This window comes from Entelurus aequoreus, linkage group LG09 (genome assembly GCF_033978785.1).
Source record: "Entelurus aequoreus isolate RoL-2023_Sb linkage group LG09, RoL_Eaeq_v1.1, whole genome shotgun sequence".
Classification (NCBI taxonomy): domain Eukaryota; kingdom Metazoa; phylum Chordata; class Actinopteri; order Syngnathiformes; family Syngnathidae; genus Entelurus; species Entelurus aequoreus.
The window spans coordinates 29,365,741-29,437,829 of record NC_084739.1 but is presented as its reverse complement, the minus strand read 5'-3'; the positions used below and the strand labels follow the sequence as shown (position 1 = coordinate 29,437,829).

The following is a 72,089-nucleotide window of genomic DNA, read 5'->3' as shown; positions in this document are numbered from 1 at the left end:
GATACCGATAATTTCCGATATTACATTTTAAAGCATTTATCGACCGATAATATCGGCAGCCCGATATTATCGGACATCTCTAGTCATGAGACATGCAAAACTAAATTATATACACAGAGGATATAAGTGAAGGAATAATTGACCTCAAATATACCTACAAATGAGGCATAGTGATGCATTATGTATATTCAGCTAGCCTAAATAGCATGTTACCATTGATTAGCTTGCAGTCATGTCCTGACTAAAATATGACTGATTAGCACTCCAACAAGTCAATAACATCAACAAAGCGCACCTTTGTCAATTCACGCACAGCATGAAACTTTTGGTGGACAAAATGAGACAAAGAAGGAGTGGAAGATTTTACATGTAAACAAACTGTTAAAGGCCTACTGAAATGATTTTTTTTAAATTTAAACGGGAATAGCAGATCCATTCTATGTGTCATACTTGATCATTTCGCGATATTGCCATATTTTTGCTGAAAGGATTTAGTAGAGAAAATCGACGATAAAGTTCGCAACTTTTGCTCGCTGATAAAAAAAAGCCTTGCCTGTACCGGAAGTAGCGTGACATCACAGGAGCTAGGATTCCTCACAATTCCCCGTTGTTTACAATGGAGCGAGAGAGATTCGGACCGAGAAAGTGATGATTACCCCATTAATTTGAGCGAGGATGAAAGATTCGTAGATGAGGAACGTTACAGTGAATGACTTGAGAGGCAGCGATGGACGTATCTTTTTTCGCTCTGACCGTAACTTAGGTACAAGCTGGCTCATTGGATTCCACACTCTCCTTTTTCTATTGTAGATCACAGATTTGTATTTTAAACCACCTCGGATACTATATCCTCTTGAAAATGAGAGTCGAGAACGCGAAATGGACATTCAGTGCCTTTTATCTCCACGACAATACATCGGCATAGAAGATTAACAATGCTGTGCTAACGACGCCATTGAAGCTAACTTAGCAACCGGACTGCACAGAGCTATGCTAAAAACATTAGCTCTCCACCTACGCCAGCCAGCCCTCATTTGCTCATCAACACCCGTGCTCACCTGCGTTCCAGCGATCGGCAGAAGGACGAAGGACTTCACCCGATGCGTTTGGCGGCCCAGAGACGTAGGAAGTCAAGGTGAAGTCGGCGGCTAGCGCGGCTAGCGCGGCTAGCGCGGCTAGCGCTCCAACAAAGTCCTCCTGGTTGTGTTGCTGTAGTCCGCTGCTAATACACTGATCCCACCTACAACTGTCTGGATTCTACGGGGTACCATAACTTCCGTTACTCGGACTTCGTCACGTGCATACGTCATCATACCGCGATGTTTCAGCCGGATATTTCCCGGGAATTTTAAAATGTCAATTTATAAGTTAACCCGGCCGTATTGGCATGTGTTGCAATGTTAAGATTTCATCATTGATATATAAACTATCAGACTGCGTGGTCGGTAGTAGTGGCTTTCAGTAGGCCTTTAAGTCACAGTCCACACTATGGTGAGTTCAAGAACCGCCGAAATTAGTAGGATGAAACGATGTTCACCAAATACTCTCATTGTCACGCATGATGATGCGGGGTCGTTCCTCCAGATGCAAAATGGACAACTCCGGATGAAAACGTGAAGGTAGGAGATGATTTATTAATTATAAATCATACAGTATACCGCAAGAAAGAAAACAAACAAAAGAGAAGCGTGCCGAATCACACGGGAAGCTAAGGCAACAACTTAGAACAGGAATATACCAACGTAACAGTTGCATACCGCAAACAAGGAAGCCAGACCGAGTGTGGCGAGCAACGTGAATAAATAGCTCTCTGATTAGTGCTCAACAGCAGGTGAACGTGCTGAACACTCATCAGAGGCAGGTGAAACCAATTCGTACCCATGGTGACCAAAACAAACCCCCAAAGTGCACAAAACAACTAAGGAAGTCCAAAACTAACAGAATATAACTAAACAAAACATGATCCGGACCACGGATCATGACACTCATCAGTGAAACATACACACAAACATATTAAACAGCGGGCTTTCTAACAATTGGGAAGGTTTGTGTCATGTTTGTCCTCAAACAAAAAACAAACTAAAACAAAAAAATATTTTTCCCCCATCTTTTTCCATTTTCAATCCTTTTTTAAAAATGCTCCAGGGAGCCACTTGGGCGGCACTAAAGAGCCGCATGCGGCTCGAGAGCCGCGGGTTGCTGACCCCCGCCTTAGATACATAAATCACATTAAGAAAAAAATGTATAACCGACAAAAAGGAGAGGATTTAAAGGGCTGCGAACTTAAAGAAAAAGCAAGGCCAGCAACACTTGTGTCCTTTGCACATTGACGAACTGTCTTCGTCAGTGTGCGCTTTTGGTAGCGCCTGCGAAGTTTGCATTCAAATTATTTGAAGGACACAAGTGTTGCTGGCCTTGCTTTTTCTTTAAGTACACTTTTTGCCGTGCACCTCTCAAGTTTGGACCCCCGTGTTCTATGTTTGCTAGCAAAGTTCAAATGTCACTGCAAGGATCTGCCAATTTCTTTACAGTAGTCCAAGTTTTCTATGCAACAGGAGCACTCGACAGTTTTCAGGAATTTGCTGCAAAAATATTTGCCTCACGGGTTTTGAACTTTGAACCGGCCGTCAGTTGAAAAGCCCTGATGTAGACGATGATGCATCAGTTATTTAGAGCTTGACATTGAGAAAGATGGTCAAGTTTACAGAAGAAATGTACATTTTGACATCTTTTACGGGCTTGAACAGCCTTGAGACACATGATGACGCGTAGGCTCACATCCGGCTGTGGCAGCTCGAGTGAAGCCAAACTGATTCGGGGCAGCATCCAGAAGGGGTGGCCGTGCAGATGGGTGGAAAGGCTGCACAGATAAAACGAATCCTAAAAAGCTCCTGGCAGCTGAATAAAAACAGGCCTTAAAGGACGTCTGTCACAGCACGGTGTCCAAGCCCTTCTATCTGTCCCTGGCTTTGTTCACGACCCTGTCTCACCAGCACTTTCATCTCCTTCCCCGTTGCTCCCTTAAGTGTGTGTGCAATTACAACCGATGCAACGAGGAAAACATGAATGAATAAGATATTTTTTTTAAAAACTTCAACCGTAGGTTAGATGTGTGACAGCATCTCTCATACATCTCTGCACTCTTCGCACAAGGCTTGGACTCAAAGAAATATCTGCAGAAATCCTGTCACTTTTGAAAATGTCAGCGAGAGTCACTTGCTATATTCTGCCAATATCTGATATCACTGGAATATAAACATGACACAGAGCACCTGTAATGCAACATTCTGATTAATTCCTATTGAATAGCTTTATTTCACTTCCTTACTGATGTTATAGCTTCCTTTGATTCATTTTAAACTGCCCTAAAGTTGTTACCATTTAGAATTCAACACGCAATACTTTAGGTTGTACTGTCGTAGTGTTGTGACGATACCAATATTTTGGTACCGGTACCGGTACTAAAATTATTTCAATACTTTTCGGTACTTTTCTAAATAAAGGGGACCACAAAAAAATTTAATTATTGACTTTATTTTAACAAAAAATCTTAGGGTACATTAAACATATGTTTCTTATTGCAAGTTTGTCCTTAAATAAAATAATGAACATACAAGACTAGTACGTTTCAGAGACGGTATAGTACAGAAAATGATTCATTAGTATCGCGGTACTATACTACTACCGGTATACCATACAACCCTATACTGCCGTTATGCATACTTCAGCATACAGTGTCTAGTGCAGTGGTTCTTAACGTGGGTTCGATCGAACCCTAGGGGTTCGGTGAGTCGGCCTCAGGGGTTCGACGGAGCCTCCGCCGTGGAGGTCAGGACACACCCGACTCATCGTGTAAATAAAAACTTCTACCTATCGGCGTATTATGGATATCCCCAAACAATGTTCCCTCTAACTCAGTGGCCTAGTGGTTAGAGTGTCCGCCCTGAGATCGGTAGGTTGTGAGTTCAAACCCCGGCCGAGTCATACCAAAGACTATAAAAATGGGACCCATTACCTCCCTGCTTGGCACTCAGCATCAAGGGTTGGAATTGGGGGTTAAATCACCAAAAATGATTCCCGGGCGCGGCACCACTGCCCACTGCTCCCCTCACCTCCCTGGGGGTGAACAAGGGTGATGGGTCAAATGCAGAGGACAAATTTCACCACACCTAATGTGTGACAATCATTGGTACTTTAACTTAGATGTGCACACTGTGGCCACACCAGCAGCGCACCTGTCCCAAACCTGACTAAATACCAAGTTAATGACGCCAAAAGGGACAAGCGGTAGAAAATGGATAGATGGATGGATGTTTTATTATTATAATCAAATAACAGCAGTCATTTCCATGGGATTATTTTCAAAAATAAGTGTTTTGGCCCACTTACAATGACAGTAACACAACATATTGTTTTCATGAGCTGTGTACTAGTATCGTATGTCTGGGTGGGGGTCCTGCTTTGGAAATAATGTGTAACCCTTTCCGATATTGCATTTAGTTCCCACTAAAACATTCACATTTTGCACAATGAGATGTAAACATGGGATCATGTGTACACTCCTGTAACGTTTTGTTTGTAAAATATATCTTTATTAGTATTTATTTAAAATAATAACATCATTTTATGATTAATGTTTATAAATTAAGATTAAATTAAGAAAAAAACATTTTGTTTTTCACTAAAGAAGGGTTCGGTGAAAGCGCATATGAAACTGGTGCGGTTCAGTACCTCCAACAAGGTTAAGAACCACTGGTCTAGTGAGAGGTGTTCAACTAAATAGTTGTGGGGGGTACATTTCCAGAAAGCTAAAGACCGGGGGGGATAATGATAATGAGAGATAATGAGATATAGCCAGACACGCATCGCGCGACGTAGTGGTAGGGACCGCAGATTCCTTCATCACCAACAACAATGCAAATCATGCAGAATTTGTGAGAGCCAACAACGATTACTTTGGAAAACATTTGGAAAAAATCTTATATTTTTTAACCTGAATTTAAGGAGGATGAGCTACAAGTTTGAGAAGCTCTGCTAAACAAATCCAGCTGTTGTGAAACACCAAGCATCATGTAGCAGTATTGTATAAGTGCTAAACAAGAAATACAAACTACAAACATAATAAATTGATAGCTTACTGTACGATGTCTTCTCTCACTGCGATGACGACTGATAGGATGTCCATATCTTCTTTAGACGAAGAATCAATCGTGATGTACACAAAGTTAACAAGTAAAAGTCTCCCTGCAGACACCGTCTTCGGTTGTGTATGTTTGTCTCCATCTCCGGGTATACATTGGATGTCACAGATGAACAACTTCTAGATTGATGGCTAAATCCTCCTAATATCTAGATGAGAGGCATGATTTATAATCTAGAACAGGGGTGTCAAACGTACGGCCCATGGGCCACATCAGGCCCACGAACAGGTTTAATCCGGCCCGCTGCTTACAAGATGAGTTGGCGAAGTATAAAACTGAGCTGCAATTTTTTTATGAAATGAACAGCTGTTCTAAAAGTGTCCACTGGATGTCGCAATAGCAATTCAAGTGTAATTCACGTCACACCTCACACTGTTTAAGATGATGTGTCCGCTGACTTTAAGCACCCTCTGGATTGGCTGCCACTACTCCGATCAGCGCAGGTGCAAGCAATCAGCTGCTCCTCTTGTGGCTGGCGGGAGACTAATGCTGGAGCAACGCACAATACCTTTTTAAATGTAAATTATCCACTCAAAGAAAAAAAATAACAAAACAATAAGATGCAAACACTTAAATCAACATGACTATCATTTTTGTAGTTGGAGTTCCGTGCAACGCTCGCAATTGGTTAACGGCACAATGTGCACACTGAACTCCATTGTAAAAATGTGTGTTTCTATATTTGTTGTTTGTTCTATTTTTATTATATATTTTATATATTTTATGCTTAAATCTAGCATGTTCACATTGGTTAAGTCTGTAGTTATGCTACCTTTAATTTGGCTATTATGGTGTAATTTTTTGGACAATTGTTTTGGTTATATTCTAATTGTAATATTTGAATGATGATAAATGAAAGTGTTGTGGCAGTTGTGGAAACACTCGATTGCTTCTCCGAACACGTCTTTAATGGTGAACTGCCAACATGAGAATGCGAAACAGGAAGTGCTTAAAGTTTAATGGCTTTGTAAATACACTGAGACAAAGTCTAAGTTCATTGCGTTCTTCATGGTCTTTTTTAAACTGCACCATTTTTCTCCTCAAAATTTTCAACTAACTTGAAGTGTTTTGCCAAGGGGATCGCTTGTAATATGTACATTTTAAGAATGTGCTTGTTCTATTTTTGGCCAGTGTAGACATAGCCTCAGAAAAGTAGCGTCAGATTTACCGCCTGTCCGAGCACCCACTGGCAGAAATGTAGATCGGCGCCTATGCGTGCAGGTATAGTAAAGCGTTAGCTGAATACAGACCATTTACCAAAGCTGAGTTTCTATGTTTCTAAGAACCTCCTTTTACTATTGGGAGGTAGGGTCTGGCGGAGGTCTGCGCCTTCCGAGTGCTTTTCTAGTGTGGAAAATGTTTTACAAAAAGTAGCTTTCAAAAGCTCCTCCTGACACGCTGGTCACCTCCCCTGCTGCTCCCCCATGAACTAGTGAACTCCAGATGGAGAAGACTGGCTCACTTATTAAACATTTATCAGCTGAGTCTTGCTGCTGCGCCCTTGACCTTCAGTCCTGCGACTGCATGAGGAGAGCGAGCGTGTGGCAATTTGAGCGGGCAGGAAGTTGAATAACGACTTTGCCGGGTTTGCCACTTACCGGCGCTGGCAGGCTGTCAGCAGAGAGAAGGCAATATCATTTGTAGTAAATTACGGGCCTCATAAGTCAAGTTTGCAATGACGGCTCCCTCAGCTGTCACAAGGAGAACACGTCAAACATTACACTGCACTCCAACAGTCACACTTTGTGCTTTTGGGATGTTGGAACTGCAACAAAAAATAAGTAAATCTTTAGGAATGACAGTCCTCTGATTCTATAAGAGGACGCTTTAAATAGAAGCTGTGATGATTTTGATCTACAAAACCCAAAACCAGTGAAGTTGGCACGTTGTGTAAATCGTAAATAAAAACAAAATACAATGATTTGCAAATCCTTTTCAACCTATATTCAATTGAATAGACTGCAAAGACAAGATACCTAATGTTCAAACTGGAAAACGTTATTTTTTGCAAATATTAGCTCATTTGATGCCTGCAACATGTTTCAAAAAAGCTAGCACAAGTGGCAAAAAAGACTGAGAAAGTTGAGGAATGCTCATCAAACACTTATTTGGAACATCCCACAGGTGAACAGGCTAATTGGGAACAGGTGGGTGCCATGATTGGGTATTAAAAGCAGCTTCCATGAAATGCTCAGTCGTTCACAAACAAGGATGGGGCGAGGGTCACCAATTTGTGAACAAATGCGAGAGCAAATTGTCCAACAGTTTAAGAACAACATTTCTCAACCAGCTATTGCAAGGAATTTAGGGATTTCACCATCTACGGTCCGTAATATCATAAAAAAGTTCAGAGAATCTGGAGAAATCACTGCACTTAAGCGATGAAATTACGCACCTTGGATCCCTCAGGCGGTACTGCATCAAAAAGCGACATCAGTGTGTAAAGGATATCACCACATGGGCTCAGGAACACTTCAGAAAACCACTGTCAGTAACTACAGTTGGTCGCTACATCTGAAAGTGCAAGTTAATACTCTACTATGCAAAGCCAAAGCCATTTATCATCAACACCCAGAAACGCCGCCGGCATCACTGGGCCCAAGCTCATCTAAGATGGACTGATGCATTGGCGTTGTTAGGCCTATTTTAGGGGGGCTCAAGCCCCCTTAAAATGTTCTTAAGCCCCCCTAAATAATTTGGTGTTAAAAAAAAAAAAAAAAAAAAATCAAATTTTTTTTTTTTTTAATTTTTAAAAAAATACATGCCGACATATTCATTATAAAGTGGCCCGAATATGAGTTTAAATAAATAATCATATAACCTGTCATTATACACTCAGTTTCCCCTCACTTCATAGTGTAAGGGAGAGAGCCCCTTTAGTGCGTCGGTATCCAATCCATTCCACTTGTTCATGTAGAAAATGCCCACATCACTGAAAATCCAGTCCGCATTTTCTCTGTGACCTTGCTTGCGGTCCTTGGACTTGTTCATATAGAAAATACCCACATCACTCAAAATCCAGTCCGCATTTTCTCTGCGACCTTGCTTGCGGTCCTGCAGGTGTACGAAGCACATTAGCACACAGCACTGCAGAACAAGAACCTTGTGTCTGCAATTGTAAATAATAGTTTTTAAAGGCCTACTGAAACCCACTACTACCGACCACGCAGTCTGATAGTTTATATATCACTGATGAAATCTTAACATTGCAACACATGCCAATACGGCCGGGTTAACTTATAAAGTGACATTTAAAACTTCCTGGGAAATATCCGGCTGAAACGTCGCGGTATGATGACGTATGCGCGTGACGAAGTCAGAGTAACGGAAGTTATGGTACCCGTAGAATCCTATACAAAAAGCTATGTTTTCATTTCATAATTCCACAGTACTCTGGACATCTTTTGCAATTTGTTTAATGAACAATGAAGGCTGCAAAGAAGACAGTTGTAGGTGGGATCGGTGTATTAGCAGCGGACTACAGCAACACAACCAGGAGGACTTTGTTGGAGTGCTAGCCGCGCTAGCCGCGCTAGCCGCGCTAGCCGCGCTAGCCGCCGACCTCACCTTCATTTCCTACGTCTCCGGGCCGCCAAACGCATCGGGTGAAGTCCTTCTTCACTGCCGATCGCTGGAACGCAGGTGAGCACGGGTGTTGATGAGTAGATGAGGGCTGGCTGGCGTAGGTGGAGAGCTAATGTTTTTAGCATAGCTCTGTGAGGTCCCGTTGCTAAGTTGCTAAGTTAGCTTCAATGGCGTCGTTAGCACAGCATTGTTAACCTTCGCCAGCCTGGAAAGCATTAACCGTGTATCTACATGTCCACGGTTTAATAGTATTGTTGATTTTCTATCTATCCTTCCAGTCAGGGGTTTATTTTTTTGTTTCTATATGCAGTTAAAGCACGATGCTATCACGTTAGCTCGTAGCTAAAGCATTTTGCCGATGTATTGTCGTGGAGATAAAAGGCACTGAATGTCCATTTCGCGTTCTCGACTCTCATTTTCAAGAGGATATAGTATCCGAGGTGGTTTAAAATACAAATCCGTGATCCACAATAAAAAAAGGAGAGTGTGGAATCCAATGAGCCAGCTTGTACCTAAGTTACGGTCAGAGCGAAAAAAGATACGTCCATCACTGTCTCTCAAGTCATTCACTGTAACGTTCCTCATCTACGAATCTTTCATCCTCGCTCAAATTAATGGGGTAATCATCACTTTCTCGGTCCGAATCTCTCTTGCTCCATTGTAAACAATGGGGAATTGTGAGGAATACTAGCTCCTGTGACGTCACGCTACTTCCGGTACAGGCAAGGCTTTTTTTATCAGCGAGCAAAAGTTGCAAACTTTATCGTCGATTTTCTCTACTAAATCCTTTCAGCAAAAATATGGCAATATCGCGAAATGATCAAGTATGACACAGAATGGATCTGCTATTCCCGTTTAAATTTTAAAAAATCATTTCAACAGGCCTTTAAGTTTTGTGTTTCTTGTAGAATTTATATAAAGTAATATACATTAGCCTATTGTTAAAATAATGAAAAAAACATCATTAAATATATTTGTTTTATTGTATTGTTACATTAATAGCTGTTGTATTATCATAGGATGGCTTGTTAAACATTTCATTGGATTTTCAAAGGGTGGAAAAACCAAGACATTTAATATAAAATGTAAAATGAATAAATACATAAAAAGAAAAAAGAAAACTGGTTAAAAGCCATCGTCCCATTTCATTTCGTCCCGTGCATTTTTTTTACCGTCCCCGGGACGACGGGACTACATTAATCTCAAGCCCCGGAAGTTACATTTTATTGTTTGCATTATTTGTTTCAGCATTGCACTTTGAAGATGGTCCCTAAGCTTTTTGACAGCTTTGGCTGTTTTTCAGATCAGCAGACAGACTCTAAGTCTTTCTTATTTACAGTATATATATATAAGTTTCTCATTTCTATTCAGACTTCCATATATATTTAATTTCCTTAATGGCTTGCCATAATATATATATATATATATATATATATATATATATATATATATATATATATATATATATATATATATATATATATATATATATATATATATATATATATATATATATATATATATATATATTATATACAAGCCAAATTATCCCGATCCAGATATTACTTTAATTCAAGTAATTAAGTAATATTTCCAGGGCTTGAATTTACAACCATTTTAGTCACATATGTGCCCAAAATGTAATCTGTATTTGGGAACAAACAATTATTGTATTGTGAGCGAAAGTGGTGGCATTAGCCCCTATGTTGTGAATGAATAACATAGAGGCTAATGCCATGACTTTCATTGTGTTTCAGTGTATCTTGAAGGATCATGCAAGTAATTGTTTCTTGTTGATGCTGTAAACAAAATGTCACTGTGCAAACCCATGTTTGTTGTTGTACTGAACACAGATTGAAAATAAACCCACTGAAATAATATTAATAACAATGATTAATTTCTAAGTCTTTGTTAGCCGTTTGTGAAGTTTTGTGCTCGTGCGCTACGTTCGCTCGCATCCTGTGCATCTCCTGGGGGCTAAGCCCCCCCTGTCCTTAAAAGCTAGTGACGCCCCTGGACTGATGCAAAGTGGAATAGTGTTCTGTGTTCTGAGGAGTCCACATTTCAAATTGTTTTTGAAAACTGTGGACTTTGTGTCCTCCAGAACAAGGAAGAAAATAATAATTCGGATTGTTATAGGCGGAATAGTAAACAAATTCAGTTGTTTGTTTTTTTTTCATAAAGAAATACAATCATGTGTGCTTACGGACTGTATCCCTGCAGACTGTATTGATTTATATTGATATATAATGTATATAATGTATTTTTTATGTTGATTTAATTTAAAAAAAAAAAAAAAAAAAAAAAAAATTTAATTTCTTTTTTCTTTTTTTTTTTTTATTTCTTGTGCGGCCGCGGCCCGGTACCAATCGGACCACGGACCGGTACCGGGCCGCGGCCCGGTGGTTGGGGACCACTGGTCTAGAGAATATGTATTTGGTATGCTTTGGTCTAAATTTAGCTTTTTAACCAGTTTCTTGTGTCTGTCTGCAAAATGTTTGGAGGCGTTCCCAGATTTCACAGAAGGGTTCCCTGAGGTGCAGTCATTGGTGGAGAGCAGGTGTCTGCAACCCGCAGTTCTGGAGGTCACATGCGGCTCTTCTGCATCCTTGTTGTGGCTCCCCAGATTTTTTAAAACCCCTAGTGAGAATAGTTAGCATTTTTAAAAAGACTTCTATCATTTCCGACTGTCTTTGAGGCCGTGAATGCACACAGGCTGAGTTCTGAGGCACAAGGAAGGCTAGAAAAAGAGGCTGGAAGCCAGTGTGTTCAGTTCAGCTTCTTAAGTGTGCAAACCTTTGGGTAAGCTAACCATAAATACTTGGCAAAAAATAAAAGAAAACAAGAAAAAGAGTTTCATTTGGCATGGACGGATTGCTTTTCCTGTAAAATCAAAAATTAAAAACATGAACACTTTTATAAGCTGTGTTACATTTTGCAGCTCTATACTATTTAGCTAATGCTAACGACGCTAGCTTGATTACTTTACGATAGTACATACAAATATGAATGAAAACCCTCCTGCAGACATCCCACATGGGACAGCTTAGTAAATATGAATCATTTTAGTTATAATGTAAAACTCACAAACGTTGCTTGGAGTGATGAATGAAGACTCCATACAAGTAGAAACGCTATGGAAGACAGGACGGCACTTGTACTGCCGGTGAAAGCGCTAAACAGAAGGATATACTGTGAAGACGTTCACCCCGCAGCACCTACAGTGAGCAAACTTGTCCTAAAGATGGCGCCATAACACAAACAATAACACACCTTTTCAGTGTCTTTGTTTGGTTTGTAACTATTTGCATCGTTTTATAAGCTGCAGGGTTCAAAGTGTAGGAAAAAAAGTTGCGTATAGTAGTCGGGAATTTACGTTAACAAGTATATAAAGGCATTGTATCAACTACAGAAAAGAGCTATAATGATTATTCATAAAGCAGACTATCTAGAACACACTAACATATTATTTATTAATTATGGTGTATTGAAACTACAGGAGCTAGTTAAGTTACAGACATTATGTGTTATGTTTAAGGCTAAAAGTAAAACATTACCAGCAAATTTACAAAAAAAAAAAAGGTCATCACTTCTGAGAATGAAGAGCATAGAAGAAAAGGTCATTTCAAACATACAAATAATAACAGAAGAAATTAACAAATTTAAAAAATGGTTTGACAAAAACAGACTATCTTTGAACCTCAGTAAAACTAAAATAATGCTATTTGGTAACAGCAGAAAAGAGCATCATACACGAATACAAATAGACGGAGTAGACATTGAAAGGGTAAAAGAAACCAGATTTTTGGGAGTATTAATAGATGATAAAATGAACTGGAAATGTCATATACAAAATATACAACATAAGGTGGCAAAAAACATTTCAATAATGAATACAGCAAAATACAATGAGGTGGCGACTTGTCCAGGGTGTACCCCGCCTTCCGCCCGATTGTAGCTGAGATAGGCTCCAGCGCCCCCCGCGACCCCAAAAGGGAATAAGCGGTAGAAAATGGATGGACAACATAAGGTGGCAAAAAACATTTCAATAATGAATACAGCAAAATACAATGAGGTGGCGACTTGTCCAGGGTGTACCCCGCCTTCCGCCCGATTGTAGCTGAGATAGGCTCCAGCGACCCCCCGCGACCCCAAAAGGGAATAAGCGGTAGAAAATGGATGGACAACATAAGGTGGCAAAAAACATTTCAATAATGAATACAGCAAAATACAATGAGGTGGCGACTTGTCCAGGGTGTACCCCGCCTTCCGCCCGATTGTAGCTGAGATAGGCTCCAGCGACCCCCCGCGACCCCAAAAGGGACAAGCGGTAGAAAATGGATGGATGGATGGACGTCCTGGGCCAAAAATCGCTTCATATGCTCTACTGCTCGCTAGTGTTACCATAACTGAGTTATTGTGCAGAAATATGGGGAAATAACTACAAATGTGCGCTACATTCGTTAACCCTGTTACAAAAAAGATCAATTAGACTGATACATAATGTTGGATACAGAGAACATACAAACCCTTTATTTATTGAGTCAAAAATATTAAAGTTCGATGATTTGGTAAAATTGCAAACAGCTAAAATGATGTACAAAGCAAACCATAACCTGCTACCAAAGAATGTACAACAATTCTTCTCAACTAAAGAGGAGAAATATAACCTTAGAGGAAAATCTAATTTAAAACATGTGTATGCATGTACAACACTTACAACCTTTAGCATATCAGTATGTGGAATTAAATTATGGAATGGATTAAGTAAAGAAGTTAAACATTGTACTGATATGATCCAGTTTAAGGGGTGGTTCAAATTAATAGTGCTTACAAAGTACAAAGAAGAAGAATTATGAGAAATACATTCAACCTTATTAAAAATAAAATATTCTTCATCTCAGTATGTTAATATTGACTGACTTAATTAATTACATACGACAAAACTGTTGTATTACTCATTCACGGATGTCATTTTACTATAAAAAGGTCAGTAAATGAATGTATATATTTGTAAATGCTCTGAAGTGGGAAAGGGGTAGGATTAAATAAGCTTTGCTTCTTCCTACTCCTTTTCGGACATGATGTAAAGAGAAATGATATGAAATTATCAATCAATCAATCAATCAATGTTTATTTATATAGCCTTAAATCACAAGTGTCTCAAAGGGCTGTACAAGCCACAACGACATCCTCGGTACAGAGCCCACATACGGGCAAGGAAAAACTCACCCCAGTGGGACGTCGGTGAATGACTATGAGAAACCTTGGAGAGGACCGCATATGTGGGTAACCCCCCCCCCCCCTCCCCCCCCCCCCCCCCCCCCTCTAGGGGAGACCGAAAGCAATGGATGTCGAGTGGGTCTGACATAACATTGTGAAATTGTGAAAGTCCAGTCCACAGTGGATCCAACACATCAGCGGGAGTCCAGTCCACAGCGGGGCCAACAGGAAACCATCCCGAGCGGAGACGGGTCAGCAGCGCAGAGATGTCCCCAACCGATGCACAGGCTAGTGGTCCACCCGGGGTCCCGACTCTGGACTGCCAGCACTTCATCCATGGCCACCGGACCTATGCAACTCCCCCTCGCAAGGGACAGGGGAGAAGAGGAGAGAAGAAAAGAAACGGCAGATCAACTGGTCTAAAAAAGGGGGGTCTATTTAAAGGCTAGATTATACAAATGAGTTTTAAGATGGGACTTAAATGCTTCTACTGAGGTAGCATCTCTAACTGTTACCGGGAGGGCATTCCAGAGTACTGGAGCCCGAATAGAAAACGCTCTATAGCCCGCAGACTTTTTTTTGGCTCTGGGAATCACTAATAAGCCGGAGTTCTTTGAACGCAGATTTCTTGTCGGGACATATGGTACAATACAATCGGCGAGATAGGCTGGAGCTAAACCGTGTAGTATTTTATACGTAAGTAGTAAAACCTTAAAGTCGCATCTTAAGTGCACAGGAAGCCAGTGCAGGTGAGCCAGTATAGGCGTAATATGATCAAACTTTCTTGTTTTTGTCAAAAGCCTTGCAGCTGCATTTTGTACCAACTGTAATCTTTTAATGCTAGACATAGGGAGGCCCGAAAATAATACGTTACAGTAATCGAGACGAGACGCAACGAACGCATGAATAATGATCTCAGCGTCGCTAGTGGACAAGATGGAACGAATTTTAGCGATATTACGGAGATGAAAGAAGGCCGTTTTAGTAACACTCTTAATGTGTGACTCAAACGAGAGAGTTGGGTCGAAGATAATACCCAGATTCTTTACCGAGTCGCCTTGTGTAATTGTTTGGTTGTCAAATGTTAAGGTGGTATTATTAAATAGATGTTGGTGTCTAGCAGGACCGATAATCAGCATTTCCGTTTTCTTAGCGTTGAGTTGCAAAAAGTTAGCGGACATCCATTGTTTAATTTCATTAAGACACGCCTCCAGATGACTACAATCCGGCGTGTTGGTCAGCTTTAGGGGCATGTAGAGTTGAGTGTCATCAGCATAACAGTGAAAGCTAACACCGTACTTGCGTATGATGTCACCCAGCGGCAGCATGTAAATACTAAAGAGTGCAGGGCCAAGAACCGAACCCTGGAGAACTCCGCACGTTACCTTGACATAGTCCGAGGTCACATTGTTATGGGAGACGCACTGCATCCTGTCAGTAAGATAAGAGTTAAACCAAGACAAGGCTAAGTCTGACATACCAATACGTGTTTTGATACGCCCTTATAAAATATTATGATCGACGGTATCGAAAGCGGCGCTAAGATCAAGAAGCAGCAACATAGATGAAGCATCAGAATCCATCGTTAGCAATAGATCATTAGTCATTTTTGCGAGGGCTGTCTCCGTAGAGTGATTTGCCCTGAAACCGGATTGAAAAGGTTCACAGAGATTGTTAGTCACTAAGTGTTCATTTAGCTGCTGTGAAACTATTTTTTCGAGAATTTTGGAAATAAACGGAAGGTGGGAGACCGGTCGGTAGTTTACCATGAGGTCAGGATCGAGGTTAGGTCTTTTGAGCAGAGGATGAATAACCACTTTTTTGAATGCTAGGGGAACAGTGCCCGAGGAAAGTGATAAGTTTATAATATTTAACACTGATGGACCTAATAATACAAACAGTTCCTTGATAAGTTTCCCAGGAAGTGGGTCAAGTAAACATGTTGTTTGTTTTATCCCACTTACACGCTGTAATAATTCCTCTAATGTTATTTTATCAAAAATAGAGAGACTATTTTGGAGGGCAGTGTCCGTCGTATATACAGTCGTATTTGTGTTAATAGAACCCAGTTGTAGCTGGGATGCGTTGTCTTTAATCTCCTTTCTAATGAGTTCAATTTTCTTATTAAAGAAATTCATAAAATCATCTGCCGAGTGGGTGGAGCTACTGGGAGGAGTCCCTTGTTGGGTTAGCGATGCTACTGTACTAAACAGAAATTTAGGATCGTTTTTGTTGAGGCGGATGAGATTTGAGTAGTATTTAGCTTTAGCTAAGGTAAGCATGCGTTTATAAGTTATTAAACTATCACTCCATGCTTGATGGAAAACCTCAAGTTTAGTCGCGCGCCATTTGCGCTCCAGCTTTCTACATGATAATTTCTGGGCTTTAGTTTCTTCTGTAAACCATGGGGTGCGCCTTTTAGGGGCCCTTTTTTGCTTTAGCGGTGCTATACTATCAATAATTTCGCGCAAGGCATCGTCAAAGTTGTTAGTGAGGTTATCAACAGAGCCGACATAATTTGGGAATGGTGCCATTACCGAAGGCAGTAGGTCAGCAAGAGTCATCGTTGTGGCAGCATTAATGTTGCGGCCGCTATAGCAGTTATTATTATTATTAGCTTGTTGACAATGAGTCAAAACTTCAAATTTTATAAGGTAATGATCGGACATTACTTTAGTATATGGAAGTATCATAACTTTGGAGGTGGTGACACCCCTGACAAGCACTAGATCTATTGTATTACCGTTGCGATGCGTGGGTTCATGTATTATTTGTGTAAGACCACAGCTATCAATTATGGTTTGGAGCGCCACAATTACAGCATGTATTATGCTGTAATTGTGTTCATGTTCGAAATAAAACTAAAAGAAAGAAAGAAAGAACATCAGTAGCCTATTCAAGGACAACTTTAAAACAAATGTGTATATCAGTGGTGGGGGTTATACTATGGAATTATCTTTACAATGAGATAAAAGATTGTAGAAATATATTCCAATTGAAAAAAATATATAAAGACAGAACAATAAGATCATATGGACAGCCGTAAGTGTTTACATTTTGCTTTATATTTATTATTTTACTTATTTTTTGTCTGGTTTTGTATTTGTTTTGTATCATCCCGTGAGGTGTATATTACTTTTTTGTTCGGTTTGTACTTCATGAAGTTTTGCACTTGTTGGATGTATTTGGATGTATTTGTTTGGTTTGTATGCTTGTGAATCTGGGCTATCCATTAAGTAAGACTACTTATTATGTTGAAGGGGGCAGGAAATATAAGATTTTCTTCATCCTGTTCCTTCTCAAGCATAGGTGTGTAAATATGTGTTTAGTTGCTAAAGTTTAATTGTCTATTTATTAAAAATGCACATCGATGAAGGAGATAAATACAAAATGAATGAATGAATGAATAGTATTGCTAGTTTTAGTAGTGTGAAAGTTATCACGTTAACACGTGCGATTGATCACAGTGCAGTGAAGTGGAAGAGAGTGCAAAATGGCTCTTTTGATTATAAAGTTTGCATAAGCAGACTACAAATGCAACAAGTCTTCATTCAGCCACGTCCTTGATTGGCGAGGTCAGTGGAAGTAACACGTGCTTGTTTGGCAGCTGCCTGTCCAGCGTAAAAAAACCCACAATCTCGGCCCAAGGCGAGGCGCGCCATGCGGTCACGCTACAGTTAGTTCCTTAGTTCACCAGAGGTCGAGTGTTCTAAAACTGTAAAACAGATGCGTGGACGTCCGTGCATCCATGATCGTCACCTGCACGGCGGTGGTTTACCGAGCAACACTATGCACAGCAAATTGCCGTGAATTCATCGCCGCACAAAGGAATGCTTTGCTGTGACCCTCTGTGTGATACTGCGAGTCAATTCCACCTCCCGGTTGTCTGGCCCAGACTGGATAGAGATCACTGCTTCATTATTCTCAGAGGAAGCGACCTCAATACATCCAAAAACCCTGTTCGTATATGTGCACGCCGGCAGCTCTGCAAGACTGGAAGTGTAGCAGTTTTCTCATCTGCTAAAATGAGACTGCATTGTTTTCTGCTGGTGTAAATTTGAGGGGGAAGAATGCCGTGTCATGCAGGCAGTATCTGAATGACATGAAACATATACATATACACTACTGTGGAGGGGGCGTGGCCTGCGGGGCTGCAGTGAAGCGGGGTGTGCCAGGACCGGCCTCGAAGTCAGCGACAGGTGCGTAGATGGCCCACCTGGGCCTTGTTATCTAATCACCTGTCACTCTGTATAAGCAGCAAACCGGGAGGAGAGAGGTTGTTGGAGCTGGAGCAAGAGCGCGAGCGAGAGACCAACAGACTACTGCTGAAATGCAACCTGAGAATATTGTTGGATAAATAAAACTGTATTTTAAACCATGAAACGGGCTCGCCTGGAGATGCTTGGTGGTCAAAAGGACCCACTGGAAGAGAGCTTCCACAACTATATTGCCAAAAGTATTTGGCCACCCATCCAAATGATCAGAATCAGGTGTCCTAATCACTTGGCCCGGCCGCAGGTGTATAAAATCAAGCACTTAGGCATGGAGACTGTTTCTACAAACATTTGTGAAAGAATGGGCCGCTCTCAGGAGCACAGTGATTTCCAGCGTGGAACTGTCATAGGATGCCAACAAATTCAGTTGTGAAATTTCCTCGCTCCTAAATATTCTGGGTTTGGAGGTTGCCAGGAGAACGGTACATTTCGGACTGCATTGTGCCGAATGTCAAATTTGGTGGAGGAGGAGTTATGGTGTGGGGTTGTTTTTCAGGAGTTGGACTTGGCCCCTTAGTTCCAGTGAAAGGAACTTTGAATGCTCCAGGAAACCAAAACATGTTGGACAATTCCATGCTCCCAACCTTGTGGGAACAGTTTGGAGCGGGCCCCTTCCTCTTCCAACATGACTGTGCACCAGTGCACAAAGCAATGTCCATAAAGACATCGATGACAGAGTCTGGTGTGGATTAACTTGACTGGCCTGCACAGAGTCCTGACCTGAACCCGATAGAAGACCTTTGGGATGAATTAGAATGAAGCCTCAGATGATATTGGGGACTTCTTTGTCCTTCGTGGTACATTTTTCCTCCATTTCTGGCCCTAACTTTGGTTATGTTACCTTCAATGGAATGTTTCATTTTCCAACAAGGTTTTTTTTGTATGTTTAATTTCAATATTGTCATTTCAAATACTTTTGTATATCAACGATACATTGGGGAATCATTTCAGCCCAATAGAGTAGCTCAAGGACAAAAATGTTCTAAGTTAAAGTTAAAGTTAACACTGATAGTCACACACACACTAGGTGTGGTGAAATTACCATCTGCATTTGACCCATCCCTTGTTACACCCCCTGGGAGGTGAGGGGAGAAGTGAGCAGCAGCGGTGGCCGCGCTCGGGAATCGTTAAAGTTAAAGGGGTACAAAAAGATTTTGGATTCATTTTTTTCTTTTTTTCCCCCCTTAATTAGCTTTAGTCTTAGATAAAAACAGCAAACATGTCATGTTTTTTTTATTTTCATTTTAGCCCTTTGAATGCCCATTTTATCTAATGAAGGGCCAAGCGGTTGAAAATGGATGGATGGATAAAGTTAAAAGTTAAAGTACCACTGATAGTCACACACACACTAGGTGTGGTGAAATTACCCATCCCCTTGTTCCACCCCCTGGGAGGTGAGGGGAGCAGTGAGCAGCAGCGGTGGCCGCGCTCGGGAATCATTTTGGTGATTTAACCCACAATTCCAACCCTTGATGCTAAATGCCAAGCAGGGAGGCAATGGGTGCCATTTTTATAGTCTTTGGTATGACTCGGCCGGGGTTTGAACTCACGGCCTACCAATCTCAGGGCAGACACTCTAACCACAAGGCCACTGAGCAGGCTAAATTATGTTAGTTTTTGTATTTTGAAAGATTTGCATGAAATTAGTTGTCATCCATGCAATAAATGTTAGAGGGCTGAGGTACTGGTGTAAAAATCAGGCCTAAATTGGGTTGAGTTTTTTCTTGCCCTGATATGGGATCTGAGCCGAGGATGTCAATGTGGCTTGTGCAGCCCTTTAAGACATTTGTGATTAAGGGCTATATAAGTAAACGTTGATTGATTGATACATATACATCAAATTAGTGATGCATTGATTTCATTTTTGTATAGGGTCAGATTACAAAATTCATAGCAGCGTAGTATTACGCTGACAAAAATGTTCCCCTTGACTACCATTACAATTACAATTTTCACTGTACAGTCATTACATAATAAAATCATGAATTTTCTAATTTCAGGGTTTCATTTTGGATTAAAAAAAAGAGTACATTTTGTCATACTTACTCTTTGGAATGAAATGGGACAATTTTGGTCAAGTGATTCCCACAGGGCTTTGACGCTGTGGTTGCTTCTAATATCCATCCATCCATTTTCTACCACTTGTCCCTTTTGGGGTCGCGGGGGGTGCTGGAGCCTATCTCAGAGGCTTCTAATATGACTAAATTAATAAATATAATACAAATAATAGATTTTTAAAAAATCATATATAACATAATACAAAAATATAATGTAATATTACTGGAATGCAGGCTTACACAATTGTGTTTTCAACCTGCATGACGCTTTGGAAATGCAATGAAAAGCAAAACAAATGATTAGGACTGTGAACAAAGTTCCTTCTGCCGTGTTTTTGTAGCAAGCAAACCCTTGTGTGTTCATGCACCTGTGAAGCATATGGAAATTGTGAGTGTGAGTGTGTGTGTGCATGCGTGTGTAATGGAGGAAGGTGGCTCAGTCCTTCCAGCAACCTTTGCAGAAGTTTTGGTGGTTTGTGCAAGCTAATTTGTTGTGTCTAACAAAAACACTTGTTTGCTTGGTCAGAATAAACACATTTTTGCAGCTTGCTGGAACCTGCAGGCTGCATGAATAATTGCAAATTGCAACAATATGTTTCTCTGCATATTAATCGCTGTAAGGGCATTCGTAAGGTTAAAACATGACAAACGCTGTAGATATTTGCTGAATGTTTCAAACCACACATCAATTGTCCATTGCTTTATTTGGACTCATATTGAGCTAGCAAAACTAGAAAAATGCTGTAAAAAGTCAAAAAAAACAAAACAAAGTAGCAATTAGCACTGACGTGCTGACTGAATGAACAGAGATCAATCAGCCCGCCCACAATGGAGGTGCTGCCGGGCACAAAATGGCTGTGCTGCAAGACACACAATGAGTGGATGAAACCCTCGTACGCTGAGACAAGGTTTGTACAGCAAAGCATATTTTTATTCGGTCTGTGGTTCGTCAATCAAGATTGAGCTAATGGAGACGAAGAGATGGAGAAGCTGTGAAAGGAATCAAAAGAAAAAAGGAGTCGTCGTCAGCGGCTTATATACAGCTCAATTTTTGTTTCATCTGACCACAGAACTTTCCTCCAGAAGGTCTTATCTTTGTCCATGTGATCTCAGATGAAACAAAAATTGAGCTGTTTGGTCACAATACCCAGCAATATGTTTGGAGGAGAAAAGGTGAGGGCTTTAATCCTAGGAACACCATGCCTACCGTCAAGCATGGTGGTGGTAGTATTATGCTCTGGGCCTGTTTTGCTGCCAATGGAACTGGTGCTTTACAGAGAGTAAACGGGACAAGGAAAAAGGAGGATTACCTTCAAATTCTTCAGGACAACCAAAAATCTTCAGCCCGGAGGTTGGGTCTTGGGCGCAGTTGTGGACAATGACCGCAAAGACACGTCAAAAGTGGTAAAGGAATGGCTAAATCAGGCTAGAATTAAGGTTTTAGAATGGCCTTCCCCAAGTCCTGACTTAAACGTGTGGACAATGCTGAAGAAACAAGTCCATGTCAGAAAACCAACAAATGTTGCTGAACTGCACCAATTTTGTCAAGAGGAGTGATCAAAAATTCAAGCAGAAGCTTGCCAGAAGCTTGTGGATGGCTACCAAAAGTGCCTTATTGCAGTGAAACTTGCCAAGGGACATGTAACCAAATATTAACATTGCTGTATGTATACTTTTGACCCAGCAGATTTGGTCACATTTTCAGTAGACCCATAATAAATTCATAAAAGAACCAAACTTCATGAATGTTTTTGTGACCAACAAGTATGTGCTCCAATCACTCTATCACAAAAAAATAAGAGTTGTAAAAGCCGTTGGAAACTCAAGACAGCCATGACATTATGTTCCTTACAAGTGTATGTTACAATTTTCCGGGGATAGCTTCCCCTGTAGCTTAGCTACATTAATGGAGAATAACACACACATATATATATATATATATATATATATATATATATATATATATATATATATATATATATATATATATATATATATATATATATATATATATATTTATATATATATATATATATATATATATATATATATATATATATATATATATATATATATATATATATATATATATATATATATATATATATATATATCGTAATGTATTATTGTACAGATATATGAATACATATTACCAAGTAGTCAATAGCAATGTAATTCAGAGGCAACACGAGGAAATATCTTATCCCCGCTGAAAAAATTGCAGTAATGCACAAATGACATGGTCCACAGGAAGTTGTATTATTCAGATGCTCTGCAGGCAGGAAGGCCAAAAGTAAGCGTGCACATTTATTTGTCTGTAAATTTGATATTTATTATATGACTGGGTGGTAAAATCTTAGCACAGTCCTGTTACCTCAATTACTTTCTGGATGTTCTATTTTAAAAGTAAAATATTGTTATATAATGTGCTTAGAGTGTCAGCAGGCTGTTAGCACAAACGCCATGTGTGGCTATATTCCATGTCTTTGCTGATCCGTGCCAAATACTCACTCCTGTTACTCAAGTGAGTCATCTTTGGCTTAAGAACCTTGTACAAAAATACAATAATACATGAGATGGGTTAACATGGCAGTGACTAACAGTTCATGTTATTATTGTTGCATATATGCATAGGTGGATTAATGACCGGGCCTACCGGGCCCAGGCCCAGGGGGCCAGAGGCCCCAAGGGGCCAGGCCAACTTGGCCCCGCGGCCGCGACCCAAGCAAAACTACTTTTGCAAAAATAATAATCTTAAGCCCCAAGGGGCCAGGCCAACTTGGCCCCGCGGCCATGATCCATAGAGGGTAAGAGGCCCCAAGGGGCCAGGTCAACTTGGCCCCGCGGCCGCGACCCACAGAGGGCCAGAGGCCCCAAGGGGCCAGGCCAACATGGCCCCGCGGCCATGATCCATAGACGGTCAGAGGCCCCAAGGGGCCAGGCCAACTTGGCCCCGCGGCCACGATCCATAGAGGGTCAGAGGCCCCAGGGGGCCAGGTCAACTTGGCCCCGCGGCCACGATCCATAGACGGTCAGAGGCCCCAAGGGGCCAGGCCAACTTGGCCCCGCGGCCACGACCCACAGAAGGCCAGAGGCCCCAAAGGGCCAGGCCAACTTGGCCCCGCGGCCGCGGGCCACAGAAGGCCAGAGGCCCCAAGGGGCCAGGTCAACTTGGCCCCGCGGCCACGATCCATAGAGGGTAAGAGGCCCCAAGGGGCCAGGTCAACTTGGCCCCGCGGCCGCGACCCACAGAGGGCCTGAGGTCCTAAGGGGTCAGGCCAACTTGGCCCCGCGGCCATGATCCATAGAGGGCCAGAGGCCCCGAGGGGTCAGGCCAACTTGGCCCCGATCCATAGAGGGTCAGAGGCCCCAAGGGGCCAGGCCAACTTGGCCCCGCGGCCACGACCCACAGAGGCCCCAAGGGGCCAGGCAAAATTGGCCCCGCGGCCATGATCCACAGAGGGCCAGAGGCTCTCAATCATTATTATCAAAGCTAATTCTCAAATTGGATGGATCACACAACCTCACTCACATATTCTTTATCAATTATTAAAGGTTGTTTCTGAATTTTGATCACAGAACTTAATGCAAATATTCTTGATTGATTGACAAAGCTCATTCTCAAATTTTGATTACACAACCTTACTCTGACAAATTATCATTATCAAAAAGCTCTATCTCGAATTTGGATCACAGAATCTCACTCAAGTATTCTTAGCTGTGCCCCTCCCCCATCAAGTCTTTCATAAACCGGTCTGTTCTTTTAGAATCTCCTCATTTGGTATTTTGAACTCGTGAGAGACTGCTCAAAATTTGGTTTCCTTTCCCTCAGTTCAGACTCAGAGATAATTTGAAATCATTCAACAAGAAGTTTAACGCGCGCACACACACACACACACACTTGAGTTGAGCATTACTTGGAAATTCTTATATTTTCCATTTTGCTGTTATTATCAGCATCTTCCCATTTTGTCCTTTTCTTTCGAGAAAGTTTACAGTCTGACATTTGTCACTGCTGTCAGTTAATAACTTTTTGGTCTTTGACCCATTTTGTCATTTTCTCGATTCGATCGTCACTGACCACTCTCTCCTGTCTGGCAGACATCGTTGCTGCCATCATAGCTAGCAAGCTGCCTGCAGCGGGTCATCCCTATGTTCCCCGTCCCTATGTTACCCGGGTCCTATGTTCCCCTCTACCGGGGAACTAAGGACCCTTTTTAAAAAAAAGGGTTCTATGTTCCCCGCTGCGGGGAACGTACAACACTTTTTCCAGAAAAGGGTTCTATGTTCCCCGCTGCTTCCAATGCGCGACTAAGTAAGACGCACGCAGACACGCATGACAGAGACGCGTTTAAGTTGTCGAAGGAAGGAAGTTCGCGTTTGAGTTGCTCTATCTGCTGCCGCACGCCCTGTGACAGGTTAGGTTTAAACTGGTAAACATTACCAGTAGAGGGAGAGTACATCAGATGTACTCTCCCTCTACTGGTAATGTTTACTGCTTTGCATGCAAACTGTTTTCCCCAAAAACGCATTCTTTTGTGACAGGCTATTGTGATTGGAAACACTCAGAAAGATTTGGTGAACATGAGCGAAGTGCTGAGCACATAACCTGCATGCAAGCAGTCTTGAACCGCGCCAAAGGTGCCACAGTTGATGCAGACCTGTTCAAACAGTTTCAGGCAGAGAGCAGCTATTGGAGGCAGGTGTTACAAAGAGTTGTTGCAGTCATTAAATTCCTTGCAGAAAGGGGCCTTGCATTTAGGGGTAAAAATGAATCGTTAGGGTCTCCTCTCAATGGGAACTACCTTGGTATTCTGGAGGTCCTGGCTGAATTTGATCCCTTTCTAAAGGATCACATCAGAAAGTTTGGGCAGATGGGTCGAGGTAATACCTCATATCTGTCCTCCACCATTTGTGAGGAATTCATTGAATTGATGGGTGCAAAAACCAAACAGGCTATAGCAGATGAACTGCAAGCAAGCAAATACTACTCTATCATTGTGGATTCAACCCCAGATTTATCTCATGTGGACCAATTGACATTCATATTCCGTTTTGTTAGCAAAGAGGGCAGTGTTGTTGAACGCTTTGTGGGTTTTGAGCCCATTACTAGCCATACAGGTGAAAGTTTGGCTAACTGTGTCATGTCTGTGTTGGAAAATCTAGGGTTAGAGCTGACAAATTGCAGGGGGCAGGCTTATGATAATGCCAGCAACATGTCAGGGAGGTATAATGGGTTGCAGGCTCACTTAAAGAAAAGCAACCCATTAATACACTATATTCCATGTGCAGCTCACTCTTTGAATTTGGTGGGAGTCAACAGCATTGACAGATGTGGAAATGAAGTCTCTAAGTATTTTGACTTGATTCAGTCTATTTACAACTTCACAACTGCATCCACACACCGATGGGACAGGGTATTTGGCAATTCCAACATAGATCTCACACTTAAAGCTTTATCCAACACGCGTTGGAGTTGCCGTGCAGAATCTACCAAAGCACTGTGGCAGAACTACAGTAAAATAAAAGCAGCACTACAGGTTATTTCCACTGATGACACAGAGAAACGAGACACACGAACTGAAGCTGACAGTCTAGTGCGGAAGCTGGATTCACTTGAGATGGCCTTCATGGCAGGCTTTTGGGACACTGTTCTGTCCAGATTTCAGGCCACAAGTCTGCAACTTCAAAAAGCAGACATGGACCTTGGTACAGCAGTTAGATTGCTGGAATCTCTGCGCACCTTTGTTCTCTCCCAAAGAGATCTATTTGATCATTTTGAGCAGAAAGCCTTAAACATGTTGGGTGGCACCCCATCTTACAGGGCTGAACGGACGAGGAAACGTAAAAAGTTTGCTGATGAATCAGCATCCCCAGATGTTGTGCTTGAGGGAAGGCAACTGTTTCAAATAGAGACATTTATTGCCTCTATTGATCAACTGAGTTCAAGCCTTAATCACCGTCTGGAGGCCTACAAACATCTGAACAATTTGTTCAGTGTCCTTTTCTCTTTGGATACAGAGTCCAATGCTTCAGTCCTTCACAAGGCCAAGATTCTCACTGAATCATACCCATCTGACCTCAATGAAAGTCTTGGACAGGAGCTTATACAGTTCAAATCTTTTATACAGCTCAACAACACTGATGAGGAGAGGACCCCTTCAGGACTGCTCAAAACAATAATACATTTTGGACTACAGCCTACGTTTCCTAATACATACATTGCGCTACAGATTTTTCTCACTCTACCGGTCAGTAACTGTGAGGGAGAACGCTCATTCTCTCTTTTGTCAAGAGTAAAAAATGAGCTGCGCACAAGAATGACTCAGAAAAGATTAAATGCGTTATCTCTAATGGCAATTGAGAGTGAGCTGACAAGAGAGTTGGACTTCAATGATGTGGTGGATGATTTTGCAAAATTGAAAGCACGAAAGAAACCCCTTGCTTAAAGGTGCACTGTGTAAGATTTTTAGGTTATTTCCAGAATTCACCCATTCACTAATGTTAGGCTACCTGTTTTCATGAATACTTACCACCACCATAAAATTCTAAGTATCCATTATGACTTGGAGAATTGCACTTTTGCCATTTCTGGGAAGTGTCACCTGGATTGTGAAGATAGGATTGACTTTAGGCAGAAGCTTGGTGCTTTCTCTGGCAAACTGAACCTCAAGCTTCATTCTCTGCAGCTTTGCATTCTTGTGCAGACTTTCATCCACAAGGAACTTTTCAACTTCCCCACTATCGTGAAGGGGCCATCAAAAGATTTCAGTGTGTCCAGCATGTCTAGTCTCTTACTCTCCTTTCTTTGAGCCATCTCTTGTTTCTCATCTGCCCTACTCTCGAATTTTGCCTTCATGAATTTACTCCAGTTGAGTTCAACCTCCCTTTTTGCTTGTGCTGCTGCCTTGAAACCTCTGAAGCTCCTGGCTCTTCTGTAAAATTATTGACCTATTGACTGCGTTCAGTGTGCCCAACTTCTTCAGTTTGTAGTCCACCTTGCCACATTGTCTCTCCATCCCAATGTTGTGCACAGGGGTGCCATCAATGTTACTAGCCTGTTCACTGACAGGGTCCATTGGGAAGGTCTCCTCATCCATCCTCTGCCTGGCCAGGACAGTCTTCAGATGGGGCAGCATGAGATCTGTCAGCTGCTTCACTTCATCCAAGTATTCGGCAGCCACGTCTGACACTGAGTTCAGGACATGTCCAGTGCCTGTCCAGCCACTATAGCATTCTTGGAAATGGGCTATCTTGACCTGCATGCAGCCCTTGTACCATGAACTGGCCTACACCTTTCTTTGTGGTGCTCTCCGATGCATGTTATCATTTTACCTTTCTCCTTCTCCTCAAGCTTAACCACAAATAGATACAGACTTTGAGCCTCAATTTGCTGCACAGCTGCCGTTATGCCAATGTGTTTTCCTAAGATATTATTTTATTTTTAATGATAGAAGGGAGGAAAAGGGGGCAAAAATCATGTCCGATTTAGTTTTTTGGGTGGGTTGGGGGGTTTATTTCATGATAGCTACCAACTTCCAATACATAATATCTCTCAAATGACCCAATGCACCATCACTGAAGTGGGCGTAATCATTTTCAAAAATGTTTATTTTTCGGCCATTTATCCCCTCCCCCTGTGTCTGTGTGAAACCTGTGCTTGTCAGTGTCTGTGTGGTATACCTAATAGTGTGTGTGCAGTATGTGCACTCTTCTGTACAGTACAGTGTGCATGTCTGTTCACAGTATACAGTATTTCTTGCATAGTGCGTGCGTGTGTGTGCGCCCACACGCGCGGGGGGTTGAGGGGCCAAGACCATGTCAGGCCCAGGGGGCCAAAATTTCTTAATCCGCCCCTGCATATATGGGCCACTGTTTGGTGACGGATTTTATCGGTATGCTCACAAAAGAAGCGTTTCAGTGACCCTACATTTTTGTAGTCCACATATTGAGCCAGGTGACTGCATTTGACACTTGTTAGATGATGCAAATGATCCAGTGTGTGTCAACGGGGTGATTAAATGTCACATTTCTGGCGTTTTATACTCTTTGAAACACACCAATGACAGACCCACAGCGCCCCCTGCGGGTTTAATTCCAGAAGACAACCACAGTCAGGAGCGCAGGCGCGGCCTGCAGTTTATTTTGTTCCGTTTACAACCGGAAGTGACCATATTTGGATGCGACAGTTAAAGCCATGACACCTCTGCTTATATGAAATCCCACACTCTCCTACACGGTCCGTTTTCAAGTCATTGTTAAATGAAATGTGCTGATGCCTGTTAGGCACAATAAAAACAACACATCAAAAACATTTAACCAATTATGACATTTATTTTCTCACAGCTCGATCCCGTAGTACAAGAAAAAAGCTAAAACAAGCAAGTTACAGAATAATGTCTGACATTATAGAAAGTGAACGAAAGACAAATGTTTTTTTTCCCCCAAAAAATACACAAATGTATAATAAGACTGCAAATGTGGGCACACATTAAAACAAAAAGGTGCTTTAACTAACAATGTGTTTCATTTATTATTCAATTACAAATGTAATAGGTCAAATGGTTAATTACAGGGGCGTCACTAGCTTTTAAGGACAGGGGGGGCTTAGCCCCCAGGAGATGCACAGGATGCGAGCGAACGTAGCGCACGAGCACAAAACTTCACAAACGGCTAACAAGGTCTTAGAAATTATTCATTGTTATTATTATTATTTCAGTGAGTTTAGTTTCAATCTGTGTTCAGTACAACAACAAACATGTGACATTTTGTTTACAGCATCAACAAAAAACAATGACTTATGATCCTTCAAGATACACTGAAACATGATGAAAGTCATGGCATTAGCCTCTATGTTATTCATTCACAACTTAGAGGCTAATGCCACCACTTTCGCTCACAATACAATAATTGTTTGTTCCCAAATATTTTGAAGTTGCACAGATTACATTTTGGGCACATATGTGACTAAAATGGTTGTAAATTCAAGCCCTGGAAATATTACTTAATTACTTGAATTACAGTAATATCTGGATCGGGATCATTTGGCTTGTATATAATATATTTATATATATATATATATATATATTATGGCAAGCCGTTAACGAAATTAAATATATATGAAAGTCTGAATAGAAATGAGAAACATTTACATATACTGTAAATAAGAAAGACTTAGTCTGCTGATCTGAAAAAGAGCCAAAGCTGTCAAAGAGCTGATCGAGGGACCATCTTTAAAGTGCAATGCTGAAACAAATAATGCAAACAATAAAATGTAACTTCCAGGGCTTGAGATTAGTGTAGTCCCGTCGTCCCGTGGACGGGAAAAAAAATGCACGGGACGAAATTAAATGCTCCCTGGGACGATGGCTTTTAACCATTGTTTTTCTTTTTCTTTTGATGTATTTACTCATTTTACATTTTATATTAAATGTCTTGGTTTTTCCACCCTCTGAAAATCCTATGAAATGTTTAACAAGCCATCCTATAATATTACAACAGCTATTAATGTAACAATACAATAAAACAAATATATTTAATGATGTTTTCATTATTTTAACAATAGGCTAATGTATATTACCTTATATAGATTCTACAAGAAACACAAAACTTAAAAACTAAATTATTTACAATTGCAGACACAAGGTTCTTGTTGTTGTTCTTGCTAATGTGCTTCGTACACCTGCAGGACCGCAAGCAAGGTCGCAGAGAAAATGCGGACTGGATTTTGAGTGATGTGGGCATTTTCTATATGAACAAGTGGAATGGATTGGATACCGACACACTAAAGGGGCTCTCTACCTTACACTATGAAGTGAGGGGAAACTGAGTGAATAATGACAGGTTATATGATTATTTATTTCAACTCATATTCTGGCCACTTTATAATGAAGATGTCGGCATGTATTTGAAAGAAGAAAAAAAAAAATTTTTTTTTTTTTTTTTTTTTTTAACACCAAATTATTTAGGGGGGCTTAAGAACATTTTAGGGGGGCTTGAGCCCCCCTAAAATAGGCCTAACAACGCCAATGGTTAATAATAAGGATTAACCTTTGCATAATTGTTTACATAAAACAATGTTGGAAAAGGGTTGTTTGCCTTCTGTAACCTCTGGAATTAAACTGCTTGCAAATAACAAAACAAAGTTTTCATTACATACTTAGGCATAAAGAATTAAATCACAGCGCCTAAACCCACGGTCATGATTGTTAGTAAAAATAGTTACAAAGTTCATCTTTCAGAAAAAGATCATGTTCCCAAACCAATCATTTTTTAAGACAGTGTGGCAAAATCAAGATCAGTATTCTATATTGGATTCACATTCAACACTGATGTCTGAATGAATGTGTTAAGGCAGTGGGTTTAGGTGGGGGGCATGCATGCTCTAGGAAACGTACAGCAGCTTGAGAAAAAGAAAGAAAATATACAATTTTTAAAAAATATGCTGGGCTAACTTTGGTTTTGTTTGAAAGGAAACAGCAGCTGGGTCGACCAGAAAAAGCAGCAGACAGTACCTCAAGGGAGTAATCTCTTTGTTAAGATAACAATAGCATATTCCTTTCATATTTTTAGTGTATTTCATTTTTTCCCCTACGTTTTGCAACCAACAAATGGATATTATGAAGTTCGACAAGAGATGCACGTGCATTTGTGACTTCATGTTTGAAAAATGTTTGTATTTTCTTCTATTAGCCACAACAGTACTCAAAATGCAATCTATAAATGTAAACATGGCCACTGCGGATTGGGCATGTGCATGGAATGTGATGAACTTTAAATTAATTATAGAACTAATTACCAGCTGACTTGGGTGAGAGGCAACAAATTCTTGGCTTCCATACACATTGCCCCCTATCCCCCCCGAAACCCATTGTCGCCCCATACACACACACTTGGCATACAAGCACTAAAAAACAATTACATGGATTCGGTTGAAACCAGCTTTTTAAAACATGTAAAAAAAACAGTTAGGTTTTTGATTTTTAAAGATGTGATTAACATAACATGTGATTAACTGAACTTTATAAAATAAATGCACACCCCCAGCTGTCCTGTGGATTTTAAAGCGCTGCTACCCCCGGCCTACATCTCAGTATGGTACCACCAAGCCATACTCTGGAAATCCCAAAGTTGAACACCAATTGCCTCAACAAGAGCTCAGATATTACAATATGGAAAGCCCTTCCCCGTGGTTGTCTCCAACAACCACATTACATCAAGCAGTATGCATGCCTTTAAGAAGAGGCTGAAATAACACCTCAGTAACAGATTACCCCCCAAAATATAAGACCTCTTACTTAAAATCGGTTACTTTTAAAGGAGTACTATTGAAGGACTTTTTAATCATCAAACATATAGTTCATATATACCCCTAAATAGCTGCAGATCAGTGAAAGGTTCTTGGAATGTATTTTCTTAAATCTGTATCAGCGTGATAGAAAAAAAATCCCGTTTTTTTTTTTTTTTTTTTTTAAAAGGTGTCATATGTAATAATTTCACGTCGAGTCATCATTAAGTGGCCCTGATATGTCAAAAGGCATTAATAAATCATCCATCCTTTTTCTACTGCTCGTCCCTTTCGGGGTCGCGGAGGGTGCTGGAGCCTATCTCAGCTGCATTCGGGTGGAAGGCGGGGTACACCCTGGACAAGTCGCCACCTCATCGCAGGGCCAACACAGATAGACAGACAACATTCACACTCACATTCACACACTAGGGCCAATTTAGTGTTGCCAATCAACCTATCCCCAGACGCATGTCTTTGGAGGTGGGAGGAAGCCGGAATCATGTTATTTTCAAATACCTCTATAACTGATAACAGTAGTTCAGCCGGGATATGCTCATTTCAAAATTAGACTTACAGCCCCGAAATATTGTTAATGTTTTAATTTCGATGCCCCACCCTCCACCGTTTGACCAATTAGAAAGTCCCTGAGTGTGTCACATCCAGGTTGCTTGTTACACACTGCCATCTTTGTTTATATCTACTGCCACTGGTAAAGTTACTAAACATGTCAGACTTTAGTAAATCTAAAAGGCGTCGTTACGATTCTCAACTCATTCATGACAAAGCCAGGAACAAAACGAGGACTTATGTCGGGGGTGCCTTTGAAAGAGGGAGACGATTGAAGGCGGAGAATATTTTTTCAACTGATACTTTCCTCCTTGATAGGTAAGTAAGGCCTTTACGTTTTCTTATTACTTGTATTAAATGGAAATGGACATTTCGTATGTAAACTACACTACCGTTCAAAAGTTTGGGGTCACCCAAACAATTTTGTGGAATAGCCTTCATTTCTAAGAACAAGAATAGACTGTCGCGTTTCAGATGAAAGTTCTCTTTTTCTGGCCATTTTGAGCGTTTAATTGACCCCACAAATGTGATGCTCCAGAAACTCAATCTGCTCAAAGGAAGGTCAGTTTTGTAGCTTCTGTAACGAGCTAAACTGTTTTCAGATGTGTGAACATGATTGCACAAGGGTTTTCTAATCATCAATTAGCCTTCTGAGCCAATGAGCAAACACATTGTACCATTAGAACACTGGAGTGATAGTTGCTGGAAATGGGCCTCTATACACCTATGTAGATATTGCACCAAAAACCGGACATTTGCAGCTAGAATAGTCATTTACCACATTAGCAATGTATAGAGTGTATTTCTTTAAAGTTAAGACTAGTTTAAAGTTATCTTCATTGAAAAATAAGGACATTTTAATGTGACCCCAAACTTTTGAATGGTAGTGTATATTGTCCAATACAATCTATGATCTTGTCTATCAAAGCTAGTATGTGTGGCCTAGTGGTTAGAGTGTCCGCCCTGGGATCGGTAGGTTGGAGTTCAAATCCCAGCCGAGTCATACCAAAGACTATAAAAATGGGACCCATTACCTCCCTGCTTGACACTCAGCATCAAGGGTTGGAATTGGGGGTTAAATCACCAAAATGATTCCCGGGCGCGGCGCCGCTGCTGCCCACTGCTCCCCAAGGGGATGTGTCAAATGCAGAGGACAAATTTCACCACACCTAACTTTAACTTCATGCAACGAAAGCTTAGCATGCTAGCCCAGTCAATGACACATCGACATACAGGCTAACGGGCATATATTACCCCCGTTAGCCTGTATTTTGATGTGTCATCCAACTGAAAGGGCAAAATATATTTTCGACAAATAAAAGCTGCGTGGATATGGGTAGTGTCAGTGCCTATTTCGTTCTCAATATGCTGATACGCCCAATAAATGGGTTCCAACATTAACATGGCTGTCATCACGGCAATGTGAAACGTATGGAGACAGCCAAGTCACATGACAAAATAATTCCTTATTCGTGTTTGCAAATTTAGCCTGATCACACGACACATAAACAAGCAATCATATTCACACTTATGGATAATTTTGAGTCACCAAAGAACCTAACATGGATATGATGTGAAAAGAAAGCTACCCAAGCACTGGAAGAACCTGATAAATCCACACAGAGACGTCTGAGCCGAGATTGGAACCCACTGAGCACCATTTCGCCTCATCATTCATGACGATTAAAATGTGTGTTAGACAGTGTTTCTGTCGTTAGCATTAAGTGTTAGTACACGAGCACACGCTTCAAGGTCGGTCTTGAGTTCACTTGCTTCAGGCCGGTCTTCTGGTTTCGAATTAAGCATCGCCTTAATCATTTGGTCCTGAAAAAATAAGTAGTTCATACTGTAAATCCAGTTATAAAAGTTTCTCTGTCATTCATGATAGTGATGTACTTGTAGTAAGTAAAATGGAAAATGGTTGCCGTACTGTACCTCTGCAGGGAAATGATGTGTAAACTCTGCAGGAAGTCTGTTATTTCTGACATCATCCCAAAGCTGGTACCCAGGAAATGGCAGAGAGAAGTAAGAACATGTCCAATTAAGCTCTCATCTTGCAAGTATTGTTGGTATTCCATGACCACAACCCAAACCCAATATTCACGTGCAAAGGTACTTTCCTGTGTGGGCACTGACTATGTTATTCCCTCCCATAAGGTGCTTGTTTACTGAACTGCAGAGAGTAACAGCTTCCTTGCTAGAGGCAGGGCCCTAATTTGTACACATGCATTTTTATAATGATAATGAGCGTAGTGTTTTGTTGAAATCATTTGCAGTATATTGCAATATGATGTAGATTTCTTGCTGAAAAGTAAACCTGTCACTTTCAGTTTTTCTTTCTCGTTTTTCTCATTCTTCAACACAGCAGGATCACGACTAAAACAAGACGCCTTTCTGAAAGGTGATTGGATGAGTTACAACATGAAGTGTAACGGAGTTAAAAAGTTACATGTTCAACTTTAATCAAGACATGTGCTCCAATTCTGTTAAAACTGCTGCTATGGAAACATTCACACGTCTCTTTGGGGGTTGTCATTGTTTATAAACCTCTGGATGAAATTTCTTCATTTTAGCACATGGTAGACCTGGGGCTGGTCAAATTTCAGCTTCAAACCAAATTAGAAAGATGAGCCCAAGAATGCGGACAAACAAGACAATATGCAGAATTTGTTGGAAAGTGATGGCAAAAAATTTAATTAAAAACCTGGCCCATTTTTCTCAACTGAGGGAAAAACAGCATATGCATGATGTTCAATATTTATTGAGTGCAATTATTGTTAACAGAGATTCAGAGTCTATTTTATTTTAGTATTTGTTTACTCATTTTGAATAATAACAATTTATTGACCTTCTACTTCCAATGAAAAAAACTACTAATGAGAAATACAAATGTGTTGCATTTGAAAGGGTTACTTGATTCATACATCTTTTGATTACATTAGTGCAGGGGTGTCAAACTCATTTTTTTATTGAGCGCCACATCGCAATTATGGCTGCCCTCAGAAGGCCATTTGTAATAGTGAATATATATGAATATAAACGTATACTAGCTTTGTTACACACTTTTCATAGGCAGCGGTTTTAGATTATTAGATTGTGTACCAACAGACTGATTGATAACTTGCTTTGAAATTGTAAGTCAAGGTGAAAAGAAAATTTTTATTTTTTATAAACAAAAAAAAAATGCTTGGAACATCTTGTTTCGTGATCAGATAACAATATTATGGTGTTGAACATATACATGTAGTACCTGTTTCTTTCAAAATAGAAAGAACAAATACATTTAGCCAGAAAGTGCTTTATTTCTTCCAGTCTTCTGAAGGCCACATAAATGATGTGGCTGGCTTACAACAACTTAAATGGCAGACCACTTAAAATTACATAGTGGGCCACCTAAAAGATTCCTCGGGTCTTGAGTTTGACACCTGTGCATTAGTGCTTATGGTAATTTGGTCTCAAACTAATGCTGACAATAATATTGTTTATCTACGTCGTAGTGGGACAATATATCATCCAGCAACATTTGTAGCGGCCCACACATGGTTCCCTTGTCAGGTCACATTTTAGGATGGCAAAACAGTGCAGTACTTGCAACTTCAACACTCACCCGTTCCCTTTCAGTCATGGTATAGATTTGGCAGAGGAGCTCGAAAAAAATGAGACCCAAAGCAAATATGTCCACTTTCCGGTCGTAGATGTTCTTGTATTTCTGCCATAAAGAAAGAAGCCATTGGTCGGTATGGTATATTGCATTAGCGGTCGTCACCAATTTTGCTGAGCAGGGCTGTTTCACTTGTAGCACCGGTGCTACTAAATGGAAAAAAGTAGCAGCACTGAACATTTTTTGAAGCACAGAAAAAATGTAGGAGCAATATGAAATGTCTCAAATATCACAATTTCATAAATAACACTGAACGTACACATGTGCACTCATACATATAAACCAGTGACGTGCAGTCAGGGGAGGCAGGTGAGGCGGGGTCTCACGTGCCATCATGGAAAGAAAAAAAATGTAAAAAGAAAACAAATTAATTAAATTGTTATATGTATCCAGTGATTATACTATAAAGTTATTTTCCATTTAACTTCACCAGTTTTAGATTATTTGTATTCAAAATCGCTGAATTTTCACATTCGCCGTTCAAATACTGAGAAGAGACTTGCTGTGAGTCACCAGCTAGTTGAGGCACGTCACTGAGTTAAGCCTCACCATGGATTGCGCAATGACTCGGCTAACTGCTGGCCTGCTGTGCAGTGAGACCGTATTGCTATATGAACTATATTATACATTCCCATAGTTTATTGAGCTGAGGTATATAATGTACAGTGTATTTTGTCAACAACTGTATGTGTGTAACGTATTTCGTGTGCTGAGCAATCATAAAACGGCTGCGAAGACGCACTGGCTGAGGCTCGCAGTAATCCCGCCTCCTGGTGGTGTTGTGCCGGATAATGCACCCCCGCCGTAGAATGCACCCCCTCCAACACGAACATTATTGTTTTTGCACTTTTTGGCTTCTTATTAAATAACTTTTTTAAATAGATTCAATCTTGCACGTGGAAAGTTTAAGTGTGGGCTTTAGTTGATATAACACTCCCGTCAGGGGGTGCATTCTAAGGCGGGGGTGCATTATCCGTCACAACAGCGGCGTATGGACTTCATTTATAAGTAAAGGTAAGACCATAATAATGTTTTTTTTATTAAATGTGCTTTTTTGTGTGCTACAGTTTGTATGTGTAAAGTTAAAGTTAAGTTAAAGTACCTATGATTGTCACACACACAATGGGTATAATGAAATTTGTCCTCTGCATTTGACCCATCCCCTTGTTCACCCCCTGGGAGGTGAGGGGAACAGTGGGCAGCAGCAGCGCCGCGCCCGGGAATAATTTTTGGTGATTTAACCCCCAATTCCAACCCTTGATGCTGAGTGCCAAGCTGCGAAGAATGCTGGTATGAGCTTTTAAACACAACCTGTTAACTGCTGCCAATTAAATGGTGAATAAGATACTCTTTAGGGTTCATATGTTTGTAAATCTGACTGTGATGAAGTCAGTGCCTCACCAGCCATGAACCTCACCGCACATCACTGATATAAACACAATGCCATCATAAGGCCTACTATAACGCTAAAGCAAACACAAAGAACATCCCTAAATTGTGCTGGAAGCAATATAGTTTGACCCATACACTAACCCATACATGGAAACATTCTCCACCATGCCTTGATTTTAAATGTTCAGGACTGATGGGGATCCCAAACACACAAAAACAGGTACCAATAGGTAAGAAACGTAGGTTGTTTATAATAGGACCCGAATTTAAGGAGTGTTTTGAGATAAGAACCAAGAAAAAGCCTTGGAAATAAGATAAGAAAAATCAATTAATAATATCCAATCTTCTTTAAAAAAAACATTTAGCTATGCTGACTTTTTTAGCTAACAAACACACAAAAAGAACAACAAGTGCCCTGGTTTAAGAGGACATGTTTAAATGTCAGCAGCAACATGAAAGTAATTGATGGTGTTTTTATAGGTAAACATTAATGCAGGATATACACGCAAAGATTTTAGCCAGGAACACCAACCTGCCAAATGCTTCATGATGCTGTGTGACAGGCTGTGTTCTGAAAATGACTTTTAAAAAGTTATTATTTCTAGTTAATCGTTACTTTACCAAAAAAGTTATTTAATTACTAACGGAATTACTCTTTAATAAATGTAATTAATTACTAGGGTACGTAGTTATTGCGCCACTTTAAAAAAAAATCTAATATCTGGCATAAGGCAGTTGAGGGAAATGCCACATGAGAGCAGTGTGTGTTCCTTTTAAAAGGCGGTGCCTGTTGCTAGGCAACAGCTTTGAGCTGTTTTTGTTAGCTCAGCAGGCTATCAGCAGCAATTTGACAGCAGCTCTTTTGAATCTTTCACTGGTTTGTGCTTACTAATAAGACTGAATGTGCTTCCATGGCTGTATGTTCTTGTCAACAAACGGATGGCAAGTTTGTCACTTCAATCATTGGTTTGTTGTTCAATATTCCCTCCTTTGTAATTGTATTGCATGGTCAAAATAAACTGAAACTAACTAACTAACCCTCGTAGTCACTAGCGCGCAGTGCAGTTTGTTAAGTTTTAAGTTGGTGAAAAAAAAGTCCTGTACGTCTTGTTCGTCCAACTAAGACTTTGTTTATATCGTGTTTGAGACGTGTGTGAGCCACTGGAGCCTCCCTCCCCACTGTGCATGAGGAGGAGGAGGAGGAAGGAACACAAAACTCTGCATCGCACACAGAGTTATCAGTGACACTTTCGCATTAATCACTTTCACAATCACAGTCCATTTGGGTATGGTTTAAGTTTATTTCAAACATGCTATATAGATAGGCGAACATTTTACTCAAGTTTGATCAACTTTCGAGGGATTTATTTTGGGAGCAAACTGCGATGAAAGGGTTAAAATCTGTATTTGCACGTGTGCTACTTTTTTCCCCAAAAAACTAGCACAACCTATTTTTAGTCGCAAATGCGATTAAAAACCTCACACAGTAACAGTGCTGCTGAGGGTTTCAATTTATTTCACAATTGGATTTCTCAGATTAAGTCCAAAAATTGGTGGCCTTACCGCAGTAGTTCCTGTCTCAACCAGGGGTTTCCAACTCGTAAATCATATTTTGTGGCCCCCTATTTCAAATCTGAGTTTAGTGTAAGTGCAGCCCACTCAAACTGGGTGGCAATAGGTAAATAAAAACAAGGATGACTGCACACACATAGGGAAACCACTACTACTACGACTATTGGAAATAATAAGAGTAAACATTAAAGGTGTAACAGTATTGTAGATACCGCAGTTTTTCGGTTTAAAAGTCTTCACTATAATGCTGTGTTGGTATCAAACAAAAAATTTTTTTTTCCTGATGCTTTAGCGTAGGCCGGGTCCAAAATACACTAAATCTCAGAGAATCCTCTGCGCAGTGCGGGGCCGGAATGGTAGGGAGTGAAGTGCGTTCACAAGATGAGAGGAATTGTTGTTTTTTTTGGACATCTCCTGAAAATGTCATCAAAATCTATCCATAACGGTTTTAGTTATGTTGGTAACAAACACATTAACAAACCCCTGCGAAAATACATCCTCTTTGGCAGAGGTAAGAAAGTCTGCGTTTTGCGAAGCAAAGTGTGCCACTTTCTTGTGAGTGATCCTTCATTGTCTGATCATTTCTGTGTTTTCTTTAATATTTCTGTAATTCCGGACACACAAACAGAATCAAAGAATGTCAAAAAGCGGTACATAAATGAACATGCTAATGTTCTCTTTAAAAACGCCATCTCCTCACTACCACCTCTAAACCCATGTCATGCTGATGGTCTTGTAAGCAACTTTAATTCCAAAATTGTAAATATCATAGATATCATTGCACCTGTTACAGTTAAAACGATTTCTGGTAAGCAAAAGGCACCCTGGAGAAAATCTGCTGTTGTAACAGCCCAGAGAAGAGAGTGCAGGAAGGCTGAACGAATCTGGCGGAATACAAAACTTCATATTCACCATGACATCTATAAAGAGAGCCTCCAGGCCTACAATTTAGTCTTCAAAAGTGCTAGAGAAACATTCTTCTCCAATATCATAAACAGCAACACAAATAAGGCCATAAGCCTATTCGCAACCGTTGACAGACTGACTAAACCCCCAACACAAATACCAGCCGAACTCCATTCCACGCAGAAATGCAATGAGTTTGCATTCTTTTATACTGATAAAATTGAAGGCATCAGATGCGCCATCAATATCTCAAGTAAAAAAGTTGGATCACCAACCCATTTAGGCAAAAGTAACACAGCAATGACGGCAAGCTTTAATGCCATAGACTCTAAAACTCTAGTGGAAACGGTGACAGCTCTAAAGTCATCCACCTGCTGCCTTGATGTTTTACCTACAAACTTCTTTAAGAATGTTTTTGACTGCCTATCAACAGACGTATTGCAAATAGTTAATAATTCTATTCAATCGGGCAATTTCCCAAAGGCTTTCAAAACTGCAGTCATTAAACCTCTTCTAAAAAAGCAGAGCCTAGATGCCTCTGTTATCAACAACTACAGACCAATTTCAAATCTACCATTCATAAGTAAAATAATTGAGAAAGTTGTCCTCCAACAACTAAATCACTTCTTGGCTTCTACTGGCTGCCACAACTTCTTAAAGTTATAAATGACATCCGTCTAAACATAGACTCTGGCAAAACTTCAGTATTAATGCTATTGGACCTCAGTGCTGCATTTGACACTGTCGACCACTCAATACTTTTGGACAGGTTGGAAAACTGGGTGGGGATCTCAGGCACAGTTTTAAGCTGGTTCAAGTCGTATCTACAAGATAGGAACTATTTTGTTTCCATTGGTGACTTTGTATCAGAACCAACCAACGTAACGTGTGGAGTCCCCCAAGGTTCAATCTTGGGGCCGACTTTATTTAACATCTATATGCTCCCACTAGGACAAATCATGCAAAATAATAACATTGACCATCATTGCTATGCCGATGACACCCAAATCTATGTAGCGCTATCACCAAATGACTATCGCCCCATAGATCTTCTGTGCCAGTGCGTTGAGCAAGTCAAACAATGGATGTGCCAACATTTCCTACAACTAAATGAAGATAAAACTGAGATAATTGTTTTTGGTGCTAAAAAAGAAAGGTTTAAAGTCGTCCAACACCTTCAATCACTGTCCCTAAAAACCTCAAATAAAGCCAGAAATCTTGGGGTTATTTTAGATTCTGATTTACATTTTGACAGTCACATCAAATCAGTAACAAAATCGGCCTACTATCACCTCAAAAATGTAAAAAGACTTAGAGGGCTCATGTCAGCTCAAGACTTAGAAAAACTTGTACATGCCTTTATTACCAGTAGGCTAGACTATTGTAATGGTGTCCTTGCAGGTCTTCCCAAAAAAACTGTCAGGCAGCTACAGCTTGTTCAGAACGCTGCTGCGAGAGTTCTAACAAAGACCAAAAAATGTGAGCACATTACACCAATTCTTAAATCCTTACATTGGCTCCCTGTACATCAGAGAATTGATTTCAAAATCCTCTTGCTCACATATAAATCACCAGTGTTGGGTTAGTTACTGAAAACCAGTAACTAGTTATAGTTACTAGTTACTTCATTTCAAAAGTAACTCAGTTACTAACTCAGTTACTTACACCAAAAAGTAATGCGTTACTTTGAAAAGTAACTATTTAGTTACTTATTTTTTTCTTTTTTTTTTAAAGCTCCCATTAATGCCCTTTAGCCTTCATTTCAGTACTGTTATTGCACTGCAGAATAATACAATGTGTTGATCAACTTGACATGCATTTGCATCACTGAACTCTGCTAAGCAATGTGGTCTACATACAACACACAAAGACAAAGATATGTTACAAAGGCCAATTTGTTTCTGGCCAGAACAAATTGACAAAACTATTTTAAATAGCTGCAACATAACATACATAATAACAAACAGCAAAATAACAACATAGCTGTAAACCAAATAAGTACTTTAACTTTATTTTTACATACACAAAGCCTAACCAGGCATTTTTTCCTCAAAGAATTCTGACACAAAATCATGTCTGAAGCTCAGAACACTCTACACATTTCCCCAGTTTTAGTTTAGAGAAAAGGAAAGATTGGCCTGGCCCACTAGGATCCCTCTTTATGTTTGTGAACTTTATAGTCTATACATTTAGAGTGATGTGATAGTCAAACACTCTAGAAGTCTAGGATGAAAGAGTATATAAGAGAATTGACAGCAACGTTCCCTCTAAGGTGCGCGCCTGTGCAATTGCGCACTGCTCAATCGTCCTCTGCGCACGGCAAATCTATGCCACTCACAAAATCAAATAAAAAAATAAGCGCATAACAATTTTCAACACGACACGGACACGACAGAGAAAACCGTTTTTGTCATCATTGTTCAAATATTGTAACGTCTGTCGAGACGCTTTGAGGACATGAATTCCATCCATCACTTTACTGAGCAAAGCTCTATATTGTCGGCCAAAAACACATCACCAAAACATTAGTAAAAAAAATGATATCTAGCAAAAGTGGTCATTTTCTGCAGTACAAACCAAACCAAAAGCAACTTTGTTAGATCAACAGCAGCCGCCCGCTCTTTCTCACTTGCGCCAACACATGCACATATGGCACTTAGCCAGTGATGTGTTTACAGCCACACAAAAAGTCGGACAACTCCAACACCACACATAAAGTGTCATTCAAGGTCCTTACACTATGATTTACCAATCAAATGTGTGCTTATTCTAGTGTCATTTATTAGGAATCTTAATTTATAAATAATAATCATGAAATACTATTAGTATATTAAATAAATACTCATAAAAATATATTTTTTACAAACAGGAAGTTGCAGGAATGTACACATGATCCCCTGCTTACATCTCATTGTGCAACATGTGAATGTTTTAATGGGAACTAAATGCAATGTCTGAAAGGGGTACAAATTATTTCCAAAGCAGGACCTCCACCCAGACAAACAATACAAGTACGGTACACAGTTCATGAAAAACAATATTTGTTGTTATTGTTATTATAAGTGGGCCTAAACACTTATGTTAGAAAAGTAAATGACTGCTGTCATTTGATTATAATAATAAGAGAATGTTGTATGTCTATCTGTGTTGGCCCTGCGATGAGGTGGGGACTTGTCCAGGGTGTACACCGCCTTCCGCCAGAATGCAGCTGAGATAGGCTCCAGCGACCCCGAAAGGGACAAGCGGTATAAAATGGATGGATGGATGGAGATGTAAGTTGTTATTTAGTCAGGTTTGGGACAGGTGTGCTACTGGTGTAGCCACAGTGTGCACCTCTGATGTTGCTCACATGGGCTCCACTCAATGCTCACGGACTTTTTGCGTTTGCTCACACATGAACAATTAGAGGGAACATTGATTGACAGAGTGTGTACCTTCAGTGCTGAATGATGAACAGAGGCAGAGTTAATCCTTAAGTGGTGGAGGGAAAGTGGCATCGGAGTCTCTGTCTCTCTTTACTAGCTACGTCGAAGCATGTTGCTTATGTAGCTTGTTGCAGCACTCAGCAGATTTGAATTGCTGTTTTGGGCAGTAGATGGGATTTTTGATTCAAAGCACAATTTACATTTAACTAAAATGTTATTTTCTTTGTGCTCGACAAAAGAATAGTAGTGAAAATATCTCCAACAAACTCGACTGCAGCTCCGCCATGATCAGACACGCCCCCCTCCTCTCTCTCTTTACTCCCCACACTCAGACACACACACAGAGCGCACGTCTCGCTTCTCCGGTTTGTGAAACAAGAATCAGAACTACGACACTAACACACTTTATACTACATTAAAAGTAATGTAAAATAACGCAGTAACGCATCATGTAGTAACGGTAACTGAGTTACTGAAAAATAAAAAATAACGCGTTAGATTACTAGTTACCGCCGAAACTAACGGCGTTACAGTAACGCGTTACTTTGTAACGCGTTAGTCCCAACACTGTAAATCACTACATGGTCTAGGGCAGGGTTCGGCAACCCGCGGCTCCGGAGCCGCATGCGGCTCCTTGACCACTCTGATGCGGCTCAGCTACATACATGCCGACCCCCCACCCCGATTTTCCCAGGAGACTTATGGATCTCAGTGTCTCTCATAGATTACTCCCAGGGAAAAAATAATCCTATTTATACTCTAATTACTAAATAAAGGGCGTGCCCTAATTGCACTGCAGTAATTGTCCTCTATAGCATTTACATACAGCATGCCAGTTCAGCCACATGTTGCATGTTGTTATTACTTGCTCACACAGGAGACAGCAAAGCATACTTACTCATCAGCCACACAGCTTACACTGACGGTAGCCGTATCAAACAACTTTAACATTGTTACGTTACAAATATGCGCCACACTGTGAACCCACACCAAAAAAGAATGAAAAACACATTTCTGGAGAACATCCCACCGTAACACAACATAAACACAACACAACCATTACCCAGAATCCCATGCAGCCCTAACTCTTCCGGTCTACATTATACACCCCCGCTACCATCATATCCCCCCACACATCAACCCCCCGCCTCTCCGTGCGTTGGTTGAGCGGAAGAGTTAGGGCTGCATGGGATTCTGGGTATTGGTACCATCAGTGTAAGATGTGTGGCTGCTGAGGTAGTACGCCTTGCTGTCACTTACGTGAGCAAGCTGAAATTGCATTCTACGTGTAGTCGAGCAGGTGCACTGTTAGGGCAGACTGTAGAGGGCGCCAAATGCAGTGTCATCACGCTCTGATATTCGGGAGTCTCCCGGGAAAAATGAGAGGGTTGGCAAGTATGACGCTATCAAGCGCCATTCATTCAAAACTCGCGGGCTGCACTAACATCAAATTTCCACATTAAAGTGCGTGCCGGTGCGTGTGTCGGAGACCCCTGGTTAACATAGCACAAAGCATTTAAGCTTTGTATGCGGTGTTTTTCTTTTAAAACATTTTTTGTGGCTCCCATTACTTTCTTTAATTTGTGAAACTTGCCAAAATGGCTCTTTGAGTGGTAAAGGTTGCCGACCCCTGGTCTAGGGCCGAAGTATATCACTGATATGCTCCCACTATATAAGCCCTCTAGATCACTAAGATCTTCTGAGACCAATCTGTTAGCGGTTCCAAGAGTAAACTCAAATCAAGGGAGAGCATCATTCAGTCACTATGCAACAAATAGCTGGAATAAACTTCCTGAAGATGTCAGACTCTCCCCAACTCTGACTACTTTTAAAACTAGACTGAAGACTTTTATGTTCACCTTAGCTTTCAGCTAAATCTTTTAACTTTTAACGTCCACACTGTTTTTATTTTTATTGTCTGCATTTTAATTTTGCTTTTATTTTCTTTCATTTCACTTTGTTGTCTGTGAAGCACTTTGAGTCTGCCTTGTGTATGAAAAGCGCTATACAAATAAAGTTGCCTTGCCTTGCCTTTCATCTCAAGCACTTCCAAGCCAACACAGATCCAGCCCGTCTCGTCGCACCGCACAGAGGTAATCACCAAAAAAACTACTACTACTACTGAAAAACTACTTGATAAATCCACAATCAAGCATCCATTTTGTACCTCTTGTCTCTCCCGATGTCACGAAGGCAGCGTACACCTTGGACAAGTCGCCCCCTCATAAACTGTCACCCAGAAACATTTTTGAAACCAGCAAAGCTAAACGTCATTTTGTGAGGTATTAACATTATTAAAAGTCATATTGTTGGTTAACGTCTCTGAGAAACTGCATTAACCAAACTGATACAAGACATGTCTCATAAAGTAAAAGATGAAAGACACTAAAGGGAACATGAATGTTAGACTGGATGTTTACTTTGTCACTTTAAAGACACTCAACTAAGTTTTTTTTAAAATATTTTCTTAAAACAGTAGATGTTCATGCACAATTTTTTGTGCTTCGAAATACTTGCTTTGAACATTTTAGCATTATGTTTGTGTTAAATTACAGTAAGTGTGTTATCCTAAACATTCCTGCCACTTAATTTTACACTATAACCTTATTTAAATTATTTTAATTTTTTTGACATATACCACAATAATATCATACCGTGGCCTTAATACCATGATAATATTGTACCGTGATATTTTGACACTGTTACATCCCTCGTAAACAAAATTGTTAGCTATCATAAACAACTATTATATCAACTCTTAAAACATAACATTAGCAACTTTTTACCAAAAAAGGGCCGTAAAGCATCCTGGAGAAACTTGTAGAAGTCCCAGCGACGGGAGGGATGCTGGCTGCCAGCATGCTTTGTGGCACATTTTTAATAAATCAAAGTACATGTTTAGAGTTAACGTAGTTGTTTATCTTCCTCCACTAGCCATAGTAGTTGCCCTGTCTAAATTGATAACATTGAAACTTTAGCCGGCACTATGATGTGCAGAACTGTTTTCAAATGACCTTTAAGTGTTGAACTTTAGAAATAATTCCAATGGTTGCAATTTGCACTTTTGCGTGACAAATGGGTTATTGCGGTAATCATAGGGACTACATCACAGCAGGCCCAGGCTGGCAAGAGTGGGCGGGATTTGTTTACAGAGCACCCAGCGTGAGACGCGAGTGTCAGGAACAGACGCGGAAGCAGATTTCTACAACAAAGTTATCCAGAAAAGTGGTGTATTATCGAATATGTAGGTTTAGGTGTACCTTTTGCGTTTGTTTCGCTGTGTTTTTTGCATTTTGCTTGATTGCAAAAGTAAGATTGAGGAGGTGGTTTGAAGTAAAAGAGGAGCGACGTTAATATTCAGTGTTTTATTGTTCTAACTTAATAGTTAATGTAAATCCCACATTTTTTATTTCCATGTACATTGTGCGTGTCTTATTCAGTAAAAAGTGGTCTGTCATTACATTTTTAGCATTCTATCAGTCATTTTTGTCTGAATTTTTGTATTGTATTGTGTGATCAGCTTTTATCGTTTTTTTACAGAATCTTAGGAAATTGTTTCACTAATACGCAGCAACCTGTACATGTTTAAAGTGTTCCGAAAAAGGGATCCAAGCCCATACAGCAGATTGCATGGTCAGCTGTAGTGTTGCATTAACTGCCTCTTTGCCTTCAGAAGATCCATGTCACGTGACTGCAAACTTGCCCCCTCATTGCAAACTGGTCATAATTGACCAGAAGGGGGTCTTGAGTTTTGAAGCAACGAATAATAATAATAATGAGTTTTTTGCATGGAATTTTTGTACACTGAATTTTTATAAACTGAATTTTAAAACACTGTGTTTTACTAAACTCAATATTAAACACAAGCATTTTACTCATACCCATTTTTTTATTCAGTAAAATTGTCAAAGCAAAAAATTCAATTACATAAATTCAGTGTCAAAAAAAGCTAGGTTAATAAAGACAATATGCTGGAATAGATACTGTAGCTGACCAAAGACAGGTTATTTGTAGGAGTAAATTACTCATAATTTTCTGTGCAATGAAGTAAGATTAATCATTTACGGCAGTGGTCCCCAACCACTGGGCCGCGGACCGGTACCGATTAGTACCAGAAAAAAAAATTAAAAAAAAAAAAAAAAAATTTTTTTTATTAAATCAACATAGAAAAACACATTTTATACATTATCTATCAATGTAGATAATAAAGTCTACAGGGATACAGCCCGTAAGCACACATGATTGTATTTCTTTATGATAAGAAAAACAAATAAATAAATAAATAAATTCCCCCCCCCCCCCCGGTCCGTGGGACAAATTTTCAAGCGTCCGCAGCTACAAAAAGGTTGGGGACCACTGATTTACGGTACACCTTGATGATCTCTTACAGTTTGTTGGGAATCACTGCTTATTAAAATATAAGATATATGTGAAATTTGATGAAGAGGCGAAAGGAGAAAAAAAATCAAAGATATACCAGTAACTCACCTGCTCAGGCGCCATATAACTCGGGGTTCCCGGGTTTCCGGTTCTCTCTTTTCTCTCGTCGTCAGCAACAAGGCCAAAATCCCCAATCTTAATGACTTCTCCTGACCCAAACAGGATGTTGGCAGGCTTACCATTAAAGAAAAGACAAATAAGAACCGAAAAGTGCCTTCCTTCTGTGACAGCTGTGCTATATAAAAACTCACCTTCAGGTCTCTGTGAAAAAACTTTTTGGAATGAATGTACTCGACGCCACTCACTATTTGCTTTGCAATGGCAAGGCTGTCCTGTCTTCTTTGTGAACGCTCCACGTTCTTTTCATTCTTATCATCTATCCACATACAGAGAGTATTGGCCTCACACAACTCCATCTGAATATGAAGGGACTTCTTCGGCGGGGACCTACAGAATGGACTGCAACTCTTGTTGTTAAAATTTTCTGCAGCACACAGTCCTTACGGATGCTTGAATGGAACTCACCAGGAAGAGTGACTTGCACTGGAAGACTGGTAAGCACCGTCTTCCAACCAACATGTGTAGTATCTCACAACGTTGTCGTGTTGAAACTCTGATAGAGCCAACACCTCACGCCTAGAGTTACTGACCAAAAAGAATATTGATTAATTGAAGAAGTCCTGCCATATTGCTCGGAGGGCAACAATTAAACAGACGACTGCAATAGCAAACTGAAGTTGACTTACTCTGTATAAGACACAGCTTTCACAGCATAGTACTTTCCCTCCAACTTGTGTTTAGCCTTTAAAACATGTCCAAAGCCTCCATTGCCAAGGTGTTCTACCACATCAAAGTCCTCCTTGAACCTGTTTCAGAGAATAGGACAGGTCGTCAGCGCAAAATGTAATTTATCTTTTCCAAAAATATTTTTTCTTCACATACCTTGAGGTATGGTCCCCTTTGACATCTGATCTCTTCGCGTCCTTAAACAATACAGTTATGGAATGAAGATGACGCACAGATGCAACTACTTCCCAAACAACTGCAAATGATTACATTTTACTTGATATTTCCATTTATTTACCTTTTGTTGGCACCTATCTGGGAAATTTGCTGCAATTCTAAAAGTAAAAAGAAATTAGTAAAAAAAAAAAAAGTCATGTTTACCCAGATATATGGTAAATTTTGTCTGAGTATGTGTATATATATATATATATATATATATATATATATATATATATATATATATATATATATATATATATATATATATATATATATATATATATATATATATATATATATATATATATATATATATATATATATACATATATATATATACACATACATATATGTGTACATATATATATATATATATATATATATATATATATATATATATATATATATATTAGGGCTGTCAAAGTTAACACTATAACGCATTAACTATACATTTATTTTTCGCCGTGAGAAGACGTAACATCCCTGCAGCAAACGCCTGCTGCGCGCATCGTTCTCGAGGTGGGTGGTGCTTCACTTTCGTGTTCAGATTACGTTTAAGGTTTAGTGATAACATAACATTTCGATTGTTACTGTGACTGCTTTAGTGAGTAAGATGACATAAAAGCTCAACAGAAATGAAAGACGATCAGCAGGATATCAAAAGGAGACTTTTTTTGTTTATTGCAAACAGTCGATCCAACATCAAAACATGTCAAGACAATTTCTTAAAACAATCACACACTTTTCCGGCTTCAAAATAAAAGTGCTACGCTATACATCCGGTTTGACTACATTCAGACTTTCTGCTTAATGTAGGGCTTCATATTAGCCGCCATACCTAACAAAATAAAGTAATATAATGTATTGTAGCATCCAGAACAAAACAAAGTCTGACTTTCTTTTTAGCTTTTATTGCTAATTTTATGATAACAATGGGCCCAATTCCAACAAGTATTTCCTCCGTGCACACACGTCTGTCTCCGTGTTTCACTCCTAGACACACAACATTTGTTCATTCTGTGCAGACACGGTGTGTTCACAGACCATGGGAAAAATGACCACCAAAACACACTAACATACACATTAACACTATTCTTACGTACGGGGTTGTCTGGAGCGGAGGCAGAATGTCCGTGCTGTGGACGTACTTAAATATATTTGAGATATACCTGCGGACAGCGATTTTCACAATTTAAAATGACACTGGGGGCTTTTAGTGAGAGAAAGGCTCCCAGCAACGCAAAGCAAGTGTGACGTCAGGCTCTATGCAGCTCGCTTTTCGTCACGGACATGGAGCGACAGAATCTAAACGGAGTCTCTAAACACGAGTACAGTCGCCAACAACACCAAAAATAGATGCTAGATTTGTTGCCAATCGTTTTAATTATATAAAAAGTGACTAAAAGAATTGGAGAAATCTCTAAAAAAAATAATAACAATAAGCAGCAACAATTTAAAAATAGAACAAAATGATATTATGTAAGACAAATATATATGCTAATATTATACTTATAACAGATTTGTTTTAAATGTATATTTAATTTTGTTTTGCCTTTTTAAAGAATATATGCATCATAGCAAATCATGGGATGATGTCATATCGACCACGTCCCCACCAACACAGGCATTTTGGCAATTTAGGGGAAACCCTGACATTAACAAAATAAAAATGTCTTACAATAGGATCATGCTTTGTCAGAGATGTTTTGTAATCTTATTATGTGATATTTGCACCTAAAGAAATGCTAGTACATCAGTTTAGGATGGGTGGATTTTTATGGCTGGCGGAAATATTGTGTAAATTATTTTCCGGTCGAGTCCTCAATTACAGAATGATTAGCAGGCTCAATATTACATTTTATTAATTAATAAATAAGGTTAAAACATTGTTATGCAAGAATATGAAGCCACCCCCCTGAAAATTCTGTCTAGGGTAGGAAGAAAATATTTTGAACCCCATCACTCTTCACCATGACTATAAATAGTATAATTTGTCTATAAAATTGTTATAACCATACCTCTGCATAACATTGTACAATACATTACAACATTAAAGGACACAACACAGTCTTTCCTCATCTCCCATCAGCATTACACTATTTAAGAAGGACTCACTTAGCGGTTAGTTTAGCAGTTAGCATGCCTACTCCTGTCTTGTTCTCGGTGTGTAACATGTTTAGCAGCTCCACACTGTGTATAGAGACACATAATTACATGCTAGCTTTTCACTGTGGCACTAAAAATAAATATGTATCAGCCAGAGGGGATCAGTGTTTGTGATCAGCATTGAAAATCATTAATTGGCGATCGTAATCAAATACTTTTTTATGGAAATCGTCTGATACTGATCGCCACATCCCTACTTTACAATGTAACAAAGTGTATTTGCTTCAGTTTTCCCATATGATATGAAAGAATATTTGCAGAAACGTGTTCATGTTAATGAAGTAATGTACAGTATAGGTAGAATTAACTGTCTAACTTTAGCGGCTAACACAAAAGGGGGAATATTTATTCAGATCATTTTACAACATTGTACTATAAAACCTAAAACATTACTTTTCATAATGAAGTAGAAAATTGTTCAACATTTTAACAAATGGAAGGACGACCTAGAACGTATTAACGTTAGTTTGTATGCAGTACATCATTTAAAGAAAAACTATCAGTAAAAAAGCAATACCTCACTGTCCAAACCCTTACGAAGGTCAGATAAGGCCAACTGAGCAGCCTTTTGCAGATTTGGTCACATTTTCAGTAGACCCATAAGAAATTCATAAAATAACCAAACATCATGAATGTTTTTTGTTTTTTGTGCTCCAATCACTCTATCACAAAAAAATAAGAGTTGTAGAAATTATTGGAAACTCAAGAAAGCCATGACATTATGTCCTTCACAAGTGTATGTAAACTTTGATCACGACTTTATATATACTATATATGTACAGTATATAGTATATAGACTAGATCGAAGTATTTCATGATCACAAAATAGTTTTTTGGTCGTTTTTGTTATTGTTTACAAACCTAGGAAATAGGAGCCAACGACAGTTTTTCTTTGAGTTATTTTGCAAAATGGACTTTATTACAAATTGTGTATGTACGGTAATAAAAAGGAAAATAAATAATATAAATATTAAATTACAGTTGTGATCTTTTTCTTTTAAATTTAAGAAAGAACCAATGTATGACCAATACTGCCGCTGTAACTAATTGGTATTGAATCGATACCCATAATTGTAGTATTGCCCAAAACTAATGTAAAGTAGCCAAAAAACATAGGAATAAGTGCTTAGTACACTCCAACAGAGGTGTAGATGTATACACGTTAAAGCAGAAAGTAATTTGCTAATAACAGTAAATTAGCAGGTAGATTATTAAAATTTTGGAAAAATAAAACACGATTGGATATGCTATGATCTTTTATAGGAGCCCCTGGAAACCGTTTCGAAATGGTTTTACTATCACTTATAGTTCAAATAATATCTTGTGGGTGACAGGAAGACAAGCTCAGACTCGCTTGGGGAGAAGCCGCTTGTATTTATTTGAATATGACACAACCATCTTTTTCCAATACCTATGCCAATGCAGTAGAACAAATATTTTCCAAAGTTGTATTCATAGTTGATCCCAAAGGATGACTTACTTTACTTTAGGTTTCCAGTCTGGACTTTTACCCTTGGAGGGGGATACAAGTTATAATTTAGTTTAGGTAATCAGATGAGGAACACTTGACATATTAGATTCAATTGTGTTTTTAGATAACTTAATTTTAGAATAACGAATTAGTAATAACACACCTGAATTTTGGGAGAAGAATCAACAAAGCGAATTGAGATGTCTGTAGATGGTCTTTTTAACTGAACATTAGGGGACCTGCATTGAGAATGAAAAAAGCAAAGTTTTAAATTATCCAATGTAACAATTTTAAGAACTTCTCAGTCAGTGACTTACGGCACAGTGGCTGAGGAATTCCGGTTGGTTGGTGGATTATTGGCACGAGAAGGTGAAACCTATCACACACAAAAGAAACTTTAGACTCACAGTGCTGTGTCAAATGGAAATCAAATGTCCAATTACGGAAATAGGAGAATCTGACATTACACTGAATGGGCCCTATTCTGCCATGATCTTAAAGGGTAACTGCACTTTTTTTGGAATTGTGCCTATCGTTCACAATCATTATGTGAGACAAGAACAAATACAGTACACTGCTGCTGGAATTTTAACTTTAATTTTCCTGAGGGAACTCTCCTTAAGGAATCAATAAAGTACTATCTATCTATCTATCTAAATATGTGTTGTTTTTTTGTAGGACTTTAAAGATGATAAAAAAAACGCTTGGAAAATGTGGCTCATGGGAGTCACTGTTGTAGCCTTCAAAGCCCTCAAAAACAACTTCAAAACAATCTATCAACGTAATATACGTATATATATATATTGTAGTAAAAGACATGTTCATTACAATATGTAATATGTACAATATTTACCGTATTTTGGTTATTTTAGTCATTGTCGAAACTAATTTCCTAAGCGCATTTATTTCAGTTTCCATAGGAGCACTCTTCCGACTTCCGGCAACAAATGGTATTCCTACTTCCGGAAACAAACGCAACTGTTTTCTAATCATGGCAGACTTGATAACAGACAACAAAGTTTACTATTTTTGGACAAATTAAGATTCACAGCTCTCTTTTTGAAGCTAAATATATGGAGGATGAACTACTGCTTATAGAAGTGTGAGAAGTGAGAATGAGGTCGGTGTGACTTTGACGCTGTAAATGTGGAACTTGGAGCCATGCTATTTCGACATAAATGGAGTGTTTATCCAAAATAAACCGGAAAAAACTTCCTCGGCCAGCTGGACCAAAGAGACAACTGTCATACGGGATATTAGAACTACATACAGTATCGAGCCAGCTGTGTACAAACAAAACATGAAATGTGGGCCAATACTTTAAAAGGTACTGTAACATGATTGTTCGTGTTTTTCAGCCAGTACATAGGTGCCCTATCACATTGTGTTGTGCATTACAAAGTCTAATGCAATTGGGGTGCGACATAAAAACTAGCTTATCTCTTGCCGTAGCTTGCTAGCTTATACGTCTAATACCGAAGCATGCCGATGTGATTCATGATGCAGTGGGTGACCAGTTGAATACAGTGCAACCTCAAAACACTCTTTTGATCACACTGTTTGGAAACTGACAAAAATTGAAAAAAATACTTTCATCATGCATGACATGACCTGACACCATGTCACCCTTGTAAAAAGGGGTGCACCACAAAGTCAGCTGTGTTAGTCCTAATGTAAAAGAGACTCACCTCCCAGGAGGGGAGCATCTGCACATTCATCACACATCCGCCACTTATAATACCTTACAAAAATGAGAACACTTGAGTTTATAAACATTAACAACAACAACAACAAATTCCATCCATTCATTTTCTATCGCTTGTCCCTTTCGGGATCTAATCACTCCAGTGTTGCTCATATATATGGATATTACCCTTGGTATCGACATCACCAATGTATGGATCGATCCAACATCCTCTTACATGTCGTGTACTACTGACTGTGACAATGCCTCCACATCAACAGTTGCTGTTATATTATCCTCGCTCTTATCAATCTACTTGTTAATAACCTGTTAATAGCTGCTTACTTTCTGCAGCAACATGGTTCCGTCTACACTTCCTCAAGTTTACAAAGCACTTATTTCTTGGAGCTGTTTTAAGTTAGCTTAGCGCAGTGCTTCTCTAATATTTTCTGTTTTGCACCCCTTTAAAAGAAGAAAATATTTTGAACCCCATCACTCTTCACCATGACTATAAATAGTATAATTTGTCTATAAAATTGTTATAACCATACCTCTGCATAACATTGTACAATACATTACAACATTAAAGGACACAACACAGTCTTTCCTCATCTCTCATCAGCATTACACTATTTAAGAAGGACTCACTTAGCGGTTAGTTTAGCAGTTAGCATGCCTACTCCTGTCTTGTTCTCGGTGTGTAACATGTTTAGCAGCTCCACACTGTGTATAGAGACACATAATTACATGCTAGCTTTTCACTGTGGCACTAAAAATAAATATGTATCAGCCAGAGGGGATCAGTGTTTGTGATCAGCATTGAAAATCATTAATTGGCGATCGTAATCAAATACTTTTTTATGGAAATCGTCTGATACTGATCGCCACATCCCTACTTTACAATGTAACAAAGTGTATTTGCTTCAGTTTTCCCATATGATATGAAAGAATATTTGCAGAAACGTGTTCATGTTAATGAAGTAATGTACAGTATAGGTAGAATTAACTGTCTAACTTTAGCGGCTAACACAAAAGGGGGAATATTTATTCAGATCATTTTACAACATTGTACTATAAAACCTAAAACATTACTTTTCATAATGAAGTAGAAAATTGTTCAAAATTTTAACAAATGGAAGGACGACCTAGAACGTATTAACGTTAGTTTGTATGCAGTACATCATTTAAAGAAAAACTAACAGTAAAAAAGAAATACCTCACTGTCCAAACCCTTACGAAGGTCAGATAAGGCCAACTGAGCAGCCTTTTGCTTGGCTTCCTTAATACTCTTCCCCTCACCCGCAGGATAGTGCTGTCCATCGATCACTAACTTGTAGACAAATCTGCGTTGACAGGATGGGAACATTTGACATCATTAATGTAGAGATTGGGATGTTATACTCAGGATGAGCAATACCTAAGGTTATGAGGAGGGCCACATTTCTCCATTTCGATGAAATTATGAATGCGATTTGTTCTCTGACAGATGGAGAGGATGCGTCCGATAAAATTTGTCTCAACAAAGTCATCTTCGGTCTTCAAATTGTGTGTCTTGTCACTGCAGTACCAAAGAAACAGGTAGATATTGATCAAATCAGTTAAACTGTGTACGTTGGCTATCAGACCAAATGATACCAATAGTGTGTGCTAACCAGATCTCCGATATACTTTACCTCATGTCTTCCATTTGTTGACTGAAGGTAGAAGAGGGTTTCTCATCTCCAGTCTTGACATAAATAAAATAATAGTGATGGCTTTATTAGAGTGATGCCTACTTACTAATAGGGCTGGGGCGATAAAACAATATCAATATATATGGCAATATACACATAATCGATATCAATAAAAAGTATGTTTGATAAAACGTTCGATATACTATCTATATATTTTTTGGTCGGAAGAATCAGAAAGTTGTGAAGCAAGGTTGGTTCTATGAACACAGGGACTCAAGCTCCGATAACCCAACAAAACAGTAAGTGATCTCTGAGCAATGGGAGGGACACACTAAACAGCCAATCACGTAACAATATCAACTGTCAAGTTTTGTTGCCGTATCCTGCTGTCTCGCTGTTAATTCTCTGCATGGAGTGAGAAGAGAAACTAAAAATTAGTGCTGCATAGAGCAAAAACATGTCGATAAAACAGGAAAAATCACCTCGATGGAAGTGGGGGGGCTCATTTCCTTTTAGCGCGGAAAAATTTATTACTTTTCAGGTTGACCTATCGCATTGTGTTGTGCATTACAAAGTCAAAACGCAATTGGGGTGCGACATAAAAACTAGTTTATCTCTTGCCGTAGCTCGCGAGCTTATACGTCTAATACCGAAGCATGCCGATGTGTTACATTACAGATTGGATGATTCATGATGCAGTGGGTGACCAGTTGAATGCAGTGCAACCTCAAAACACTCTTTTGGTCACACTGTTTGGAAACTGACAAAAATTTAAAAAAATACTTTCATCATTCATGATGTCACGCCACACACAACGATTTGCATGTCAGTTTTTTTGTGATGCTGCCACAGAAGGCGACCAGTGGATGGCAGAGTTGTTATGTTGGATATAAGGATAACCACGGAATCATACCTGACACCATGTCACCCTTGTGAAAAGGGGTGCACCACAAAGTCAGCTGTGTTAGTCCTAATGTAAAAGAGACTCACCTCCCAGGAGGGGAGCATCTGCACATTCATCACACATCCACCACTTATAATACCTAACAAAAATGAGAACACTTGAGTTCATCAACATCAACAACAACAACAAATTCCATCCATCCATTTTCTACCGCATGTCCCTTTCAGGGTAGCGGGGGGTGCTGGATCCTATCTCAGCTGTAAAAATATTGATCTAATCACTTCAGTGTTGCTCATATGTGGATATTACCCTTGGTATCGACATCACTAATTTATGGATCGATCCAACAGCCTCTTACATGTCGTGTACTACTGACTGTGACAATGCCTCCACACCAACAGTTGCTGTTATATTATCCTCGCTCTTACCAATCTACTTGTTAATAACCTGTTAATAGCTGCTTACTTTCTGCAGCAACATGGTTCCGTCTACACTTCCTCAAGTTTACAAAGCACTTATTTCTTGGAGCTGTTTTAAGTTAGCTTAGCGCAGTGCTTCTCTAATATTTTCTCTTTTGCACCCCTTTAAAAGAAGAAAATATTTTGAACCCCATCACTCTTCACCATGACTATAAATAGTATCATTTGTCTATAAAATTGTTATAACCATACCTCTGCATAACATTGTACAATACATTACAACATTAAAGGACACAACACAGTCTTTCCTCATCTCCCATCATCATTACAGTAAAGCCAAGTGCTACATTTGCTTCTTATTATTTTGATATGGCAAAAAAAGCATATTCGCCGAGGTCACATACCCCCCACCCTGCCATTGCACAGGGGCCCACCCTACTATTTGAGAAAGACTCACTTAGCGGTTAGTTTAGCAGTTAGCATGCCTACTCCTGTCTTGTTCTCGGTGTGTAACATGTTTAGCAGATCCACGCTGTCTATGGAGACACATAATTACATGCTAGCTTTTCACTGTGGCACTAAAAATAAATATGTATCGGCCAGAGGGGATCAGTGTTTGTGATCAGCATTAAAAATCATTAAATGGCAATCGAAATCACATACTTTTTTATGGAAATAGTCTGATACTGATCGCCACATCCCTACTTTACAATGTTTTCAAAGTGTATTTTCTTCAGTTTTCCCATATGATATAATAGAATATTTGCAGAAACGTGTTCATGTTAATGAAGTAATGTACAGTATAGGTAGAATTAACTGTAACTTTAGCGGCTAACACAAAAGGGGGAATATTTATTCAGATCATTTTACAACATTGTACTATAAAACCTAAAACATTACGTTTAATAATGAAGTGGAAAATTGTTCAAAATTTTGACAAATGGAAGGACGACCTAGAACGTATTAATGTTGGTTTGTATGCAGTGCATCATTTAAAAAAAATATATCAGTAAAAAAGCAATACCTCACTGTCCAAACCCTTACGAAGGTCAGATAAGGCCAACTGAGCAGCCTTTTGTTTGGCTTCCTTAATACTCTTCCCCTCACCCGCAGGATAGTGCTGTTCATCGATCACTAACTTGTAGACAAATCTGCGTTGACAGGAAGGGAACATTTGACATCATTAATGTAGAGATTGGGATGGTATACTCAGGATGAGCAATACCTAAGGTCATGAGGAGGGCCACTTCTCTCCATTTCGATGAAATTATGAATGCGATTTGTTCTCTGACAGATGGAGAGGATGTGTCCGATAAAATTTGGCTCAACAAAGTCATCTTTGATCTTCAAATTGTGTGTCTTGTCACTGCAGTACCAAAGAAACAGGTAGATATTGATCAAATCAGTTAACAAACGGTTAGCTATCAGACCAAATGATACCAATAGTGTGTGCTTACCAGATCTCCGATATACTTTTCCTCATGTCTTCCGTTTGTTGACTGGAGGTAGAAGAGGGTTTCTCATCTCCAGTCTTGACATAAATAAAATAATAGTGATGGCTTTATTAGAGTGGTGCCTACTTACTAATAGGGCTGGGGAAATAAAACAATATCAATATATATGGCGATAGACACAATCGATATCAATAAAAAATATGTTTGATAAAACGTTCGATATACTGTATATATATTTTTTGGTCGGAAGAATCAGAAAGTTGTGAAGCAAGGTTGGTTCTATGAACACAGGAACTCACGCTCCGATAACCTAACAAAACAGTAAGTGATCTCTGAGCAATAGGAGGGACACACTAAACAGCCAATTACGTAACAATATCAACTATCAAGTTTGGTTGCCGCATCCTGCTGTCTCGCTGTTAATTCTCTGCATAGAGTGAAAAGAGAAACTAAAAATTAGTGCTGCATAGAGCGAAGAAAATGTCGATAAAACAGGAAAAATCACCTCGATGGAAGTGGGGGGGCTCATTTCCTTTTAGCGCGGATAAATGTATTGCTTTTCAGGTTGACCTATGACAGGGGTCGGCAACCTTTACCACTCATAGAGCCATTTTGGAAAGTTTCACAAATTAAAGAAAACAATGGGAGCCACAAAAATGTTTTGATACCGGTAATTTAAAATGAAAAACACCGCATACAAAGCTTAAATTGCTTTGCGCTATGTTAACCAGAAGTCTCTGACACACGCACCGGCACGCATCTTAATATGGAAATTTAATGTTAGTGCGGCCCGCGACTTTTAATTGAATGGTGCTTGATAGCGTCTTTCTTGCCAACTCTCTCAATTTTCCGGGAGACTCCCAAATTTCAGGACGTGCTGGCACTGCTTTTAGCGCCCTCTACAGCCTGCCCAAACAGCGTACCTGCTTGGCCACATGTTGAATGCAGCTTTTGCTTGCTCACGTATGTGACAGCAAAGCATACTTGTTCAACAGCCACACAGCTTACATTGACGGTAGCCGTACAAAAACAACTTTAACATTGTTACGTTACAAATATGCGCCACACTTTGAACCCACACCAAAAAAGAATGACAAACACATTTCTGGAGAACATCTGCACTGTAACACAACATAAACACAACACAACAAATACCCAGAATCCCATGCAGCCCTAACTCTTCCGCTCAACCTACGCACGGAGAGAGGGGGGGGTGTGACGTGTGGGGGGGTTTGGTGGTAGCGGGGGTGTATAATGTAGACCGGAAGAGTTAGGGCTGCATGGGATTCTGGGTATTTGTTGTGTTGTGTTACGGTGCGGATGTTCTCCAGAAATGTGTTTGTCATTCTTTTTTGGTGTGGGTTCACAGTGTGGCACATATTTGTAACGTAACAGTGTTAAAGTTGTTTTATAAGGGTCAGTGTAAGCTGTGTGACTGTTGACCAAGTATGCCTTGCTGTCGCCTACGTGTGCAAGTAAAAGCAACATATAACATGTGGCCGGGCTGGCACGCTGTTTGTAAATGCTATAGAGGACAATTAATGCAGTGCCATTAGGGCACGCCCTTGATTAAGTAATTAGAGTGAAAGTAGGATAATATTTGCCCTGGGAGATTTCTAGGAGAGTCAGTCTCCTTGGAAAATCGGGGGGGGGGGGGGGGGTCGTTAAGTATACTGGGAAAACCGGGAGGGTCGGCAAGTATGCAGCTGAGCCGCATCAGAGTGGTCAAAGAGCCGCATGCGGCCCCGGAGCCGCGGGTTGCCGACCCCTGACCTATGATCTCACACTAGGGTTCGGCAGCTCCATACAAGTAGTATGTGATGTCCGCTGTAATATTGGGACAGATTACTAATAATACGTCTGTAATAGCTATGCTGATGTTAAATTGCAGACAGCATCAGGAAATGATCTTATATTGCGCTACGAACGTGCCGCTACGACCAAGAATGTATCGGAGCAGATGAAGGTCCGCAGCAAAGAAAGACCGGCGGCAGAGAGTTTTTTCGCAGGAATTTCCAGACGGAAAATCATGGTAACTAAATTTTCTAATGTCTCAGAGTCCATTCTTTTCTTTTCTTTTCTTTTCTACTCTGCTCCAAACCCGGGGTGGACCACTAGCCTGTTCATCAGATGGGGACATCTCTACGCTGCTGACTCGTCTCCACTCGGGATGGTTCCTGCTGGCCCCACTATGGACTGGACTCTCGCTGATGTGTTGGACTTTCACAATATTATGTCAGACCCACTCGACATCCATTGCTTTCGGTCTCCCCTAGAGGGGGGGGGTTACCCACATATGCGGTCCTCTCCAAGGTTTCTCATAGTCATTCACATTGACGTCCCACTGGGGTGAGTTTTCCTTGCCCGTATGTGGGCTCTGTACCGAGGATGTCGTTGTGGCTTGTACAGCCCTTTGAGACACTTGTGATTTAGGGCTATATAAATAAACATTGATTGATTGATTGATTGATTGATAAGGCTCTGTGGATTAATGGAAGGAGTTTTACAGCCGAAGGAAAAGACTGTTCGTGCCTAGACTGATACTGTTCCAGATGAAGGTTGCTATTGTTCTGGACTATCTAGCCAGTTGTGTGGAATACAGAGTTATTGTTTGGAGTGTACAAATGCAGCGTGAAGAGGTTTGTGTGCACTTTAATATTCGCCTTTAATATACCTGCTTGGTTCTCCTTCATCTCATTCGTATTTCGTTTGGGAGTCTCAATTTGACATTTCCTTTTCTACCCTCCTAAATAAATCTGTCTATTTTTTTTCCCTAATCGATGCACTTTAAAATGTTATGTTGTTTTACTTTGTGAAGCAAATAAAGTCTCCTCTTCGTTACAATTGTTTATGTTTTTATTGAATGGTATCTGCTTCCGGGTTGTATCCCGCACGTTGAGACTGGCGCATGCGCAATACGAAGGGTCCTCTCCGGCGGTCGAAAGATCTGGTTTTCAATCGCATTACCCAGGCGTATGAGTCCGACTTTACAAAAACCGAACAGATTAAGGTGTTTCCATGGGTTGTACAATGCTTATTTAGAGACAAACTATTTGAGAAATTGGACGAACTTAGTGCATGGACACGTACTGACTGTGAGTCACCATGAATCACACTTTGTCTCACCGGTGAAATAAGTAAACGAGTGGTCTTCAAAATGTTGCCAAACAATGGAAGGGTGTCTCCTTGCTGTGTTTTCTTAGCACTTACATAAGTGATAAAAATTAGGTTGCACACTTATGGAGGTTTTGTTCACGCTGTGGTAAGGTACACTACCTGGGCTTGTGGTGGCGGAGCTCTGCTCTCATCTGCCCTGGCAAACCGAGCTGAGTTACGCCACACTTACAGTTGTGCTACACTGCCACAGATCCATTGTAATTTTTTATGAGTGAAGCGCCAAATCCGCATATGTGACAGTCTTCCACGAATAACTGAATATACAGGAAACACTGGATTTTTTTTTTAAGACCACAGGTTATTTTTCTGCACTAACTCAGTGCTAAGACGTCGAGAATTGATGCGGCTAGCGGGGGGAAAGTGTTTTGCCGTGTTTTGCCGTATTCAGCACTGACGATACAGAAAAAGGCAGGTATGAATGTATTTTTTACGTTTTGGCATCAAAGTATCAATACTTTTGACACCACTAAGTTGAATAGTAAAACAGTCGGGGCTTTCTGGGAATGCAGCGGGCCAGTCTGAAACAAAAAGTCCAGCGCAAAATTTTTGTCCCAGTCCGCTCCTGAATGTATCGCATAGTGTCTCATATTGTGGCATCTCCTAAGATTAAACAACATAAAAAAGGCCCTTTTTGCACAGTAGGGGAGGTAAAAGACATGCGTGTAGAAGATTACCATTCATGATTACTTACCACTGAAGCATTTATCTTAAGATAAGCAAGCTTTGCAGCTTCTTCCTCAGCTTCCTTCTTTGTTGTCCCAGTTCCAGCCGGATACTCAATCCTTCCAACTAAAAATCTACATCTGTTATAAAAAAAATATAGTCTGAAACAGTAATCTATAGCGCAACATAGCTTATAACGACATTGTTGTAACTTACTGAAAAGTCGTGCCTGTGGTGAACTCGGTGTTACAGGTGATGTGCATGTTGATTTTTTTACCGTAAGAATAGAGCCAGGATACATGATCATCATGAGAATGGACCAGTCCCACAGAGGAATCTGATGCACTCTCTGTCTGTCAACATACAACATAATCTACATTAATTTAATGTTACCACAAAAATAAACACATAAAGTGATATGTCATTGACCACCTAAATAATAACCTCTTTCAATAAGCCCCACAGAGCATGCTTGGCAGCCTTTTGTTTGGCTTCCTTCTTGTTTTCCCCCACTCCTTCTGGGTAGGCCTTATCATTGACAACAGCTTTTATGGCAAATCTGTGAACACAAACATGTTCAACACACAACCACTGCATTAACGTTTAACAATTGAACACACACAGCATTGAAGTATTTTGTTTACAATAACAATTTTCATTAGTGAACAACTCCTTAAATACATCCCAAATATGATGTTATTTCAACTCACTTTTTAATGTGATCCGGGCCTTCAGTTCCTGCGTCTTCATAGTGGAGTTTCAACTGTCCTTTTCTTTGAATGTAAGTGTTTAGTCTGGCTACGTAATCGTCAGCATCCATCGTTAATTAATCGTCATGTGTAAAAAAATATGTTTAAGAGACCGAATTATTCGGCGGTCGACGGTGTCACGAGTGTGCAGTGTCAACTCCAGCAAAAGTCTAGGTTTCGGTTTCGAGTTCTCGAAATGAAAACCAGTCACCCTCCGAATGGTGCCTTCACGTGTAATCCAAAAATCTATAACTCTCTATTTAAACGTTTATTAAATAGAAGAACAAGTCGTGTGATGATTAAGTTTATACAAAATAAGCGCCATCAGCGTGTGTTTTTATAAATCATAACACATTTAAAAAAAAGCACCACACAAAAAACGTCCATGAAGTCAACAGTACAGCTACGACTCACCGGAAATGTAGTTCACATGCAGCACTGTTTATTACAGTGACTAAACCTAAGGTGCCTCTCAAAAATAGAATATCGTGCAGAAGTTATTTGATTTCACGATTTAATTTCAGACGGAAATACTTTATTAAAGGCTCAACAAGTTGTTTTTGTTTATTTCTGGATGAGACCGCGAACGGGTACACTGAAAAAAATACATTTCAAAAAAGTAAAACTACGTTTGTTTATTTTTCTTCTCTAAAAAGAAAAACATATTTTGTTCAGCAATTTTTTGTCATGAGAAAAATAATCTCATATTAGGTAAGTATAACAAGCCAGTTCTTATAAATGGGTTATACTTATATAGCGCTTTTCTACCTTCAAGGTACTCAAAGCGCTTTGACACTATTTCCACATTCACCCATTCACACACACATTCACACACTGATGGCGGGAGCTGCCATGCAAGGCCCTAACCACGACCCATCAGGAGCAAGGGTGAAGTGTCTTGCTCAAGGACACAACGGACGTGACGAGGTTGGTAGAAGGTGGGGATTGAACCAGGAACCCTCAGGTTGCTGGCACGGCCACTCTCCCAACTGCGCCACGCCGTCCCCCTTATGAAATTTAAACCTCATATTATTAAGTTCAAACTAAAACTTGTTACCTAACTTTTTAAATTCAAGAACAGACTCACACACAGAACATATATCTATTGTAACGTGTATTTTAAGCGAAAAACAAAAAACAAACGAATGAGGGCCGCACATAGTTGCCAATTGCAGGGATATCCAAAGTGCGTCCCGGGGGCCACAGTTCAGTCTTAATTGACCCTCTGCATATTGTAAAAATAAAGTAAATTAATTTCAATACAAATGTACTATTTCATTAGATATCAAACTGATTTGCTTTGTCAGCTACAGTACAACACCAAGCTAACATTTGTATGTTTTGTTGAGATAGCTTAGCATATACAGTATTGACCTACATTGGATTGCTTTGATTTACATATATATATATACATACATATAAAAATAAAGGAAACGCATAGAATGAGGAGAAGGTGTGTCCAAACTTTTGGCCTGTACTGTATATATATATACATATATATACGGGGTTTGTATATATATATATATATATATATATATATATATATATATATATATATATATATATATATATATATATATATATATATATACAAACCCCGTTTCCATATGAGTTGGGAAATTGTGTTAGATGTAAATATAAACGGAATACAATGATTTGCAAATCATTTTCAACCCAAATTCTGTTGAATATGCTACAAAGACAACATATTTGATGTTCAAACTGATAAACTTTTTTTTTTTGCAAATAATCATTAACTTTAGAATTTGATGCCAGCAACACGTGACAAAGAAGTTGGGAAAGGTGGCAATAAATACTGATAAAGTTGAGGAATGCTCATCAAACACTTATTTGGAACATCCCACAGGTGAACAGGCAAATTGGGAACAGGTGGGTGCCATGATTGGGTATAAAAGTAGATTCCATGAAATGCTCAGTCATTCACAAACAAGGATGGGGCGAGGGTCACCACTTTGTCAACAAATGCGTGAGCAAATTGTTGAACAGTTTAAGAAAAACCTTTCTCAACCAGCTATTGCAAGGAATTTAGGGATTTCACCATCTACGGTCCGTAATATCATCAAAGGGTTCAGAGAATCTGGAGAAATCACTGCACGTAAGCAGTTAAGCTCGTGACCTTCGATCCCTCAGGCTGTACTGCATCAACAAGCGACGTCAGTGTGTAAAGGATATCACCACATGGGCTCAGGAACACTTCAGAAACTCACTGGCAGTAACTACAGTTGGTCGCTACATCTGTAAGTGCAAGTTAAAACTCTCCTATGCAAGGCGAAAACCGTTTATCAACAACACCCAGAAACTCCGTCTGCTTCGCTGGGCCTGAGCTCATCTAAGATGGACTGATACAAAGTGGAAAAGTGTTCTGTGGTCTGACGAGTCGACATTTCAAATTGTTTTTGGAAACTGTGGACGTCGTGTCCTCCGGACCAAAGAGGAAAAGAACCATCCGGATTGTTACAGGCGCAAAGTGTAAAAGCCAGCATCTGTGATGGTATGGGGGTGTATTAGTGCCCAAGACATGGGTAACTTACACATCTGTGAAGGCGCCATTAATGCTGAAAGGTACATACAGGTTTTGGAGCAACATATGTTGCCATCCAAGCAACGTTACCATGGACACCCCTGCTTATTTCAGCAAGACAATGCCAAGCCACGCGTTACATCAACGTGGCTTCATAGTAAAAGAGTGCAGGTACTAGACTGGCCTGCCTGAAGTCCAGACCTGTCTCCCATTGAAAATGTGTGGCGGATTATGAAGCCTAAAATACAACAACGGAGACTCCCGGACTGTTGAACAACTTAAGCTGTACATCAAGCAAGAATGAGAAAGAATTCCACCTGAGAAGCTTAAAAAATGTGTCTCCTCAGTTCCCAAACGTTTACTGAGTGTCAAGACTTGGTCTGTGGCGTGGTTTGCTCTCCCGTGGTGCAAAAGAAATGGAACGGACGTGGCGTGCAGGTAAAGACATAGTTTAATTATAACTATAAACTACAAAGTACAAACAAAAGGGTACAAACAAAAGGCGCTCACAGCGGAGGTAAAAAAAACTTCACTAGGAAAAAACAAAAGGCGCGCACAATGGCGGAGAACTATGAACATTAAACAAAAACTTACGTGACAAGAAACTGTGAACATGGCATGAATGTGTGATGTCGCCAGGACGAACAACAGAAACAGAAAAGCCTATATAGTGACATGAAAAGTGAAAACAGGTGCGTGACTAACTGTGAACAGGTGCATGACATGACTGTGAAAACGTGAGACAGGTGTGTGTGAGTCCAAACGTGGAACAGGTGAAACTAATGGTTGCTATGGTGACAAACAAAACCAGGAAGTGAAACAAGGAACTAAGGAAGTGTCCAAAAAACAAAACAGCACATGGCCAAACAAAAACATGAACACAGACATGACACTGAGTGTTGTTAAAAGGAAAGGCCATGTCACACAGTGGTGAACATTGTAGCCATGAAATTCTAAGTTAATTATTATTTGCAAAAAAAAATAAAGTTTATGAGTTTGAACATCAAATATCTTGTCTTCGTAGTGCATTCAATTGAATATGGGTTGAAAAGGATTTGCAAATCATTGTATTCCGTTTATATTTACATCTAACACAATTTCCCAACTCATATGGAAACAGGGTTTGTATATATATATATATATATATATATATATATATATATATATATATATATATATATATATATATATATATATATATATATATATATACAGTATATTATCTCAAACACTCTTGGCCTAATGGTAAGCATGTTGGCTGCATGAGATATATATATATATATATATATATATATATATATATATATATATATATATATATATATATATATATATATATATATATATATATATATATATATATACATATATATATATATACATACAGTATATTATCTCAAACACTCTTGGCCTAATGGTAAGCATGTTGGCTGCAAAGTTAGTAGATCTGAGTTTGCATATCTGTTTGAGCGTCTCTGTGAAGTTTGTATGTTTTCCTCGTGCATGTGTCAGTTTTCCATGGGCGCTTTGAATTCCAAAGACATGCACCTGTGGATAGGTTGATTGGCAACACTAAATTGGCCCTAGTGTGTGAATGTGAGTGTGAATGTTGTCTGTCTATCAGTGTTGGCCCTGCGATGAGGTGGCGACTTGTCCAGGGTGTACTCCGCCCTCCGCCCGATTGTAGCTGAGATAGGCTCCAGCGCCCCCCGCGACCCCAAAGGGAATAAGCGGTAGAAAATGGATGGATGGATGGATGGATGGATTTGAATTCCTCCCTTATCAAAAAAATATGCATGTTAGGCTAATTGGACAATAATTGTATAAAAAATTACGGACTGCGGGTGTTTATTTTTTTTAAGATCTAGGAATCATTGGATTTCTGCTTAAAAAGGCATTACATAAAAAAAACAATTTATAATTTTAAGAGGCTAGAGCACATCAGTATTTCGTATCAATGAAGAACAATCTTAAATCTACAATATATAATATTTTTTCTTGCATCTATTCTCATAAAAGTAAATTTTATCTGAATGTATGAATCTAATAAGAGCATTTGGCTTAAGCTATGTGAAATGAACCGCTTGCTTAAACTTAGACCTGACTCCTTTTTCTAGGACTCATTTTATTTTTCAAGTCACAAGAAAAATATTCTAGTTATAAGAATTACAGCCAAGCAATTTTTTCTTATCTCATTGGTAGATTTGTGTTGCTTGAGGTAAGAGCAGTTGTCTTATTTTTTTTAAGCAGATTTTGCAGTGTAGTTTATAATATTTAACTTTTGGACAACTTTTTTTAATTTATGAAATGCTGAAAACTATGTTTTTCACTAAAAATGCTACTTATACAGAAATAAATATACTTTTTTAGTATGCACTGTTCACAGTTATTGAGATCGGCCTGTACAGTACGTATATGAATGGGCATACACATTTACTCAACACTTTAATGTAGCAAATACAGTAGACGCAAACATAATATAACTTGTTAATAACATTAGTTTGTCTTTACAACTGGATTAAGCATAACAACTAGTCACCCATTTCTAAAGGGAAAATAAATGATCATGTAAACTTTTAGCTTCTATATATTTACCGTACAACTTTTCTTCACACGGATCACAGGTGAGCTTGAGCCTATCCCAGCTAACTTTGGGCAAGAGGATGCTGGACTGAACATTGATATAAACCTATAAATCACATTGTTAAAAATCACTAACCAATATTTACCAAAAAATGTCCCCAAACAGAAAAATATTATATGCCAGATGTTGTATCCAATTCGATAAAAACAGTTTTGCTTCAGTACACAGCCCATTATTTTGCAAAGAGCACCTTTTTTATTGTCTGTTTCACAACATAAAAGAAGCATCCTGCTCGTAACTACTGCACATAATATATTTTTGCTATGATCATTCATGGTCTGCTGCAGTATCCCCAGGACAGTTTGAAGAAAGATCTTCTTCATCTGGAAAGAAGAAAACATGTCCGCCAACAAGAGGTGAAAACAACTACAAATGTATTATTAGCTTACCATTATAGGTAGTTCCACACCATATGCAGTAAAAATGGATTCCTCTTAAATATGAAGTCAAAATCTGTAGTTGGTCAAAGGACTGAAAGAAATAATAATCTGAATTAATGACAGTTATTTTTGGTAACCTCAGACAGTACAAGCATTATTAACTCTCCTGTATTGTTTTGATATGAAACCCTTCAACCATAACACATACAGGCAGGTGAACAGGCCGCATGGGACGTTTGTGGGTTTTGGTGCCTCACTTAAAGGGAAACTTCGGTTTTTTTCAACCTGGGCCCTGTTTTCATAATTTTTTCTGTATATGTGAGTGCTGGATAAAACATTTTTTGAGGTCGCGCCAGTATTGAGCAGGGCAGGCAGCCTCCAGCCCAGCTAACGCTCGTACACAGGGCAACTGGCTCTCGTCAAAATTCGGCCTATAAACATGCATTTTTTTCACACTGACAGGCTCAGATAGTTACAATGAGTGTCCGACAACATACTAGAAAGGAGAAATTAACGTATGTCTCTACCTTTAGCTGGAGATCGCTGTTTGTTGTGAGCTGTGTCCAAATCTCACCACGCTACAAATCTCGTTCCGAAATCTCGCGATAACTCGCGACAAAACACCGGTGGAAAAACAGTTACCTGACTGAGGTGAAGAGAGATGACTGAAGTGATTTTCTGTTGGATTACCGAAGACTGTTATTTTAGTTTTATAGAAAAGTTTGTTTGTTTGTCTGTCATGGCTGAATTTTTGCCTGATGTGGACGACGTGGATGAAATTGCATTTGATTTTGATGGCCGGCCGTATCTATTTGAGCCGGAGTACACAGATGAAGAGCTTCAAGAAATTGAAGAACGGACGAGGAGAGACGGAGTTGGGCAACAGGCAGAGGGCACGGAACCAGCTGCTGCAAGGCTGCGAAACACTGGAAACTGGTGGTGTTCCTGTGGGTGCTGTGTACCTTTGCCTACAGAGGAGGAATGCCTCTGTTGCAGGGAATGGGACCTTTTGCAGCCAGCTGTGTTTGGGGATTACCCAGTGGACGGTACACAACGCTGTGTAACGTTATCAGAGGATTTTGGCGAGAATTTTGACGAGAGCCAGTTGCCCTGTGTACGAGCGTTAGCTGGGCTGGAGGCTGCCTGCCCTGCTCAATACTGGCGCGACCTCAAAAAATGTTTTATCCAGCACTCACATATACAGAAAAAATTATGAAAACAGGGCCCAGGTTGAAAAAAACCGAAGTTTCCACGCACATGACAACAATTATATTATTATATGCTGTAGTGAAAAACTGTAATTATGTGATGTGTCATATTGTAATTGTATGCATGTTCGGAATAAACTAACACCATAACCATAACAATAACTTTTACTGCTCCATATTATTATATTGGATTGAATACTGCACAAAATATATGGTTGGTAATTATTTTACTATAATAAATAAATACTAACAGTTAATTCCGCAATATCTTCCTCCCTGGCTTCCTCCTCCTCTTGAAGACCATCAACCTCTTCTTCATTTTCAACTTTAGGCCAATACCATTCTTCCCGAGGGACTGTGATGCCCTGAAATTAAAGGAAATATTGTCAAAATAATTTACAAACTGAAAGGCGCAATAGTTGCTTCCAAACAATCATCTGTCATTTTTCTGTACTGGTGGATTATGTCAATAATTGCCAAAATGATCTTGCGCTATAAAAAAACATTGTCCAACCTTTTGAGAATCCAAATGCTCACAGGCTCGCTGACTTCTTCTGAGGTCCCCTTCAATCTTTCGCTCCTCTCTCTCAGTCCTAACTCTCGACCTAGAGATGAGACATACTATGAAACCTTGTGGGATGGCACAGTGCTCAAAGGCCAAGGAGTTTCTGTTTCAGTTTTTACCGAAAATCTTCCAGCGATTTGGTCTCATTCTTTAGTTTGGCCTGTACTTTTTTCCGATAGTGCTCCAGTTCCTCCTCAGCTTTTCGCTTCTTTGCCTCTTCCATCCCAATGCCACCTCTGTCTATTTTTTAAAGGACACAAGTTATATGTACAAATAATGAGCAGACGACACTTATACTGTATTAAGCGGAACAAAAACAATGTCTTACCAGTTTTAATATTGAGTGGAATGGGATCTATTCTGCCCGCCCCTGAAAAAAAGCACACATATTATTATGAATACATGGAAAAAAAAACAATAGCATTTTAAAAATCAATAAGTAAAGAGAAAAAAAATCATGCCTTCTTTTCCAAGGCCTTGTCCAGCTTTGTAACCCATTTTCTTCAAAAGTGCAAATCCCTTATTCTCATTACTAATGGAGCTCTGTAAAGCTGCTTCACGACTTTCCTTTTCTTGCTCCTTGAAGGTTTTTTGACGGTTTTTAATGTTGCTCTCTTTGTGCTTTTCCTCACGTTTTAGGGCTTCTTGTACTCGCCTCACCTTGGAAACCCCTGGTTTGACTTCTTGTCTGACATAGAATGGAAGGGTACAATATATTATAATAGCATGAGGTGATTACAATTGATGCAAAAAATGTTGTACTTTCAGTAAACACACTATTGTGTTTAGATATGAATACAATATTTAGAGTTAGTTTAAGGGAAATGTGAAATGTTCATTTATACAGTGCTATGCTGTGTAATAACATTGATTTAGTAACACATTTTGGATTTGATTTAATTAGATTTTTAAAACACGGACAGTACATATGAACACATAGGTGTAAACATGCAAGATTGTAGCCAGTGGCTAATTTCCATATTTCGTCCCTGCCAAACACAAAAGAACATGACAGCACTAAACACTGGGACAATAAGGCCATATACAACATCCATCCATCCATCCATTTCCTACCGCTTGTCCCTTTTGGGGTGGCGGGGGTGCTGGAGCCTACAATAAAACAATAATAATATAAAGTACAGTAGATAAAAAAACAACAACAGTAAACCATATTACTAATGACAGCACGGTGGAAGAGGGGTTATTGCATCTGCATCACAATACGGAGGTCCTGAGTAGTCCTGAGTTCAATCCCGGGCTCGGGAACTTTCTGTGTGTAGTTTGCATGCGCTCCCCATGACTGCGTGGGTTCCCTCCGGGTACTCCGGCTTCCTCCCACCTCCAAAAAACATGCACCTGGGGATAGGTTGATTGGCAGCACTAAAATTGGCCCTAGTGTGTGGTAGTGAGTGTGAATGTTGTCTGTCTATCTGTGTTGGCCCTCCGATGAGGTGGCGACTTGTCCAGGGTGTACCCCGCCTTCTGCCCGAATGCAGCTGAGATAGGCTCCAGCGACCCCCCGCGACCCCAAAAGGGACAAGCGGTAGAAAAGGGATGGAAAAATGGACTAATGACAGCCCAGCAATTAAATGACCATAGAAAGTTGGATTTAAGAGCTCAAATGTTTAAGTGCTGAAGTGTTTTAAAGTTAAGATATACAAAAGGAGAATTGCACATTGCCCGTTACAAGGCGCTAATTCACAAGTTTGTAAAGTGCTGGTATAAACTGCACATTGCACTAATTTTGCACACACAGGCGTGTGTGTTTATAGATATTGCACAGGTTCACATACAT

The 72,089-nt window shown here is 39.7% G+C and overlaps 2 protein-coding genes across 4 annotated transcripts in view; both read right to left on the bottom strand.

Annotated features, from left to right (window-relative positions):
* Positions 1-28,641: 28,641 nt before the first annotated feature.
* Positions 28,642-63,258, bottom strand: eif2ak2 (eukaryotic translation initiation factor 2-alpha kinase 2). The gene is made up of 22 exons (XM_062058518.1): positions 62,917-63,258; positions 62,651-62,765; positions 62,423-62,559; positions 62,235-62,346; positions 58,370-58,443; positions 58,138-58,278; positions 57,937-58,063; positions 55,590-55,642; positions 55,334-55,474; positions 55,133-55,259; positions 52,550-52,608; positions 52,396-52,471; positions 52,242-52,273; positions 48,675-48,711; positions 48,533-48,573; positions 48,337-48,456; positions 48,116-48,235; positions 47,842-48,049; positions 47,639-47,764; positions 35,802-35,903; positions 34,130-34,192; positions 28,642-34,018 (listed from the first exon to the last, which is right to left on the bottom strand). The coding sequence occupies exons 1-22, from the start codon at positions 63,024-63,026 to the stop codon at positions 33,890-33,892; spliced, it is 2,250 nt and encodes a 749-aa protein (XP_061914502.1). The 5' UTR covers positions 63,027-63,258; the 3' UTR covers positions 28,642-33,889.
* Positions 63,259-67,993: 4,735 nt separating this feature from the next.
* gpatch11 (G patch domain containing 11) overlaps positions 67,994-72,089 on the bottom strand; it is a 4,910-nt gene continuing 814 nt past the window's right edge. Inside the window, exons 2-9 of one of the 3 annotated variants that reach the window (XM_062058515.1) lie at positions 71,369-71,404; positions 70,756-70,982; positions 70,623-70,664; positions 70,414-70,534; positions 70,244-70,334; positions 69,981-70,094; positions 68,531-68,612; positions 67,994-68,464 (exon numbers count right to left, since the gene is read on the bottom strand). In XM_062058515.1, the coding sequence (XP_061914499.1) occupies positions 68,409-68,464; positions 68,531-68,612; positions 69,981-70,094; positions 70,244-70,334; positions 70,414-70,534; positions 70,623-70,664; positions 70,756-70,982; positions 71,369-71,404 (769 nt within the window). In that variant the 3' untranslated portion in view covers positions 67,994-68,408. The remainder of the gene's footprint in view (positions 68,465-68,530; positions 68,613-69,980; positions 70,095-70,243; positions 70,335-70,413; positions 70,535-70,622; positions 70,665-70,755; positions 70,983-71,368; positions 71,405-72,089) is intronic. The other 2 variants (XM_062058517.1, XM_062058516.1) reach the window with 2 other exon arrangements.

Coding starts and splice junctions, on each gene's coding strand:
- eif2ak2 (XM_062058518.1), bottom strand. CDS start 63,026: ATGGATGCTGACGATTACGTAGCCAGACTAAACACTTACATTCAAAGA. Junction 62,766..62,916: donor GGCCCGGATCACATTAAAAA/GTGAGTTGAAAT, acceptor TTGTGTTCACAG/ATTTGCCATAAAAGCTGTTG. Junction 55,260..55,333: donor GGCCCTCCTCATAACCTTAG/GTATTGCTCATC, acceptor CTGTCAACGCAG/ATTTGTCTACAAGTTAGTGA.